At 33.7% G+C, this 51872-nt stretch overlaps 1 protein-coding gene and 1 long non-coding RNA gene across 2 annotated transcripts; one reads left to right on the forward strand and one right to left on the reverse strand.

Annotated features, from left to right (window-relative positions):
• The first annotated feature begins 21235 nt into the window (after positions 1-21235).
• On the forward strand, positions 21236-23109 carry LOC128042911 (uncharacterized). Its single transcript, XR_008198485.1, has 2 exons — positions 21236-21494; positions 22712-23109. It is a non-coding gene; the product is annotated as an uncharacterized LOC128042911 (long non-coding RNA).
• A 290-nt stretch (positions 23110-23399) lies between these two features.
• LOC105791235 (receptor-like protein kinase) lies at positions 23400-27714 on the reverse strand. The gene is made up of 2 exons (XM_012619221.2): positions 24477-27714; positions 23400-24381 (listed from the first exon to the last, which is right to left on the reverse strand). The coding sequence occupies exons 1-2, from the start codon at positions 27553-27555 to the stop codon at positions 24032-24034; spliced, it is 3429 nt and encodes a 1142-aa protein (XP_012474675.1). The 5' UTR covers positions 27556-27714; the 3' UTR covers positions 23400-24031.
• Positions 27715-51872: the final 24158 nt, after the last annotated feature.

The raw sequence follows: 51872 nt of genomic DNA on the forward strand, positions 1-51872 counted from the left end.
GTTATATGCGACCCTAAAGCCTGTAAAGTCCTTGGACAAGCTTTTGAACACCATCTCTATTTGGGAGTTTTGGTCTAGATTGGTCTCATTATACGCAGCCTTAACAAAGTATCCTATAAGAGTAATCATATGATTTTTGACCAAAGTGCCAAGCTTTTGATGGGCATGCATCAAACTAGTTATAGCTGAATGTCGAGCCAAGGCAGCTTAGCCTCTGAATATGTCCTCTAGTTTGTCTAGAATCGGTTTGGCAGTCTTACAACTCTCTAATTCTTATAAAAGGTGTTGGTCATACTTGTCAGCATATAGCAACGAGCTATCTGATTAGATTCTAACTACCGCCAAACGTACAACCGTCTGGACTGGAAATACTTCAGCAAAATAAATAAGAAATAAAAAAATGGTGTCCGCAAGCATGCGGGTCAAATTGTAATATTGAAGAATATTACAACGAAACACTATAGGAAGAATTTCGAGGATCGTACCCAAGGGAGGTTGAATTAAACTTAAATTAATTTTCTACACTAATAGGCCTAAACAGTAATAATCTAAAATGATATTACAAAAAAAAAATTAAAATTGATTAACCATAATAACATTAATGAACTAAAATTAAAACAACCAATTAACAATCGATATTAATTCCAATCAAGCAGATAGAAGATTAACTCACTTCAGTGTTCCTAATTAGTTTCAGAACTCGGGTTTTATTGAGTTAGCTATTAATTAATTAGTTATTACCTATCGACCTCTAACTAATTAACTAATCGACCAATACACGTTTATCCCTCGACCTTACCTTCTTAACCGAGATAAATTATGATATACTCAGTAAACTTATCTCTCAATCTCGTTTATCCTAAATTACTTCCTAGGGTCGCCACTTCCCAGGGTTTAATCGCACAGAATTTAAACCAACTCAGATTTAAACCTTAATTCATCCATTAATTAGTCACACATCCGTTTGTTAATCTCCATAAGGAAATTAGCTACTCATGGATCTAGATGAAATTATCTCCAATTTCATATTTAACATACAAAATAGTAAATTACATAAGAAAATAAATCCGTTTCTATGTCTATTTGCGCACAAAAGTCAGGTTTCCTTTAATAGTTGCGAAGATAACTCTGATTGCAATTGGAAACCGAAAATAAATAAATAAAAACTATTTAATTAAAATATTGTGTCGAGATCGAATCTAAGTTAAACAAGAACAGGAACAAAAACTAAAACTAAAAACCCTAAAACTAACTAAATGGCTCACTTGGCCAAGCTTCTTAAAATGAGGCTAAACACTACTATTTATTTTCTAATCTAATTAGGTTAAATTAACAGTCTAAAATTAATAAATATACATTGTGCAGACCAATTTACCCCTAATTAATTTTTACCCATTCGTCACTCGATGTTGCAACACCACAAGACTGGTGTCGCGACACTGCAGTTCAAGGCTGAATTCTTCGGCTTCAAAGTTTGGTGTCGCAATGCTACCATCGTCCTTCGCATTCTAAGCTTGAAATCAATGTTATGCACACTCAAGTAGCTTGTTAGTTCATTCGTAGGCCTTTATAGGCCCACTAGGTCATCAAATGGCTAGAAATTGCATAAAAATGCTTATTTTGCATGAATTAAACATAAAGTAATAAAAATTGAAAACAATTTTAAGACATATAAAAACACTATAAAACAAGCTTGTTAAGTGCCATAAAGATCCTAGTTTGCCACAACGAATTGTGGCAGATCAAACTCCCACACACTTAAGTCGGTACTTTTCCTCAAGCAATAAACAAAAACGAGAAAAATACGAAAATAAAATTAACTAAATTATGCTTGAGCATGCTAAATACATGAGATTAGTTCGGAACAATATAAACACAACAATGTAGTTAAATTAAACATGTAATTCTAGCGCGATTTATAATCGACTTCTGATTTTCAATATCAAACACATTAGTTCACTAGGTTACAAGGTAAACAAATTCAAGAATGTTAAGCATATTACTCCATCGAAACAAGTACACAAAATTTACATTTATGTTTGAAGAATACAAGTGGTTAGAAATGTTAATACTTTGTTTAATATTCATCCATGAATCATTCATCTAGATCACATAGAACGCTTTAGCTTGTAATGTTCTGCTGTTTAGGTTGGCTTGGAATTGAAGAACTAACTCTACAAAACAGTTTAAACGCGAAAATAGTTTGACACATTATATTGACCCTGATACTACCCCAATTATATCCCTTAGTTTACCACCTTATATCCACTTCTCTCGCCTTCCTTTCTCTCCATTTACTAAGGTACAATATAATATTGGTGAATACAATAATCTTAGCGAGTCTTATGTGCAAAACTGAGTATTTTCCATTCTTTTTCTTTTCTTTATTTTCTTTCCTATTCACTTTGATTTTATACATTCTAGATTTTCTCGCTTCGTTTTGGCTTTTTTAAAGTTTTTTTTACACTTGATTTTCTTTCGTTCACACACAACTTTGCAAGAACCTTGTACTCATTATACTATACTATCCCTTAGTTTTCACTCACAATTATTTTTAAACCTTTGTGATGTATCTACCTAGCCCTCAATATTAATGGCCCAACGTCTAGGTTTGTGTTGGGACCAAAAAGAAAAAGGATCAAGAATTGATGTGTTAGGCTCATGGTTTCATTTGAGGTTTATAAAAAAGTGGAATTAGGCTCACAAATTGGGTGCTAGAGAGTTTACATATAGGGTAGGCTTTTTGGCTCTATTTGTGACCAAACAATGCCTTAGGTCATCCTTAGGTGTCTCAATTAATGGAATCAACTAATTAAATCTTAACAATCTAACAACTTACAATTCAAACAAACATATATGCTTTTCATACACTCATTTTTAATTTTGTACACTTAACATGCTTTTACCTATTTACAGTGTAATAAAGTGAACTAACTAGTCTAATATTAAACAATCTCAAATCGATTACGATCAAACTAAATTTACAATTTAAACAAAAATTCCTATTTACATGCTCCTAACCAATCACTTGTATTCCTACAAGCTTGCGCACAAACAAGCATACAAAAAAATTAACTACTAAAATAAATAAAAAAGACAGAAATTTTAAATTTTTTGAAAAAATTTGACAAATTCTATGTTAACCCCCACACTTTATTTAGCACATTATCCCTAATGTGCAACCCAAAAGATAAGTGAAAGAGACTACCCAAATTAGTGATGAAGTGCCTCTGATGTAGTCGTGTGGCCCTCCTCATACCGGTTTAGCTCCAAATTGTAGTGCCTAATAGTTTGTGGGGTTCTGATCTACTGTAAGTTGATATGAAGAATTAGGCTTCCTCGATACACTTAGAATAGTTAGCCAAAATTTGGCCGAGATAAAGAGAGACCACATTAGAGTAGTTTAGCTTTAGTTTTATCTTAGTTTTTTCTGCACTTTTTCTAGGGTTTCTATTTCCTCTTCTTCTTTCATAGTTCTAGAGTTTATTTTACTGCACTTTCTTCTTGTTCTTAGTGTTCTTGTAGTTAGTTAAGTTAGTTAACACTATAGCTTAGGTTTATCTACACTTTCAGTCCCTGTACCTTGCTTCTAATGACATTTTTAGCTATAGTTTTATGCATTTAAGTTTCTTTTACTTTAAATCTATTAAAGCTTGTCCCTTTTATGTTTCTTTCTTTAGATTTTCATGTTATATGCTTCTCCTTACATTTCTTTTAAGTTTCTTTGCATAAAATCCAAACTTTTATATTTTTCTTGAGTTTTTCTTTAATGGCTTTCATGCTTTTCATTTTCATGTTCCTTAGCCTTATTTTTCACATGGGTAACTAAACTTTAAAAGGGATTGATTAATGGAGATTTGGTGAGCTAATTTTTAGATGAAGGACCAAATTGTAATAAATTGAACTAATTTGAATGAACCTAAAAACTTAGGATTGATGACCCTACGGGAATACCTTTGCAAGTGAGGCTGAGAGGAGATCTTGTTGGGCACCAATTCATTAGTCTTGGGTTAACAGGTGAGATCGAGAGATAATCTAGATTAATTTGTCTAACTTCGTAAAATTAAGACCGAAAGGTAAAATGGAGCCTTTTTAGGAGTTTAAGAAATTTGGATGCCTAATTTGAAGATCGGTAAACCACATCGAAATCAATCAACCATCGTTTGTTAATTTCATAATTTCACACATTTTGCAATTTGGTCCTTGGTAGTTTGTTCATAGATTAGGTTAATTCCTCTTGACTTTATGATTTTCTATAAAATAATTTTCTGCGATTAGTTGGTTAGACTCTTTATTTCGCGCGCTCGTTATTTAGAAATTGTTCAATCTCTGACTCTCTTTGGTTCGATCATTGGAATATTCCAGTGTTCCATTGTAACTTTACAAATATTACAGCTGACCTACCACACTTGGAGTAAATCGTAATATTTGTTTTAGTTCCAACGTTGATTTCTCTCTACCTTGTTCGTGAGGGCGAGGTAGAGGTGGTCAGGTTCTTACACAAAATAAACACAATTTTATTTATTTAATAAAAAACTAAATAAATAAATTAAAAATAAAAACCATCCAAATTCAAACTACACAATCCAGATAAAAATAAACTAAACTAAATAAAAAGTTTAAAAAATAACTTAATCAGAATCAAATGTCGATCAATCCTATGTAATGATCAGGTCCTTTCCATGGTCTGCAACCTCCTCGGTGGCCTGCCTCCCCTTTGTTTGGGTCGGGCTGCTCTGGCTTGGGTTACGAAATTGGATTCCTCTGACGGATGGTTGTTCCAGTAGGAACACATTTTCAAACTCGTAGGCATGGTTCGACTCTTCTCTTTCTTCCTCGATATCATCTTCTTCTTCCTCTTCCTCTTCCCCTTTCTTGTACTCTTGTTGCCCAAAGAATTGCATTGGTGGCAATTTAGGTATGGGCATATCGTACCTCCGGGAATAGTCAATGACCACCGGTTTCATTTCTTGCATCCATCGGATTACCCACTCCATGTCGACATATCACTAGGCCCTTTGCTCGATTGAATTTTCTTCTTGCTTTTCCTCTTCAAAGATTGTAGGACATTCATTTTGTTCTTTCAACATTTGTTCCATTCGGTAATTTTCTCCTGTTGAAGCTCGACGTATTAAGTATAGATGGAATTATCGATTAGGCTCCTTGTTGGCATTACGAACTACTCCGTTGAAGACATTGGACCCTTCACCTTTTTTAGATAAGGCAGTCACTAGGTGTAGGAAAAATATCTCGACCTTTTTGCCACAAATACACATAAGCATGGATTGGTAAATCCATTTGCCTACGCAAACCTGTCATTGTTGCAAAATGTAATGGAGGAGAACAACTTAAAAATTGTTCAAGTTAGAGACATTTAGGGCCGATGATAAGCGAGTAAAAATAAATTGCATCCATATATTCGCTACCGAGAACATAATAGCTCGATTAAACGATAGCGTGATATTTTTGCTCAGTTGGCATTTCCAAAAGCCTCTCCCATCAATAAAGTACTCGGCAATGGAGTCCATATCAATGTCTCTGTAATAATAAATATCTAAATTATAAAGGGCATCCGAGGCATAATACGAAGCATTGTAAAATTTACATACATCACGGGGAGTAACAAGGACCTCTTTTCCTTGAACCGTAACATGTCAATATTTGAAATTTGTGACCTTTTTATTTTCCCTTGCTTTAAGGGATGCATAAAATTCATACACCACAAAGTCAACCGCCGACTCTTTTGGTGTGAGGCAAAAATCGGTCCAATGGTTCACCAGGACCAAATCCCATATATCGTCATTCAAATCAATCAATGGGTTGAACCCGCGTTCTTGAATAAAAGTCTTGCCTTGGAGTTCCAAGAAATTCTTTTCAACTTATTGGCTCTAAAATCAAGTGGAATCGAATTCCCCCACTTCTGTCGATTGCGTTGTGTAACGAAATTTTCGAAGAGCCATTTGCATGGAATATATATATTCAAATAAAATCTAAACAACTAAAACGATGGAATGAAATAAAAAAAATTAAGAACGTTTCACTGAAGTTGTTTGTGGAGAGATGGCTACCAATGGAGGAAAAACCATAATGAGCAGCAATGGTGCGATGAGGGAGAAGAGAATTCACGAAAAATGACAAAAAACGGAAGCAGAGGTGAGTGAGGGAGAGTTGGTTACTGTTAGGAGGGCTTAAGAGGCTGTTTAGGATCTGTTTTAGGTGGGGATTAGGGTTAAAATAGGTTATATTATATATAGGGATCAACTTGGTTACGCAGAAAATAGGTCAGATTATTGTACACCCAACACCAATGTCGCGACACGGGGTATTGGTGTCATGAAAAAGAAATTTGAATACCTCGGATTTTAGGTTCAAAGTTTAGTGTTGTGACACTGAAACATGATATCGTGACACGAATCCAAGTTTTCAAATTATTTTTTGGTTCGAAATGCTACGTCGCAGCACCAAGGTGCAGTGTCGCGAGACAGGTTTGAATTTGAAAGGTTTTAGGTTCGAAGTGTCGTGTCGCGACATTGAGAAGAAGTGTCGCAACACGATTCTAACTTTGGAAATCTTAGAGGTTCAAAGTTTTGTGTCGCAACACTGAGGTTCTGTGTCATGACACGACCCTCATTTTTGAAATTCTTTGTGTTTTTGGGTGTGTCAGTCCCTTCTGTTTACTCCTAATTCAAAATATGTTCCTGTAACCTCCCCAACCCGGCCTAGACGTTATGGTCGAATCGTGAAGGCCACATTGGACACCTTAGTTAGAACATACTCTAACGATAGTTTAAAACCTACAAGTACACTCTTTTGTAAAACCGAGGTTTCTATTGCTAACTTTGGAAAATGTCCATTTTCGTAGTCCAACCATGCTTAGGTCAAATTAGTGAGTTAGGTGAGGTTTTATAAAAACCTTATTGATGGAGTTGCCCAAAATAAAAACATTTTGTTATCTTTATAGTAACGAAAATGTACCATTACTAGTCAAATTATTAATTTAACCATATAACATGCATAGTCCACTTCAACATATATAAAGACCATGTATCTATACCAAATATGAGTGTCATGCATGCATGAAAAGCCCCAAAATCTCAAATAGTTTCAAACCACAGTTTAAAGAAACTTTACAATCCAAAACCGAATAATAATATTAATAAAATGACCTAAAATTATAATTAAATTAAAATAATATGACGAAGTGAACTCCGAAGTCTGCTGTACGTCTGTATGCCAATTCTAATCCTAAGTTCGATCATTACCTAAGAAGTTGAGGTAATGGGGTGATCTTAACAAGCTCAGCGTGAGGCTAAACAAGTAGGTATTAAGAATTCAAACAAGTAATTTCATAGAGGTACCAATGGAACAATCAAACATTCTTAAAAAATAATTTAAAACGCACATGATCATGACAAATGCACATGTGAGATCCTACCCATACCATCCATTACACACTATGTAACACCTCTAACCCATCTCCGTCGTCAGATTAGGGTTACGAAGCATTACCGTATAATTGAAAACATTTAGACTTAATATCATTCAATAATTTAATCATATCATAAACTGTTCATATACATGTATACTGTCCCTAAATCAAGCCCTCGAGGCCCTAAATATAGCTTAGAAGCAATTCGAGACCAATTTGAAATAAATCAGAAAGTTTAGGAAAAAGATGCATAATTTGCAAAACAGGGGTCACACGACCGTGTGACTCACATGGTTGAGACACACGCCCGTGTCCCAGGCCGTGTAATCTTCGAACTAGGGACACGCGACCATGTCCCAACCCGTGTCCTCACCAATGTAACTCTCTGAGTAGGGTTACACGACCATGTTACACGCCCGTGTGTCAGGTCGTGTAACTCGTTGACTTGCTCCCTAAAGAAATCATCAAATGACACACGGCTGGGTCACATGCCTGTGTCTCAGGCCATGTGAACATAAATGTATCTAAAATCAAGCCATTTCCCAGACCATTTCATGCATAACTATATAAACCATTTGTGCACACAATCAAGGGGTTCAAACACCATTCAAACTTGCATAAAAATACAATTTCAAGCATCCTAATTTACCTAACCAATATGTCATTCAAAGGCATCACAAACATACCAAAACATAACATGCCAACATAAGTCAACATTACCTTATTTCAAGCATCATAATCTAGCTTAAATTCCTTACCAAAACATATCTTAATTTATATATTGTCAACCATTACAAGCCTACCAAAAGACCATACCTTTCAATAACTAAAAGTGATTAAGATGACTTTACTTAACAAGCATTACAAGTCCATCAAATAACATAAACTTCAAAGACACAAGCATAATAAAACAACCATTAATACTACCATGAGCCATCAATACAATAGACCTATACATGATAATAGTGCCATTTCCATACATGATAACTTAGCTCATAAATGAACTTAACCATGTCTCAAGTAATATTTTTCAAGTCATTGTCAACATGCCAATATAACCTTAAAAACAAGCACATCAAAGTAACCAATATCACATAACTTGGTAAGGCATCAAAATGTACCAAACCAACCTAGCTTTCCACAACTTATAGATGCTAAAAACACTATTAACACATACACCATAATACCATCATAAAGAACCCTATACGTGCCATTGTAAACCTTAGTCAAATTACTCAAAAACTACCAAATTATCCACTGGATAGTGTGATAGATCTATGACAAACTTCCAATCGATTGAGCTTCCGATAATCTGTAAAGCAAAAGGAAATAACTACGTACGCAATGAATGCTTAGTAAGCTTGTATAAAATTTAAACATATTATACCATTTTAATAATGAACTTTATAAAAGAAATATAAACTTTTATCAATGCCATAAGATTAATAAAGCCTATATAACACCATCAAACTTACAAGTTAGCATACTTGTTCATAATACATATGAAATCAACCACATATATAAACATAACATTTAATTCATCATCTTTACCATATGATCATGTTTCATTCCGTTAGCTTACTTACGGTTTCCAAATGCTTAGTATAAGCCTAAACAACATCATCAAATCACAAGTTAGTGCACTTGTCCATAATATAAATGAGTTCATCCATAACATAAGTAGATTTCCTATATATAAGTACATCATTTAATTCGTCAATCTTTTTATAACATCATGTTACATCTCAATTGTGAACTTACCATTTCATTCCATTTTCTTACCCGTTGAACCATCTAGAATTACATCAGATACTCGAGAAAGCTCACACGAAGTGTGCCTTTACATATAACCGTAACCTTTCCTTTACATCCATGCTCACACGAGCTATGAAATGAGCCTGCTCACACAAGTTGTAGGTCGGAATGTAAACTACATGATGTTTCTCACACATACTGTGGAGAATTCGCATCAAATGCAAGACCTCAACCATCGGTAGGACATTCAAGACCATCACCCGAAATATGAAATCCCTAATGACATGTCATTTGTATCCTACGAATTCCTAAGGTTCAACCGGGACTTAATAGTCGTCAATTCATCATAGTATTGGTACATTTATAAAATAATGCAATTGCATTAAAATGTCATAACAAACATTCAATTTATATAACATTAAAGTGATTACAGTTCATATGAACTTACCTGATTAAATTGCAGCAATAACTAAGTTCAAAGGCTATTTGGTAATTTTCTCTTCTTGATTTTCCACTCGTTCTTGATCTAAAATGTAAAATTGCTAAATTATTAGCTTACATTTCACATTCCAATTTACTTTACATTTTATACCCTTTTATTTTTTGAATTTACACAATTGCCCCCAACTTTCACAACTTTTTCAATTTAGTCCCTTTACCCGAAAATCATCAAATTGACTATTTTCCTCAAGATCAAATTATAACTAAATATTCTAGGCCCTAATACAGCCCCTATTAAACATTAAATTCTCCATGAAACGTTGAAAATTTGACATTTTAACAATTTAATCCTTAAATCAAAATCTAACAAAACTCACTTCACAAAACAACCAAATACCACAATCAAAGCTTCAAACACATGTTTATCATAAAAAATTCAAGATTCATCAATGGCAACTTCTAAAATTTTTAACAAATTCAAAAACGAAGGTACGAGCTAGTTGGACCTAGTTGCAATGATCTCAAAAACATAAAAATTACAAGAAACGAGTACCAAAACTTACCCATGCAAAGCTTCAAATCAACCGAATGTTAGGTTTCTCCCTTCAGGTATATTCGACCAACATGAAACAAAATGAAGAAGAAGATGATATCTTTTTCTAATTATTTTGTTTTAATTTTCATGTTACTTACCATAATTGCCATTAAAATATGTTTTATTTTACTACTTTTATTCCTTTTACCTTTCAATTTATTTGCCACATAAGTCCTCCCTCTTATGATACTTAAGCTATTAAATCACCTAAATGTGTTAATTAACAAGTTTTGCATCTTTTATAATTTAGTCCTTTTCTTTAATTAGCTATCCAAATAATAAAATTTCTTAACAAAAATTAATAAAACCTTAATAACATTATATAAATATTTTATTAAAATTTACGGTTCAATTTATAGAAACAAGATCCCGATACCTTATGTTTTAAAACCACTTGACTTTAGGGTCATACCACTTAAACCTAATTATTCATTCAAATAACATAAATTGCCAATTCAAAATTTATTTTAATACCATATTTGACTCGTAAATATTAAATAATAACATTTACGAACTTACTTGTCGGATTTGTGGCCTCAAAACCACAGTTTCCAACACCACTAAAAAACGGGCTATTAAACATCACGAGTTCCCTAGAACCCGTCTGCCAAACTCCAATGTATATGAGCAAAGCTCGATGTGGTAAAACCACCAATAATTAATAATGCAATCGAATTGTTAAATAACAAATAATGCAGTGCACTGACTACGAATATATGCAAACTTAATATGCCACCAGTACTCCACGGAACTCCTCCGTCAACCATAAAATCCAATCCAATGCATATGAAATATGTCACACAATCTCATACATAATCATATTTGCTATGATATTGAATTGTCGTTTGTTTTTCCATCCAACTCATTATAGAAATGTTGCAATTGTACTGCAAAGTTAATGCCCCCAATATCATCCAAATAATTAATTTAAATATCTCCCATGCCTAACCTAATATTTCAGTAGCACCTTGCTTGAATTCAAATAACTCTTCGTATGTGATAATTACTTTAGTCATTGGTACAACTCAATGTAGTAATAATTGTATGAATTCATTCTAGATGGTGATAGTGTCTGGAGGTAGCACATCTAACCATGTTTTTGCTTGTCCTTCTAGAGCGAATGGAATAAGTAACAATTTGATAACTTCTGCTGAGACATCTGCATAGACAACTGTGCTACATAATTGCTCAAAATGTTGGAGGAATACTATGGGACCCCCGTCTGTATAACTATTAAACCTAAGATTTGAAGAGATCCATGTTAGTAATGTAAGATTTAGTTCAAAATGGGGATTCTTAATAATAGGTCAAGCAATGTAGTTCATGTCAAAGGGAACTTCCCCTAACACTTGTGTAACACCCCTAACCCGTATCTGTCGCCAGAATAGGCCTGCAAAGCATTACCGTACAAATGCAATTCAAATCATTCATTTCCAATATTTCATAAACATTGCAAAATCCAATCAAATACATGTATAACATCCCTTTTTCGAGCCATCGAAGCCTTAGAAACACTTTAGAAATGATTCGGGACTAAATAAAAAACATTTAGAATTTCAAGGCAAAAGATAGAAAAATTCATACTATAGGGGTCACACAGCCGTGCAACTCTCGAAATACAACCTTTAAAACCTACAGGGGACACATGACCGTGTGACTCACACGGCTAAGGCGCACACTCATGTCTCAAGCCGTGTGGACAAGAAATAAGCCATTTTCAAGTGATTTCTCTCACCCAAGACATGTTCATACATACAAGCCATTTGCACCTATTTTAAACATTCAAAAATGTACCTAAAACATGTATAATGAAACTAGATCAATATGACATTTTTGCATACAACCAATATACCAAAAGGCACCTCAAACATAAATCTTAAAATCAACCTAAACACATACATGTTTTGGCATAAGTCAATATACACAACCACAAATCATCATGCCAAGACATAGCACAAGTGACCATATGTCAAACCTCAACAAAATATACCAAATTGATCATTAAAAACATACAGCTACTTGACCATTTCAACATTAACCATTTAAGCACCAAAATGTCAAAATGTCGTCACTCATAAAACTACATATATATACATGCCAACACCTACCACTTTGGCCATAAAATCATGGATCAATTTGATCATATTATCCACAACCAACAAGACATCGTTAGTAACTTAAGTAACTCAAATCCAAGGCAACATTTCATGCCATAAGCATCAACCAAAATGACATATACATGTCAAACTCATCAATTAAACATTAGACATAGTCCACCTATACATGCCATTATAACCATGAGTAAAACCTCAAAATCTATAGATAAATTTGATGGATAGTTTGATGGATCTCTGACTAGCTCCTAACCCGATCGAGCTTCCGATAATCTGTAAAGTAAAGGAAAATAACCACGTAAGCAATGTATGCTTAGTAAGTTCGTATAAACTTTAAGCATAATACTCCATTTTAATAATAAACTTTATATAATAAACATAAATCTATGCCAATACCATAAGATTCATAAATTGATATGATCAACAACTCACAAATGAGTAAGTTCATTAATGTCACATATATTTATCATTCATAACGTGATAGTATTTTATGGGCTTTAATAGATAATCAACAACCTTTTATAAGATTATACACTTTTAATCTACTCTCTTTTCATTCTGTTCCCAAAGCTTATCATAAGCCTAAACAACATTATCAATTCTCGACTTAGTGTATTTATTCATGATATAGTTATATTCATCCATAGCATATGTAAATTTCTCACATATAGTACATCATTCAAACTCATTACTCCTTTTTCATCAAATTTCATTTCAACTATGAATTCACCATTTCATTACCTTTCCTCACCCATTTCATATGCATAGCACACAAGTTATAAGCATAACATCAACAATGACAACAAGCTAGTGCATTTAAACATATCTCTTTTGAAATCAACTACATAATCAACCATTGCATAAGAAATTACATACTTTGATTTATTCCACCTTTTCATGGACATAAGCACGTTAGAGCACTTACCGTTTCAATGTATTTCATTAAGATTAAACATGATATAATTTAGTCATAAACTTGACACAAGCCTAAGCACCAACAACAATACATGTTAGCATAATTTAATATAATTCATGTAAACTTGACATAGATAACCATTATACTTGAGCATGATCCAATTGGATTTATCATCCTTCATAACATATCATGTTTTCCATGTATCACCATTTCAATAAGTTTCATACATACATGTCTTGGTTCATATTGAACACTTACCATTTCATTTGCATAACACAAAAGACATAAACATAACATTTACCATAGTCAAAAGCTAGTGATTAAACACGTAACTTAGCAATATCATCACATGGTAAGATATGGTACATAAACATAACATCACTTAAATCATACCTTTCATAATCATGAATATTCATAATTTGATCATTGGTGCATCATACATTTCCCTATTTATCGTAGTGAAGTCAATCGGAACCCTTATCGGAGCTCACACAAGTATGCTAAACGATGGTCGAAACCATCCATTTTCTTTAACCGATGGTTAAAACCATCTTTTTTTTTAATCGATAGTCGAAACCATCCCTTTTCAAATTTGATAAATACTGTAAAGACGATTAAAACCCCGATACATGTTTCATATTGTGCCATAGTTCAACTATGGTCTTACATGTGTATTACCCCGACCTTGCCATGGTCTTACGCTCATAGTGCCATAACCCAGTTATGGTCTTATCATTAGAATGCCATAACCCAGCTATGGTCTTACATATATATATATATACACTACCATGGTCCAACCATGGTCTTATGTCTGAAAAACTACCATAGCCTCATTATGGTCTTACGTAAACATTGCCATGGTTCAACCATGGTCTTGTACATTTTTATGTTGTGTTGCTATAGTGTCTTTCAACCCTGATTTTATTTGTTTCCTTCAAGCTAACAAATTTGATTCACATATATACACAAATAGATAATAATTTATTGAAACAGTAATTAATTTTACTAATCAAGTTACGAACTTACCTGCTTAAATTGCAGAAATGACAAAGTTCAAGGGCATTTTGGTAATTTTCTATTCTCCACGACTTTCTACTCGATCTTGATCTAAATTAATAATTTTATTCAATCTATTAATTTAGACAGTAAAACAATGTACTTTATGCAATTTAATCATTTTGACATTTTTACAAAATTACCCCTAAACTTTACTTTTATTCAATTTAGTCCTTGAGCCTAAAACATGCAAATTAACCTTTTTATTGAAATTTTACACTAGCTGAATATTCATAGCCTCCTTTTCAACCCATTTTTACAACAATTTCACATCAAATCCTTGTACTTTTGTTATTTTTGTAATTTAGTCCCTAATTAATAAATTCATCAAAATCACTTAACGAAATACTTTTAAATAACAAATAATATTTCAAATTCATCATTTAACATTAAAAATCACTAGATTCATCAATGGAAACATTCAAAATCTTTAACAGTTTCAAAATTGAAGGTACAGGCTAGCTGGACCTAGTTGCAATGAAATCAAAAACATCAAAATTACTAAAAATAGGGTAAGAATCACTTACCATGCAAGAGAAAATTTCCATGGCCGAAAGCTTCATTTTTAACTCCATGGTATTCAATTCCAAAATAGAAGAAAGATATGAATATTCACTTATGTTTTATTTTTATTATGTTTTCATTATTATATTAACCTTTTATTTTATTTTATTAATAAAATAACATATAAAACATTAAAATTAAAAGAAATTAAAGCATCCAACTGTCCCACTATCTTTAGGATGGCTAATTTACTCAATAAGGCCATCCAATTATAATTCTTTAATCAATTAACATCTTTAAACTAATAGCGAATCCTTTTTTAGCTTTTACGATTTAGTCCCTTTTGCTTAATTAACTATCGAAACATTAAAATTTTTCAACGAAACTTTAATACCACCTTAATGACATTTCGTGAATATTTATAAAAATATTTACTACTCGGTTTATAGAAACGAGGTCCCGATACCTCATTTTCTAAAACCACTTAACCTTAGGGTCTTACCACTTGAACTTAATTAATCGCTTAAATAACATAAATTATCAAATCAAAAACCTTTTTAAAATCACATTGACTCATAAATATTAATTAATAATATTTAAAACTTACTTATCAGATTTGGTTGCCCCAAAACCACTATTTTCGACACCACTATTTTCGACACCACTGAAAAATGGGCTATTACAACTTGCACCATCTTACCAAATTCAGATAACAACAACTTAATCAGAAAGGTAAAAAGGGGGATTCCTCACTAAGTTCTATAGAAATTACCCTTGTGTGTTTTATGTTTCAGGAATGAATGATGCCTTGAGGGATGACGTCAAGGCTGCATCGAAGAAAGGGTGAAGTGGGGCACTTATGCATACAGAGCGGAATTATGCAAGCATGATTTGAGCTTTAAGATTCATGCAACTAAATAAAGGAAACTATTGTGTGAACCCTCGTTGTACGTATAGAATGGGTTAACCACGTAATAGTAGTTAATGTCATAGCCTTAAACAATTTGAAAAGATTTATGTCAAATAGTTATATATATACACACGTATGTATTCCTTTTGTAAGACTCTTTCAATTGTAAGGGCGTGAGTCTGAAATAGAATATTAACACTTGAGAGTCAGACTTGGTCAATTAGGTCGGGTCAGGGCGTTACAAGTGGTATCTTTTAGTCTAGGATAAGAGCGAGAGAAGATTCCTAACTAAGAGTGGCAACCAATATAATCAATGTAGGTTTATTAGTTTAATTAGAACTCAACTAATCAATCGACCATCATTTAATCATTTACATTATTTAAAACATTAGGAAGAAATTTTAGCTTAGTTAGTTTAATTTTAGTTTATAAACAATTTTATATGGACTTGCACTAATAATTTCTAACTCGATTACATTATTAATTGCTTAACTTGTAATTAACTTGATAAACACATTTACCCACTTGGCAATCCTTTGGGCTAGACCCCTTGGAATACTTCTTGTTCCACCAGAACTATAAATATTACAGCTAACACTGTCCACTTGCTTTAAATTTGCTTTATGAAATTATTTGTTTTTCTTCACACAAGTGCATGCAGGTCATTTACCAAAAGTAGAAATGGTCTAGGATGTCTGAGTAGAAAGTGGTACTTTATGGCACGAAAGTAAGAAAATAAGTATTATGAAGTTACATCTTGGGCACTAGTCCACTGAGTAAAAGAAGATATTAGGAAGAGTTCCTATGCAGGTAAGGATTTGAAATTATGGTAAATACTTGTGAATCACCATTTATTATGAAAATCGAAGGTAGTGAATACGAGTATGCAGGATGTGGAACACCATGAAAAGAGTGTAATGAAGGTATAGAGTAAAAATAGACGAGGGTGAAACCCTAATGAGAATATACTGAGATAAAATATGGTTATGACCAGACCAAGATCTACCTCACCGATATTCAGCTCAGAGGAATGGAAACATTGGCTACGCCAATAAAGTTTGCAAATTCCCCCCTGAAATCCAATGAGTATAACTCTGTGCACAACACCTCTTTTTTCTTAGAGCTTAAATAACTTTTAATAATTGTGTGTGAGCAAACCTCACTAAGTTCTGTCGGACTTATAAAAATTTACTGCTTGAATGCAGGTTAGATAAGGACATGGAAATTAAGAGGGACCAAGCCAGACTCCACTAGAGTTCAGTGGTGTGCGGTAGTTGTACATGTATATAGAGGGGTACCCACAGAGGCCACGCCTCAAGGTTGAAGTTAATCGAACCTATATGAAGTCGAATTGTAAATTGTAAATAATTGTTAGATCTTTAAAAGTGTTAGGTTGTAAGCAAGTAGAGCTAATATTATGTGTGTATAAATCTCAGAGAGTAAATTGAAGGCTTAAGTTTTCTAAGTATTTAATCAAATTAGAATAGAAACGTACTAAGTTAATCGGATCGTTGTGACATCCAATACCTGGACTTGGCAATTGGGTCGGGTAAAGGGTATTACAAATTGCATGAATTACTATCCTAGTAAATGTATTTTCTCGAAGCAACAAGAGATGGCCTAGAAATTAATTTAATTCCTTTAGATTATTATTTAATTAGATGGAATTCAATAATTGAGTCCAAAATGAAAATGAAATTAATTAGTAATCAATTTTTTTACTAAATAAGATAATTAGATTTATTTATTTATTGATTCTAATACAGTAAAGTCATAATGATTTTGATAGAATTAGAATTGGGTTGGGAAAATAATTTAATTGAATTAATTAATTTAAAAATAATTAAATAATATTTTGGGAATAGAAATCTAATTATTGGGAATGATAATTATATAAGTTTGTTTTAATTTAAAATTTAAAGATGGACTATACTTATAATTGTACCAATACATGAAAGGCCCAGAGAGCCCATTTACAGGGCAATTGGGCAGCACATATAGGGAGGGTTTCCTTGTGCTTACCACCAACTCGATTATAGTTCTAATAGAACTCCAATTTTTTATTAAAATATTATTTTTTTCCTCTTCTTATTCTAGTAGAATTCTTGTGATTTTTTCCTATATAAAGGGATTAGGGGCTGTTGAAAATCATAAGGAAAATATATGAGGATACTCTGCAAAATTTTAGTGAAAATTTTATTTTGGTTATGTTTTTAAACTCAAATAAATTCCATTTTTTTGTGAGTACTTGTAATTTTGTGATATTATAATTGCCTACTCCTTGGCAATTATTATTCAAATTTGTGATATTAAATTTTTTTGTTTTGGATTTCTTAAAGAAAGTTGATTTTCCCTGCTAGAAAGTTTTAGCATTCATCTTGTGTTCGGTTCTTGAATAGAGCCTACTCTCTAAGCATCCGAGGGTTTGAGATAATGGAGAAGATCATTCGGTTGAAAGCAAAAAGGATTTAGACGCTAGCTTTAGGATTTGAAAAATCTCTCTAGCTTGGAAACACAAATACTAAATTTGGTGAAATTTATTACTATAGATATCACAATCAATGTGAAGTTTTATGAAAAATTTTAAATTTTCATTGTATAACTAAAATTGTTTTTCATAACCTATTTTTCTAAATTTTTCTCAATCTATCAAAAACACCATTAAAGCTACCCTTTCTTTAGTTGCTAAAGAGGGTGTGGATAGAACTGGATCAAACCTCTCCAAGGATAGAAATTTCTCTTTGAGCTCTACCTAATGCCGTATTAAAGGGCTTATCACAATTAAAGAAGTTCAAGACTCTTAATGGAATTGGATCTAGTAACTAAACCTCATCCCCAAACTATCTTTTTTCTTAAAGGAACTCTACCATCATATTAACTCTACCAAGTTTTTTTTAGACAAAGAAGAATGAATGTAACACTCTCATTTTTGGATGTTCAATTTTGAGCCAGATTTTTTAAATAGAGCCACACAGAAAAGTTAAACCGAAAGGTTTCGAGGAATGGGCACAATAGTGAATTAGTGGTTCATTAGAAGGTTAATATTCATTAACTAGATGTGTTTATTAGCTGGAATTTAGAATTTAGAATTTAAGATTTATAGACTAGATTGTAAGAATAGCAAAATTGCTAGAGGTAAATGTGAGAAAACAAGAAAATAGGATTGTGGTTGAGATGGGTCCTAATTGAGTGATTTCCCCAAGGTCATGTAAGCAATTTTCCTTTTTTGAAATGATGGTTGGAGGGAACGATTAATTTGTTCACCATTGGCACATTTCATTTTTTAAAAAACACAACACTCTCAAATACTTTTGCAATTTTTTTCACCAAAAGTTGATTTTAATCCATTCATTTCATATTTGTAAGCTTGATTTCACTAAAATCTTCCATCAAACAAGATTTTATAAACAATATTCTCAACATTATGAATGTGACATTATGAACGTTAGAGGTGAATAAATTTATAAATAAATTCAAAATCTATTTTGCTTGGGTCTAGTCCGATGTACTATCAATCTAGTCGGTCACATCTATGTCTCTATTTTCTGGGAGTCATCTACTCTAATGCCCAAGACAAAACATCTCCCTAATTGGACTTGATAGACGATATATTAATCTTTCAATCGGTTTGATAATTTCCGATTAGACTAAGGACATGTTTACGTTCATCTATTAATATAAATGATCTTTTCGTACTACAATCCGACTACGTAATATCGCTTAATATTAGTTAAATATTTGACAACTAGTAAACTAATATTTGTTTCTATTTTGCTTTAAATGCAAAAATCACATAAGGACATTATACAAATGATATTAATGTAATTCATGAATAATCTTATTAACCAATCTGTTTAAAAAAAAATATAAATGTACAAACGAATATATTATACTTAAGGTACCGCATCCAACAAGAAAAGTATTGTGCTTGATGCTTTAATTAAGTATTGTAGGATTATTTTGAACATTTCGGTATAACCAATTGCAGCATGTGTTCCGCGAGGGAAATAAGTGTCTTAATGTACTTGCTAGGAAAGCAAGTACTTTTAATACTAGTAGGACTATAGAATTGTCAAACTCAAATGACTATATTCTTTATTTTGATATCCCAAACCTTATGTTGTATCTTGCCCATTAATATTAATTAAGTAATGTAATGTACCCAAAAAAAAAATCGTAATTATAAAATAATACTCATAATTCACATGTACAAAGCAGTAATAAAACCGCAAAGAATGCAATCTATACTACTGTATAATGTCCTAACGGGTTCTTTACATGACTGTATCAACTCCTCTGTTTCTGTTCATTATTAATAATGGTACATATCTACTATGCTCATATTTAACATAATTTGGTGGTGTTAGTTAATATCTTTAATTGCTTCAGATAAAATGTTGAGATAAATTTTTCTTAAAACTTCTTTTAACATAAAAAAATTCAATGTGATAAGCTAAAATGGAATTTTTAACCTCAATATTTTAACTGAAATCGTTGAGTGTGTCAACTACTTGGTTTAGTTGTTGATGTTATAAAAGTAAAGTGACCACATTATGTCAAATTAAAGTATAAATATTAAATCCTAAAATTAAACATAGTAGAGCCATCATACTTATAATTTGACCTAAAACAATATATACTTAACACATTCATATTTATAATATATATATTTTAAAATTAATAAATTTTAATATTTTCAAGAATCTTGTACGAAATATTTTATTTTTAACTATAATTGTAGAACAATAAAAATACCTCTTCTTTCTCAAGTATTTTTATAGTTATTTTTGTTATATTTTACATTCTTTTTATCTTTTAAGTGAAATCTTGTTATTGAAGAACTCGACTTAAGTTTCAATTTTATGGATTTATTATTTCATTTAATAAAAAATCATCTTTAAAAATTAATTTTAATTAATAAAGAAATAATTTTAGATCTTATAATTATTTTAATAAATATATTAAAATTTTAATAAAATCTAATAAATAATTAAAATTGTGTATAAAATTGAAGGCTGCAAATTTGCAAGCAAACATAGTGTTAAAAAAGTTAAATTTTGATATTAGCTCTTATATTATGCGTGAGTTACGTATTTAGATTTTATATTTTAATTTGGTCATTTTATTTTTTACTTTTCAAAATTTAAGATTTTAGTTATGATCCAAGTGATAATTGTTAAATTTTTCTATTGCCAAAATTTTATACAACAATCATATTATTATATGTGTAATGTTGTATTAGTTTATAATTAATTTTTAAAAAATTGCATTATTTTAGTTGATGAATTTGATGGCTACTGTTTAATCAAAATTAAAATTTCAAATTTAAAAGCATAGGGATTAAAAATGATCAAATTAGAGAATAAAGATTAATTTCATAATTTACTATTAACAGTAAAATTTAACTTACCAATTTTAATTATTAGCATTTAATTAGGAATAAAATTTACTGAGTAACAACAACCTACACATAGACATAGTACAGGGAGTTGTCGAAACGACAGCGTTACGTCATTAGAGGCGATGTCGTTTTTGCGTGAGGTCGATTCCCGTTTTGTTGCTTTCCTGAAATTAGTTTCTACTTTGTAAGCAGAAAAAAAGCGTAAAAAAGGAGGAACAAAGAGGGGAGCAGAAAGATCGACGAGACAACGATGGGGTATGTATTGAGGGTGAGATTGGCTTCATTCTTCACGGGGGCAGCAACAGCGTCCTTTCTGGGTCTCTACATCTTGTACAAGGATTACAAGGTCGCCCATGAATCCATTGCCCAACGGGTACTCCCCTATTCCTTTTTCGCATTGTTTTGTTTCGTAGCTCATAGGGCAGCTTTCAATTTCTTTATGAAATTTTTGGATTATTCTGGGTTTTATATTTTTTGCTCATTTGCGAGTTTGTATAGTGAAATCCATGAGTAGAGGAATGGTTGGAAACTGATTTTAGATATTTTATTTTACTTTTTTTACTCTATGCGATCAGTGCTGCTGCTGATTAATGTTTGCTTACTATGCATTTCAAATATGGATTAGGCATTGCAATGCATATGTAGCTGCTTGGATGATTGATAATTATATAGATTGTCGATGGTTATTATGGAAATGAAAGAATATGGTGAATTTTCCTTTGTTCTGGTAGCACGGGATAGGGTACAAGATATCTCTCAAGGTTGTCTTTTGCGGTCTGAATTTGCCCAATTGTAGCCGGCTTGGGTTAAGAACTTAATATAAGAGTCGTTGTTATTTGGTAAGGGCCAAGGGGAGAGAAGTATGCTATCTTGGATGAGAAAGGCTCAATTTTGATGCTTTGAGGGTTTTGACAAGGCAGATGCAAAACCTAGTAAAAACTGTACTGCATACATAGTTAACATTGCAAGTCTCAAATGTTACCTTGAAAACCTTTTAGAGTAAACAGGATTTGTTTTACTTCTAATATTTCTATTAGTTTTTGACATTATCACAGTCCTATTTTTTGGGTTGGATTTTCCTGTTGATTCCTATTTATATACTTTCAGCACATTTTTTGTTTTCTTCTGGGTGCATTTGTGTTGTCCCTGCTTTTTGTTGGACATTTTTCATCTATGGTTGATCTTTGTTGTGCCTTACAAAAGTACTAGTATACCAACTATAGGTGTAATTTATTCGGTAGTGAAGGCATATAAGATAAATATTGCGAAGGAATAGGATGGTACAGAGAAGGGATAATAGAATCTGATGCATGTTTATACCAAAAGATTGTAATGCTTGAGACTCCCAATTATATCTATTCCAATGAGTTGCTATTTCTTCTTGTGAAAATGATGAACCACCAAAAGAAAAGTTGTAGAATGGGCAGTTACCTATGTTCCACTGAACAGAATAATTACAAAATGAGTATTTATTATTGTTGTTTTTATTTTTCCCCCAGAGGCGCATGTCTTTATGGATTCTAACCTGCAGTAGCCATTTCAAGGGTTTAGTTGTGTGCTTATGTTTTTCATTTTTCCCTTTGTTTCAAGGTGAAAAGGCTTCATGAGCCCCTAGATAGGCGAATCTCTGCTCTGGAGAGTTTGAAACAAGGTGAAACTTCACAACATGTGGAAGCAACAGAATAGGTCCTTCGTGACAAAAAAAAAAAAAAAAAAAGATTTTTCCTAAATATGCAATTGGTTCCTCGGTAATGTTTTTTTGTTTCTGCCCTCGTTATAAAAGAGTAATGGTGGTTGAACTATTATGTACTTTTGTATGGAATGATGGTACACTCAGCCGGTTGACATGATTTACATCAGTTAATCTGTTTCTCAATAATGTATGAAACGGTGATTGCATTTGAAATTTAAGTCTAGGTGGATTCAGAGACTCATTGTAGTTCACTTTTCAGTCTTTGGTGAATTGCTGCTTCATATCTTGCCGATTATTTACTTGTTGACTCCATCAGCTTTATCATGATTACAAAACCTTACCATACCCTAGCAAACAAATGCTTCATTGTGAACAGTACAAATAATAAAAAAGCCGGAATTGATGAAATCATAACATTCAGCCTGAATGCTTGCAATCCTCCCCTGTAGGCTTGCAAGTAATTGCAGCAAATGCCCTGGTTTTTACTTCAACTTCCTATTTTATTTTTTTTTGGGGGGGGGGGGTGAAACACTAGGGATGTGTTGTTTGATATGATTTGAAATGTCAGTCTGCTGGGGGCAATGATTTTATAACTGGAATGTCTACCTTCTAAACTCTAACCTACACTGACAAACTTGACTAAAACCAAACACCTCCGAGGCTGAGATGTAGGGAGGGATTATAGTTGTAATTGCTCTTGAAGCTATAAAATTTCTGGAAACAAATTTTGTCTAGGAAAATGTGCATGTTTAGGCTAGTATTTGTTTGTTTGCTTGGCAGCAGATGGCTGAACATTTCGTGGTTGAAGATCAACCAAAAAAAGCTTCTTGAGAATAGTTCCTTCGTGGTAAGGTGCTTGATAAGTAAGGTTTATAGGAAAAACTTAATGCTCGAAGACCAATAAGTCTCACGAAGTATAGCTACAGTTGGTCATTACTGTGGTAACTACTTGATTAATTCGATCAATGATAATTTTTTGTTATTAATTGAACCGATCAATTGTACAACTTTACTCAGTCAGCGCAATCAATTTAATTTTTGGGTTTGGGACTTTGGATTGGTCTGGTTCTGATTGATAACAGCTTCTCGATTACAGCCAGAGTTACCAGCTACAGTCTGCTCATACCACCACACTGTTTTGTGTGCTTTGATTTCTCAAATGGTAATATGAAGGGGAAAGAAGTATATAATTTGCAAAAAAAGCTAAATCCCTTCGTTTATGTGTTGTTTATAGATTTCTCATGCTTATGATTTAACCTAATTAGAGATGCCACTACATCCCGCATGGAGGGTCTTGTATCAGCCATAGATTGAGTGCATTGAAGTGCCAGTTCCAGCAATGCAAGGGCCCTTTGTTGTTCATCATCGGTCCAGAGGTTGATCTCCTCATCAAGGAAGCAGATGTATTCTTCATTTTCCTCTAGGTTTCTTCTAGTCCACGAGACAATATCTAGGCCATCCTCAAAGCTAGGGTCTACAGGCAATTTTCGGCAGAGCATCTCTAGCAGAACTACACCATAGCTATAGACATCACATTTTTCTGTCAACCGCGTGGAGTATGCATTCTCTGACATAAACAAGTCATACATGATATTGGTTTTTGTAGGAAGTGTATGCAGCAGTCTCCTGGTTAAATTAAATGGGAAAAACGATGGATCAAACCTGGTGCTATATAGCCCAATGTTCCAACAATTGCAGACCTTGTGGAGCTTGAATCCTCATCGCCGACCAACTTTGCCATTCCAAAGTCTCCAATCCTTGGTTCGAATTCAGAATCCAATAGTATGTTATCTGATTTGATGTCTCTATGGATAATCTGAGGCACGCAATCATGGTGAAGGTAGGAAAGACCATGAGCTATACCAAATGCAATACGATATCGTGTATCCCAGTTTAAAACCAGGCGGGGTTGGCTCTGGTGAAGCTCATCAAAAAGTGTTCCACCAGGCATATACTCCGTGACAATGAATCCATATCCGTCTCTAATGCAATAACCTGCCATTCTCAGTATATTACGATGCCTAATTAAGCCAAGAGTTCTCATCTCAAGTTTGAAGTTTGTGCTGGACAAATTCACTTTCTTGACAGCCCAATGGTTTCTAGAGTTGGAAGTTTCTGTTCTGTAAACTGTTCCATGTTTGCCTCTCCCGATGATATACTTTTCGCTCCATCCTTCTGTAGCACGAATAATATCTTCGATTTTTAAGTTCTCAGGTAGGTCTTCAGTTCTAGATTGTCGTTTGTAGAGAACAGTTTGGTCAATGGAATGTTTCTTCTGTAGGCGTCTAACCACCAATGTGTAGATCATCGCACAGAGCAATGCCACAGAGACCACCACAGCAATAACGATCCCAGCAAGCACCCTTCCCCTGCTGTTGCCTTTTTCAGTTTCCCGACAATTACCAGTTTCATCACCCAGCAGGCAAAGTTCTGGATTTCCAACGAAAGATCCAGGATATGAAGCGACAATCCTCATCCAAACGGATGGTAATTTTCCTCTTAGGTGATTGAATGATATGTTCACAAAGTAGAGGGAGATCATGTTGTTCACATCTGCTGGTATCTCACCAGAGAAACTGTTGCTCGAGAGATCAAGAATCTGTAGCTTGTCTAGTTTGCCAAGGCATGCAGGGATTTCACCAGAGTACCTGTTGTTGCTTAAATTGAGAACTGAACTGAAATGGTGAAGGTTACTCAAACTGCATGGAATGGGATCTTCAAGCATGTTAGCTCCAAGCTGCAATTCTATTAGACTTTGGAGGGATGAAAAAGAATCAGGAATATGTCCATTGAGTTTGTTTTCTTGGAGCAGAAGGTTTTGCAGGTTGGGCAATGATATTATTTCTGGTGGAATATTTCCTGACAGATAATTGGATTTCAAATCCAGTTTGATCATCTTTTCACAATGACCCAACTCTGAGGGAATGCTTCCTGTAAGTCTATTAGAAGAAAGCCTTAAAATTTGCAGATTCCCAAGCTTCCCAAGCTCTGGAGGTATAGAGCCAGAGAGCCTATTGCTTGAGAAATCCAGCATTGAAAGATTGGTCCAGTGACCAAACACTGGGGGAATCTTTCCTTCAAGCAAGTTTCCTTGGACTTCCAGGAAAAAAATTCCAGGGTTCTCTTCCAAATATGCTGGTATATGCCCTTGGAGATTATTGTTACTAAGAACCACCCTTCTGAGAGATGAGCATTTCCCAATATCAGAAGGAAAGCTCCCACTGAAACGATTGTTCGCGAGGGCCAAAACTGAAAAATTATAGCCAGCACATATTCCGGAAGGAATCGATCCATTAAGTCGGTTCCCTGATAAATCCAATCTAACCAAAGCAGGGAAATTTTTGCTGAGCTCAAATTGAACCTCCCCAACTAGATCGTTCTGAGCCAAGGACAGGAATCTCAATTTCTTCAAGTGAACAATTTCAGATGGGATTCTACCAGTTAAACTGTTGTTATACAAAGCCAACTGCACCAGGTTTCTTATCCTGCCAATTTCTTGTGGAATGTGGCCTTCAATATGATTGTTGAATAGAAAAAGAACCTCAAGATTCTTGAGATTGCAAATTTCTGGAGGGATACTTCCTCCAATGAAGTTATGCTGAAGCCTGAGTTCAACAAGTGAAGTGCAGTTTCCAAGCTCAGGAGGTAATGAGCCATTAAGTTTGTTGCTATAAATAAATAAATTAGCTAAACCTGTAAGATTTCCTATTGACCGAGGAATGGGACCAACCAGATTATTTCCTGAAAGTGCAATTGCCACAAGCTGATTGCATTGAGCAATCCTCTCAGAAATAGTTCCATTAAGCTTGTTCCCTGACAGAATAAGCTCTTGCAAGTTCTGCAAACTCCACAAAGTGTTTGGAATTTCGCCCTCCACATTGTTTTCACCAAGATAGAGAACTTCAAGTTGCAAAAGCCCCTCAAAAGTCTCTGGTGGAATGACCCCTTGGAATTTGTTGTAGGATGCTATAAATGTTGTAAGGTTATAGCAGTTTCCGAGGGTACGAGGCAAAGAACCTGAAAATCCATTCTCGTGAATCCAGAAATCAAGAATTGTACATGAAGGTGGGAAATCAGGTACTGAACCAGAGAGGTTATTTGTGTTTAAATAGAGGAACTTCAAATTTGGTAGAGAAAACATTTCATCTGGAACCACACCACTTAGAAAGTTGTTGTAGAGTCCAATATATTCCAGATTGGTGCAAAGACTTACCTCAGGGGGGATTCCACCAGAGAGTGAGTTATAACCCAAGTCAATCTTTCTAAGCCACTTTGACATGAAAATTTGGTGAGGGATTGATCCTTCAAAGCCATTATCATTGAGAAGAATGGTATTTAGTTGGCTGCAGTTCCCCAGAATTTGAGGTATATTACCACTGAAACTGTTGCCACTGAGGTCAAGGGAGAGCATACGCTGGTGGAGGCAAAGATAAGGGACAGAGTTGTTCAATACACCAGACAGCCCGAAGCCTGATAGATTCAAGGCTCTGACCTGAAAGCTCTTTTTGGAGTAGCAAGACACTCCAGCCCATTGGCAATGAGAGTTTGGAGATGGAGAATCGGATTGATTCCATGGTAACAGAAGTTGAGTGTGTTTTGGGAGGCTGTTAAAGAACTGTAGAAGGAAAATTGCAGGCGGAGATAATGAGGCCGATGAAAGAATGAATGAGCAGATAACATGATACTGGAATAACAACACCGTGTTCTTATTTAACTTCCATGGAACTTCTCTTGGTGACATCGATTTCACTGTCTTAAATGCTATTTTTATTTCATGTTATGTTTGGAACCAACAGATATTGCTGATTTTTTGTTTCCTTTCGGTGCTTGAAGTGGTGCACATGTGTGTTGAAACAAGTTCCGATATCTAGTCGTTTCCTGTTGGATTCATTACAGTGAGTAAAAGTTACAACCTTTGCACTCAAAAGGGAAGCTCCTAGAAGGGCTATTTTGATAAAAAGTAAAAAAATGCTGTTGTATAAAGTATTGAGGGGGGTCCCATAATGACCATTAAAAATATGATGCTGTTCTTTGGAAAGTCGAAAAACTGGAGGCCAGCCATGCTCTCTCTCAGACAATGCAATAATATTATCCAAGACATGTTTGTTTTTGCACATTCTCTCCTATAATATCATTTAGTCTTAAAATATAAAACTAATCCCCAATGTCTTGGAGAACAATTTAAGTTAGCTTCTGTGGCAATGTTAATGATATACCACTTGGTTGTTAATCAAGCAACATAAAACCCCATCATTACTCTCCAAACCTCTCAACTCACTACTATATGATTTATGAATGACTCATGGGCACATTTCTATATGTAATTCTATATATTTACCAAAAATATGGAGAGCAGTGAGATGGAAAATGGGCATAAAAGTCTGTCACTGTTTTATCAGGCCTTATCAGCAAAGGCAGACTCATTAAAATACTACCACTTTCGGATCTTATATGATGCTGGTATAATATGGCCTAAAGTTGATCCAAATATGTTAACTATATGTCCTTTCTTCTGTTCCAGAAAGAGGAAAGGCAATAAATAAATGCTTAAGTTTGCTACTTTATGAGAGGCTCATGGGGCCTATAGCCTTCACCCAATAGTGTATGGCTTCCACTTTTGGAAACACAAATATTTTTGTAAGCGGGAACCATATTACCAAAGTTGGGCTTGAAATAGGTCAAAAACCTTTTGGCATTTAAAAAAAAATGCTACAAGTTTGTGAAAGATTTTTTCATAATCTTCCATTTATATTTACTTTCTTTCTTTAAGATTTAGCTTAATTCACATTATTACTAGTGCAACAATTGAGAGAATGTAAGTTTGAATGTGCCTAAGCACTGTAACACCTTATATCTGACCCAGTTGTCGAGTTCGAGTAAAAGGACGCTACACTACCATCACAGCATCACATATTACACAACGTCTCATTGGCATGCGAACATCATCAAATTTGAACATTTATAGAGATTCTAAGTCATAAATACCCTAGGCGACATTAAATCATGCTGGACATATATCAAACGAGCTTATAACAAAATAGAAACATGCTTTAAGACCACTTAACAAAAATTCAAAATAAATCGTGTAAGTATCGATACTCATTCAATGGTATCGATAATTCTCATAGATGGTATCAATACTGCTTAGAAAATTGGTACCAAATCAACATTTTGTTTTTCTGCAAAAATTCAAACCAACAAATTATCAATACCCCATCAAAAAGTATTAGTAATTCTACCCCGAGTATCGATACTCGAGACATGGTATCGATACCAAATTGAGTTACTAACTTCCTGCACAATCGTAATATCATGGAGGTATCGATACCAAATTAAGTTACTAACTTCCTACACAATCGTGATATCATGGAGGTATCGATACTAATGCCCGATTATCAATACATTTGCATCATATAGCAAAAGTAACATCGAAACAAGGCATTCAACTCAACCATACACTTACTAAGTCATCACACACTTATAATCTCATAATCCAATCATTAAAAATATCAGAAATGGCAGTTCAAAAAGTCATCATTAGTTTAAGCTAAGCAAATCAAAGTACTAGTTTCAAACATCCATAATTTCTACGAGTAATAAAACTAAGCAATCATCTAAGACATCACGGGAACAAATCTACCACATTGCCTTATTCCCACAATTAACAATAATAGTTATAAATCACCTATTCAAATGTTATTAAACTTGGATCACTCCCTTAGAAACTTTTTGCACTGCTCATACCGCAACGCTAACAGTTTGCAAAGGTTTTAAAAGGAGTGGGTGAGCTTAAACAAGCTCAGTGAATGATTAGAATATCCACCAAATAGACATGTATTCATACATTAACTGAAACCGATCAAAGCTCAACTACATACGCACTATATTAAGAGAACATATTAACATATTCAATTATTACTGATCATTACATTTAACTCATTTTTCAACATGTTCATGCATACATCACATATCATAATATCACATTTTATGAAATCATATTTAACGATAGTTTGGCACTTGAGGCTATGAAACATAATAGTGAGCTCTATTACCACACAACAGATACATGAATCTCCAACACACCAAATGACTTGTAGAGTCGAACATATCCCAAAAGCGTAACACATAGCTAACACTCTCCAATACACCAATATATCTCGGTGAATCAATTCGAGCTCACATTACCTTATCTCTCAAAATCTATCCTGGGCCTTAATACCCCCAAAACACAACATATAGGTGAGTACTCACAATCCTATGACATGTCAACTATATCCAATGATCTTAAAGATTACAATGCCAAAATATCCACAATTAAATCACATATTTTCTCACCGATTTTCTGCATACATTCACTGCACTGTTTGCATTATTAGCACATCATAATCACTGTCATTTGGCATGTAAATCATGCCCACAATTAACATATTACACAAATACTATCTCTAGCATGTGTCACATATCATATTTCACAATCCAAATCACATATCGCATGTCACACAAAATAAACAAGAGGTATAATAAAACTTACACTCTGAACTTAGAGTAGGGATTTAGGCTACTACTAAGCTCCCAATTAACACTATAAATCGTGTCTAGAAGCAGCGATTCCAAACACTCACCGTTCGTGCTTTCACCTTGTTGTCGAAAGCTTAAACTAGTTTTTTCCTTGCCTTTTGTGTAACACCTATATCCCGTTTTTATCGTTAAAATAGGGTTACAGAGAGTTATCGTACATATCAAAATGTTCACATAATATAGATCATTCATTCATCAATTAAATTCCCTACTAATAAATATGACACATTTTAGGATTAAAACATACTAGAACGAGCTTTAAATCAGGCCTTCGATGTCCTAAAATAGGCTTACAAACAAACAATCGAGAAAAAAGAATATTAAGGACAAAATTATAAATTTTTATCTATAGGGGTCTCACGACCGTGTGGCCATTCTGGACGCCCACGTATCTAATCGTGTGCCAGACTTTGTAACTCACCGACTTGGGCCACATGCCCGTGTCTCAACCCGTGTGTACCCTGCACCTAACACGCTCATGTGGTCTGCCCGTATGAGTCACACGACTGTGTGATAGCTCGTGCCCAAGTCGTGTGCAACCTTAATTGACCTAAAATTTTACCCTTTTTCATACCTAAATATTTATATACCTAGACCTATCAAAGCACATGCATAGAAACCTTCAAATGCAATCAAATATGCTCAAAACATGCCAAAGCAAATAGCCTATGTGTCAAACCAATGTGCTATCAATGACACCACAAATCAAACACATAAACAATTCATTTCTTAATTTGAACATATAAGCCACAAAGCACATTCATAATCTTGTTTTCCCAACCAAAGTACCTACTCATTCATGAACAAACCATACTAATTTTCATACTCATTCACACTCTTACATATGCCACAACCCAATACAACTCATGCTACTCAAAATGTACTTAACTTAAATCTATGGCAATCAAGACACACAATCATTACACATATACAATCACAAATATACTCACTAGCCCTATTATATGACATATAACCAAGTTATCCAAAATCAACCAAAAGAGTCCCTGATATAGTGTGTTTCTTTGAGCACGATCTGATCTCCCAACCGCAAAATGAAATCTACAAAACAAAGGACAAATAAAGGTAAGCTTACTTGAAGCTTAGTAAGTTCGTAAAAATAACGATAGAGCTTACCACAATTTAACTGAACAACACAAATGAATAACAAATAAGGTAATTCCTTGTCGTTCACAATCCACAACAGGTAAAAGCTACACGTTTCATTAAATCAACTTTCTCAGATGTCATTAGCTCATCATTTTAGAAATGCAGAGTATCACTCGTTCGAGCTAGTTTCGAGAACACTAACCATTTCGCAATGCTGCTCACACAAGCTGACGAGGGTCTGCAACGTATGTAGGACCTCAACCATCACTATGGTTCATTCATTAGAACAGAGCATTATGCCGTTTCACTAGTTCTCGATGTTGCTCACACAAGCTGTCGAAAATCCGTAACTTATGCAAGATTCTCAGCCACCAGAACGGTCTATATCATTAGAACATAATATTTAATCATTTAATTATTTTACGTCCCAGCCAAGGGCTGAATCACTTTAATCGTTCGTATCACCAACTCTTAATTGATTAAGTATGCTTAGAAATTTCATATCTCAAATATAGAGAATGTATGAAAAGAAACACTAATTATAAAAATTAGAAATACAAACTTACCGAGCTAATTTGTAGTAATAGCCAAAGTACAGGAACTACTCCGCTACCTTGTCTTTTCCTCGGTTATCAACACGTTCGTGATCTAAAACAATAATTTCATTAAATTAACTGAATCAACATAAATTTTAAGTCATTTATGCAATTAATTCTCTTTTGACATTTTACAAAATTACCCTAACCTTTCTATTTTTTTAATTCAATTTAGTCCTCAAGCCCTAATCATGCAATTAACCCAATTTTCTTAGAAACCCAATATAGTCAGTTGATAACCATCACTGCATCAGCCTTTACTTGTGATTATTTCACTTTGAATCCTTGAAATTTTAACACTTTAACAATTTAAAAACCTTAAAATCATCAAAAAAACACTTTACAATATAGTCATATCTAGCAACTAAAATTAATAATCTATCACAAAATTTCAAGAATAGCTAAATCTCAACAATGGCATAATTTAAAACATTTAACAGTTTTGCAAATTAATCATTGGGCTAGCTAAATTAAGCTAATACGAGCTCAAAAACATAAAAATGACTAAAAACTAGCACCAAAACACTTACCAATTGAAGCTTTAAAATAAAAGCATGAAACCTTAAATTTTTTTCTCTTCTTATGTCGTGGAGAAGATGAAGAAATAAGCTAAATTATTCTTTTTCTTTTCTTTTCTTTAATATATATACTTAGGTTATTTTGTAAATATTTTAAAGTTATTAATTAATCACAATTAACTTTAATTTAAACTTATCCATTTAAATAAATAACCATGTTGATCCAACCATTAAATATTTATTGCCTAATTTATTCATTTAGCCCTCTTAAATTAGTAAACTCTACTTTTATAGCTTTTACGATTCAATCCTTTTTTACTTAATTAACTATTTAAACGATAAAATTTCTTAACCAGAATTTAATACGATACTAGTGACCTCATAAATTTTTAAACTAATAAATATTTACAAACCGGCACGTCGATTTGTGGTCCCGAAACTATTGTTTCTGACACCAATGAAAAATGGGCTGTTACAACTCTCCCCCTTTAGGAAATTTCGTCCCAAAATTTCCTACCAGCGAACAGATTTAGATATTTTGATCTCATCGAGTCTTCAGTCTTCCAAGTAGCCTCTTCCATCCCGTGACGATTCCATAAGATTTTTACTAGCAGTTCTATTTTATTTCGAAGTTCTTTTACTTCATGTGCCAGAACCCTTATCGGTTCTTCCAAATATGATAAATCTGGTTGTATCTCAACCTCACAGGGAGTAATTACATGTGAATGATCTGACCTGTACCGTCTCAGTATCAAAACATAGAAAACATTGTGAATATTTTCAAGTTCTGGGGGTACAACCAACCTGTAAGCGATAGGGTCAATCCTCTCTGTAACCTCATATGACCCAATAAATCTTGGACTCAATTTTCCCTTTCAGCCAAATCGAAGTACCTTCTTCCATGGTGAAACTTTCAAAAACACTCGATCACCAATAGCAAACTCTATATCCTTTCTTTTCAGATCAATATATGATTTATGACGATCAGACGCTGCTTTCAAACAGTCTCAAATTATTCAAACTTTATCTTTTGTCTCTCGTATCAAATCAATACCTACCAACTTGGGTTCACTCAATTTAGACCAATAGAGTGGCATTATACATTTCCTTCCGTACAGAGCCTCGAACGGTGCAATTTTAATGCTAGATTAATAGTTGTTATTGTTAGAGTATGCCCAAAGATCAATCATGAGATGGTTGTAATAACATATTTGATTTATCATGTTTATTAATATAAGGCATTACCATTATTATTTCAGTTTCTTTTTTGTGTGTATAAATAAACTATTTTATAATAAAATCCTGAGAATAATATGATTATTCTTAAAAGATCCTTAGTCAAGTATTATTGTTGGCTAGGACAACAATAATGCATTAAGACTAACATGTAGTTGATTGATGATAAAGAGCTGTTATTGATATGGAATGTCAAAATCGATGCATGAATATGTGTGTTAGAGAACAACAAATTGGACTGACCCGTTATGAGTATGTTTCTTGGATTATTATGTAATTGTCACAACATTACTCATAGTGATTAATATGTATATGATCCTCAGATTTGAGATCATCATAATCCTAACATCATGAGTTGTATATTTTGATACAGTTAAACATACACCGTAACTGGTTGTTCTATAAAAGCTGATGTTAGATATACCACGATCTGTGTAGAGGGATATGGTTGATCGATATAGGATAAGTCCCTCTTACATAATGGGAGTAATATCTTAGGCCACTTTATTGAGTGAGGCTAGAAATGCATGGCCATGCTCAAATAAGCTGATATGAGATGTCATACTTATTTGTATATCATAGTCTACTTAAGATATCAAGGAACATGGAATGGACTATGCAAGTGTGACTATTTCATGACTTGTGTCCAATCCAGAGATAAAGGACTTAAGGATTATTGCATGAAAGGTTAATCATAAAAAAGTTATGTCGAATCATGATTTCTTGTGACTTAGGTAGCAATGATGTATTGCTAGGTACCACTCATTGTTTGTAACATTGGAATCGTTCTAGTATTATTGCTAACGTTACAAGAACCTACAAGGTCGCACCCTATAGTTGAAATGAACGGAATAAAACATAGTTGGTATTGTGTTTGGTTGTCACTTGAATTAAATTAATTATAGAATTAATTTAATTGGGTAATCAAATATCGAATACATGATATGTACAAGGTTGTTGTACGCATAATGAGAACATGAATTTGGTTCAGTATATAAATTCAAATAAATATATAGTTTACAAAATCATTATTATAATTAATGTAATTATAATTTTCGGTTTAAAAATATTGTTATATTTATTTAATTTCTAGAAACCCTAAAAATAGATATAAAATCCCATTTTTTCTTTGCTTGGTGGGTCTAGCAACCGTCAAAGCAAAGTCTTTTCCAAAATAGTTTTGAGGATTCCTTCCATTCATTGTCAACTGGGTGGATTACGCAGAGCCCAGAGTCACGATAGATTGCGGATTGGTTCGATAGTAGATCATATTACTCGTTGCCGAGGCGTCGCTGTCTACTCAGAATAAAGATTTGGTAATTTTGAAACCTTTATTTCACCCCGATTCGTTCCTCACACATGGATCCATGGTTAGGACCGCCTCAGACAGCATCTTCTTAAACTATGGTTTTTAATAAATTAAACTTGGTGGCCATAAAATTTGAAAGGATATGTTATAATTCACCTTAACAAAATGTTGAATTATGTATGCTATTTTTGACATGCGCGGTGTTTGAGTTGCATAGTTATAGCCCGATGACCCATTTGATAAAATGTTTTAATTTTATAAATACGGCCTACGTGTCGTGCCTACTATTATTTTCTTGTATTTCTCTTCTCATCTTACTCATTCGTATGTAAAACGAGTTTCTGCATATTGTAATTTGCAAGAGTTGCTGTGGGCTAAGACGAGAAGGAAGATGGGCCAACTACTGTGGACCGATAGCTTGTGAAATGGCTTACACCTCTAGGTTTCCTTCTGGTTCTCCCATTGGCTTGGGTTGCACCACCTTAGTTTATGGGCTATAACTATTGCATTTATTTATTGCTTTATTTATTCATGTTTGAGATGCTATGGATGTCTAAAGCATGCCAAATTTTAAATATGTTAAAATTTGATAATAATGAACCACATTAATTGATGAGATCAATTAACTAGCTAAATGGACTAAAGTAAACCATAATTGGTGAGATGGAACAACCTTAACGAAATCCCTCTATTAAAATATTAAGTCAATATAGCTTTCCAATTTTCCCCTCATTAAGGCCTCGATCAATACTGTGTAGGTTCTGCTAAAGCGAAGTACTAGTATTTATCTTGGTTAAACGCGAAGAGTAAACAAATGATATTCGCTAGTTAAAATTGGTTAATGACTTAACTAGGTTATTCTAATAGGATTAAAAACCTAGAGGTAAGTAATTTGGATAAATCATAAGATGATTAGAACAAGAGCTGTTTACCAAACTTTAGGAGTTACATATGATGTAATTAGCAAGTGTTGCTTACTTAGATAACCATAATCTTGAGAGTAAAGCCAAAGCTGACTTAAGAGGAGGTGAAATATGGATCCTTAACCCACTTGAAATACTTTTGGAGAAAGTCTTTCCGAAACTAATATATGAGGGTTATTAATTTGTTAATAAAATAGTGGGAACATCATTTAATAAAGTCCTTTTAATGATTGATATAAACTTGGTAAATTTACACACACATATTTTATTGTTGTAGATATATTATGGCTATAAACACTAATACACTCTCATTACGATCGATCCTTGAGAAGGAAAAATTGAATGGTTTGAATCTTCTTGACTGGTTCCGTAACTTAAGGATTGTCCTTAAACAAGAACGGAAATTATATGTCATTGAACAACCGCTTCCTAATGAACCACCCGCTAATGCCTCGAGGGCTGATAGAGATGCTTACAAGAAGCATCTCGATGACATGGTAGACGTTGTATGTCTTATGCTTGCCACTATGAATCCTGAGCTTCAGAAGTAACATGAGGACATGGTTGCTTATGAAATGATTGAGCACCTGAAAGAACTTTATTAGGGGCAAGCACGACAAGAGAGCTTCGATATCTCTAAAGCCCTATTCCAGTGTAAGCTGGCTGAAGGAAGCCCAGTAGGACCTCATGTCGTTAAGATGATTGACTATATTGAAAGCCTGTCTAAGCTTGGGTTTCTATTGAGCCAATAGTTGGCCACTGATGTTATTCTGCAATCATTGTCGGATAGCTACAACCAGTTTGTCATCAATTTCAATATGAATGAAATTGACAAAACTCTGCCACAGTTGCTCAGTATGTTACGAACTGCTGAAGGCAACATGAAAAAGGTTGGACCTAATCCCATACTGATGGTCCGTAATAACAGGGGCAAGGGAAATGCCAAAGTTCAGACAAAGCCCAAGGGCAAAGGTAGGCCCAAGCCTGGAAAAGTAAAGGCTACATTGAAACCTAAAGGTGGGGTGGCTAAGGAAGGAAACTACTTTCATTGTGGTGTGACTGGACATTGGAAGCGCAACTGCCCTATCTATCTTGAGGAAGTCAAGAAGGCCAAAATAAGTGGAACGTCTACTTCATGTATTTATGTTATTGATATTAATTTATCAACTACTACTTCATAGGTATTAGATACTGGTTGTGGTTCTCACATTTGTACTTCTGTACAGGGACTACAAAGGAGTAGGACTTTGGCTAGAGGAGATGTGGACCAGCGAGTTGGAAATAGAGCAAAAGTTGCTGCATTAGCTGTGGGAACATATAATTTATCTTTGCCTAGTAGACTTGGTTTATGTTTAGAGGATTGTTATTATGTGCCCAGTTTGACTAAAAAATTATTTCAATTTCTTGTTTAGACAAAATTGGTTTTGAGATAATTATTAAGAATAATTGTTGTTTCTTTTATCTCAATAATGTTTTCTATGGTTCGGCACAATTGATTAATGGCCTCTATATTTTAGATCAAATGAATCCCATTTACAACATAAATACTAAAAGATCGAAAATAAATTACTCAAATCAAACTTATCTATGGCATTGTCATTTGGGCCACATAAATGAGGAACGCATATCCAAGCTCCATAAAGATGGTCTCTTGGATTCATTTGTTTTTGAACAATTTGAAGTATGTGAATCTTGCTTATTGGGAAAAATGACTAAATCTCCTTTTACTGGTAAAAGTGAACGAGCTAGTGATTTATTAGGCCTAATATATTTTGATGTATGTGGGCCAATAAATACACAAGCTAGAAGTGTATTTCACTACTTCATTACTTTCACTGATGATTTCAGTAAATATGGGTATGTCTATCTTTTGCGCCATAAGTCTGAGTCCCTTGAAAAGTTCAAGGAATTCAAAAATGAAGTACAAAATCAACTAGGAAAAAGTATCAAGACACTTCGATCTGGTCGAGGTGGAGAGTATTTGAGCTTAGAGTTTGTGATCTTTTGGAGGAATGTGGGATTGTCTCACAACTTACTCCTCCTAATACTCCTCAATGGAATGGAGTTTCTGAGAGAATAAATCAAACTTTGTTAGACATGTTTCGATCCATGATGAGTCATACTGATCTGCCGACTTCCTTTTGGGGACATGCACTTGAGACAGTTACTTTCACACTAAATCGTGTTCCATCTAAATCAGTTTAAAAGATGCCATATGAGATGTGGACTGAGAAACATCTCAGTATGTCTTTTATGAAAATTTGGGGTTGCGAAGCTTATGTTAAACGTCAGACGTCTACTAAGCCTGAACCCAAATTTGAAAAGTGTGTTTTTGTGGGGTATCCGAAAGACACCAAATGATATTATTTCTTTAATCCCACTGAGAACAAAATACATGTTGCTCGGACTGGTGTCTTCCTAGAGAGAAAATTTGTTTCTAGAAAAGGAAGTGGGAAAAAGATTGAACTTGAAGAAATTCGAGAATCACAAAATACCACTGAACCAGAGATAGAACAACCGCAAATTCCATAAGAAATTGAGGAGCAAGTAACTGCTGTAGAAACACAACCACCGCGTAGATCTTTAAGAGAACGCCAAGCACCTGAGAGATATGGATTTCTCATTACAACGCATGGCGACGTTCTTATTATAGATCAAGATGAGCCTAGGACTTATCAAGAAGCGGTGACGAGCCTAGACTCTGAGAAATGGCTTAAATCCATGAGATCTGAGATGGATTCCATGTATGAAAACCAAGTATGGACTTTGGTTAACCCACCCGAAGGGGTTAAACCCATAGGGTGCAACTGGGTTTTCAAAAAGAAAACCGAAAATGATGGGAATGTACAAACATACAAGGGGCGATTAGTTGCCAAAGGTTTTCGCCAAGTTTATGGTGTTGACTATGATGAAACCTTTTCTCCTGTAGCTATGTTTAAATCCATCAGGATCTTGCTTGCTATAGTTGCACTTCATGACTATGAAATCTGGCAGATGGACGTCAAAACAGATTTTCTTAACGGGAAACTTGAAGAGGATGTGTACATGACACAACCTGAAGGTTTTGTCAATCTAAAGGATGCTAGAAAGATATGTAGGCTACAAAGACCCATTTATGGATTAAAACAAGTTCTCGAAGTTAGAATATTTGTTTTAACGATGCAATCAAAGAGTTTGGTTTTATCAAAAATGAAGATGAGCCATGTGTTTACAAGAAAGTTAGTGGGAGCACTATAACATTCTTGGTACTGTATGTGGATGACATACTTATCATAGGAAATGACATACCTACCTTGCAGTCTATTAAGACTTGGTTAGGAAGTTTTTCTATGAAGGACTTGGACGAAGCCATTTACATATTAGGAGTGAAGATCTATAGAGATAGATCAAGACGACTACTAGGTCTAAGCCAAAGTACATACATAGATAAAGTACTGAAAAGGTTCAGTATGGAAGAATCTAAGAGAGGATTCCTACCTATAAGGCATGGTATTTCACTCTCGAAGGAAATGTGTCCTTCAACTCTACAAAAGAGAGAACGCATGAGTAAAATTCCATATGCTTCCGCTATTGGATCTATCATGTATGCCATGTTATGTACCCATCCAAATGTCTCAATGCCTTAAGTATGACAAGCAGGGACCAAGTAGATCCCGGTGAAGGTCATTGGACCATAGTCAAGAATATCTTTAAGTACTTAAGAAGAACTAAGGATACGTTCCTAATATATGGAGGTGAGGAAGAGTTAAGTGTAAAAGGTTACATTGATGCCAGCTTCCAAACTGACAATGACGATTCTCGATCATAATCAGGTTTTGTGTTTTGCCTTAATGGTGGTGCTATGAGCTGGAAAAGTTCAAAGCAAAGGACAGTAGCCGATTCTACAACAGAGGCCGAGTATATTGCAGCCAGTGAGGCAACAAAGGAAGCGGTTTGGATCAAGAAGTTCATTACTGAACTAGGGGTTGTGCCTAGCATATCAGATGCTATAGAACTTCGATGTGATAAAAATGGAGCCATTGCACAAGCTAAAGAACCTAGATCTCACCAGCGATCCAAACATATACTTAGGCGCTACCATCTTATTCGAGAGATTATCGATCAAGGGGATGTAGAGATATGCAGAGTACCTACAGATGATAACATTGCTGATCCCCTGACCAAGCCTCTGACACAGCAGAAGCATGATCGTCACACTAAGTCGCTTGACATTAGATATATAAGTGATTGGTCTTAGTGCTAGTGGGAGATTGTTAGAGTATGCCCAAAGATCAATCATGAAATGGTTGTAATAACATACTTGATTTATCACGTTTATTAATATAAGGTGTTACCATTATTATTTCAGTTTCTTTTCTGTGTGTATAAATAAACTATTTTATGATAATGTCCTGAGAATAATATGATTATTCTTAAAAGGTCCTTAGTCTAGTATTATTGTTGGCTAGGACAACAATAATGCATTAAGACTAACATGTAGTTGATTGATGATAAAGAGTTGTCATTGATATGGAATGTCAAAATTGATGCATGAATATGTGTGTTAGAGAACAACATATTGGACTGACCCATTATGAGATGTTTCTTGGATTATTATGTAATTGTCACAACATTACTCATAGTGATTAATATGTATATGATCCTCAGACTTGAGATCATCATAATCCCAACATCGTGAGCTGTATATTTTATACAGTCAAATGTACACCGTAACTGGTTGTTCTATAAAGGCTGATGTTAGATATACCACGATCTGTGTAAAGGGATATGGTTGATCGATATAGGATAATATTTTAGGCCACTTTATTGAGTGAGGCTAGAAATGTATGGCCATGCTCAAATAAGCTGATATGAGATGTCATACTTATTTGTATATCATAGTCTACTTAAGATATCAAGGAACATGGAATGGACTATGCAAGTGTGACTATTTCATGACTTGTGTCCAATCCAGAGATAAAGGACTTAAGGATTATTGCATGAAAGGTTAATCATAAAAAATTTATGTCGAATCATGATTTCTTGTGACTTAGGTAGCAATGATGTATTGCTAGGTACCACTCATTGTTTGTAACATTGGAATCGTTCTAGTATTATTGCTAACGTTACAAGAACCTACAAGGTCGCACCCTATAGTTGAAATGAATGGAATAAAACATAGTTGGTATTGTGTTTGGTTGTCACTTGAATTAAATTAATTATAGAATTAATTTAATTGGGTAATCAAATATCGAATACATGATATGTACAAGGTTGTTGTACGCATAATGAGAACATGAATTTGGTTCGTATATAAATTCAAATAAATATATAGTTTACCGAAATCATTATTATAATTAATGTAATTATAATTTTCGGTTTAAAAATATTGTTATATTTATTTAATTTCTAGAAACCCTAAAAATAGATATAAAATCCCATTTTTTCTTTGCTTGGTGGGTCTAGCAACCGTCAAAGCAAAGTCTTTTCCAAAATAGTTTTGAGGATTCCTTCCATTCATTGTCAACTGGGTGGATTACGCAGAGCCTAGAGTCACGATAGATTGCGGATTGGTTCGATAGTAGATCATATTACTCGTTGCCGAGGCGTCGCTGTCTACTCAGAATAAAGATTTGGTAATTTTGAAACCTTTATTTCACCCCGATTCGTTCCTCACACATGGATCCATGGTTAGGACCGCTGAATGTTTTATTTTTCCACTGTGCCGTAGGGGTGCCAGCGTTCCAACAGTTATTGTATGCAAATTTTACCAACAGTAAATATCTTTCCTAACTACCCTCAAATTCAAGTATACAACATGGTAACCTATTTTCCAAAATTTATATCACTCGTTCAGAATGCCCATCTATCTGCGGATGATATGCAGTGCTGAAATTAAGTTCAGTACCTAGAGCTTCGTGAAGATTGCCCTAAATCTCGAGGTGAGTCTTGGATATCTGTCGGAAATAATATATAATGACACTCCATATTGTCTGGCAATCTCAGATACATACAACTCTGCTAACTTCTCAACTGAAAAATCAGTACGTACCAGAATGAAAGTGGTTGATTTCGTTAGTTTGTCAACTATAACCTAGATTGAGCCCTTTTTCCTCGGTGTTACCGGAAACCTTGATACAAAATCTATCGTAACTCGCTCCCATTTCCATTCAAGAATAGTGACAGGCTGTAATAATCTTGATGGTACTTGATGTTTGGCTTTTACATGCTGGTAAACCAGTCATTTAGTCACAAATTTAGAAATCTCACGTTTCATACCTGACCACCAATACATTTTCTTCAAGTCATTAAACATCTTCGTGCTACTCGAATGAATGAAGTATGTGTTGCTATGGGTTTTGGATAAAATATCCCACTTTAACCTGAGATAATCTGGAACGCACAGCCGGTTACAAAAATATATCATACCATTTTCACTTACAATAAATCCTGTAGTCGAATCACTCTAGATTAGCTCTCATTTGACCAATAACTTTGGGTCATCCTTTTGCAACTCCCGAATTTGCTGAAGAAATAATGGCCTAGCTTTGAGCTCGACTATAATAGAACCATCGCCTCCCAGAGATAAAACGTGTATTCATTGCCCTTAGAGCAAATAATGATTTCAGACTCAAAACATCCGTAACCACATTAGCCTTTCCAGGATGGTAATCAATCACAAGGCCATAATCTTTCAATAGCTCTAATCACTGTCGCTATCTCATATTCAGTTCTTTCTGCATCATTAAGTACTTCAGACTTTTATGATTGGTGAATATATGACACTTTTCACTGTAGAGATAGTGGCGCCAAATCTTCAAAAAAAACAATGGCGCCCAACACTAAATCATGCGTTGGCTAACTCCTCTCACGAGGTTTTAACTGATGAGAAGCATAAGCTATTCCTTTCCGGCTTGCATCAGTACACATCCCAATCCACTCGGCGAAGCATCACTGTAAACAACAAATTCTTTTCCAAACTCAGGCTGTGTCAAAACTGGGGTTTCCATCAACATTCTTTTTAACTGATCAAAACTCTGTTGGCACTCGTCTGACCAAACAAACTGAACATTCTTTTGTAGTAATTTGGTCATCGACGAAGCTATTATAGAAAAGTTCTTAACAAAACGTCGATAATAACCTACCAGTCCCAGAAAACTACTCACCTCAAAAATATTTTTCGGAGCTTTTCAATTAATTATGGTAAAGATCTTACTCAGATCAACAAGTATACCTTTCGCGGAAACCACATGTCCAAGGAATCCAATTTTTTGCAACCAGAACTCACATTTACTAAATTTTGCATACAACTGCTTCTCACACAAAATCTGTAATACTATTCTCAGATGTTGAGCATGTTCTATCTCTGTTTTGGAGTAGATCAGTATATCATCAATAAACACAACCATAAATCTATCCAACTAAAGCTGAAAAACCATGTTCATCAGATTCATAAAAGCTACTAGGGTGTTAGTCAACCCAAAAGGCATTACCAATAATTCATAGTGTCTATATTGAGTTTGGAAGGCAGTCTTTGGCACATCACAATCCTTTACCCGCATATAATAATATCCAGATCTGAGATCTATCTTTGAAAATGTAGTTGCATCTTTCAACTGATCAAATAGTTCATCAATACGAGGCAATAGATATTTATTCTTTATTATTACATTGTTTAGCTGTCTGTAGTCTATACACAATCTCAACGAACCTTCCTTCTTTTTCACAAATACTACTGGTGCACCCCAAGGAGATACACTCGGTCGGATGAAACCTCTATCTAGTAATTCTTGTAACTGTGCTTTAAGTTCTTTCAGCTCAGTCGGAGCTATTCTATATGGTGGAATCGATATTGGTACAGTCCTGACTATCAGATCAATGGAAAATTCCACTTCCCTTTTTGGTGGCAAACACGATAATTTTCAGGAAACAGATCTTTGAATTTATTAACAACAGGCACCTGTTCCAACCTCGATTTGGAATCTCAATTATTCAGTATGTAAGCCAAAAACGCCTTGCAGCCTTACGAATCATCTTCTGTGCAGACATGGCTAAAACAACTCTAGTAGCACTACTCAATCTGCCAGACACAATTGTAATCATTTTACCTGATGAGCATCTTAATCAATCTATTTCTGTCTACAGTTAACCACCGCATCATGTAGTGATAACCAGTCCATGCCTAGTATTACATCAAACTCACAGAAAGGTAACATCAGGTTGGCGAAAAAATCACAGTCCTATACTTTCAGTGAACACTTACAACATACTAGATTACTATCACACTATGACCCAGTGGGTTAGTAACTTGAATATCAAACTCAGTTAACTCAATAGGTAAATTTTCATCAGTTGTCAATGTAGTACGAATGTAGGAATAAGTCAAACCAAGATCAAGTAAAGCATATACAATAACATCAAAAAGAAAAAATATATACCAATAACAACATTAGGGGCGATAACCTCTTCTTTGGCTCGGATAGCATATGCCCATGCAAGTGCTCGAACTTCAGATCTAGCAGTCCCATCCCTAGTGTCACTTCTATTTCTTCCTGTGTTACTACTTTGGCTAGGGCATCTACCTTTTTGCGGCGTGGTCATGGCATTTACACTTCGGTCACCTTTTTCTTCTGGTGCTTTCGGACAGTTTTGCACAAAATGATCAGTTGCCCCGCATTTGAAACATGTGCCCGCCTTAAGTCTACACTAACCTGGATGAAATCTGCCACAGTGTTCACATATCTATTTTGGAGCATTTCGGACACTATTTACACTATTAGTAGGCCGATTTTGAAATTTTGACTTAGGCTGTCATGATATGCTTTTATTCAGATACCCAGATGAAGTAGTAACACGATTATCTTCTTATTTCATTTTCTTCGATGGAGGTACAGAAAATATTCTGAAAGGATTTCTTTTGCTAAGTTCCCGAGCTCTCTTTTCTCTCTGTCTCTTGTGGTTGTAAATTTCTTCCATTTTCTATGTTTGAGTAGTCAGAACTACGAACTGTCATATCTCTATGCCACCAATCATCATTTTAATCTCATCATTCAACCTATCTTCAAAATGGATGCACATCACATCCTCTATTGGTACAATTTCCTGAGCATACTTGTTGAGATATACAAACTGTCTTTCATACTCAGCCATTAACTTGTTTCCTCGTCTCAGTTCCAAAAATTCTTTCCTTTTACGGTCCGGATACTTATTACTGACGTACTTCTTTCTAAAATCTGTTTGGAAAAATTCCCAATTAATGTTGTCTCTAGGTACAACTGCTATCAACGTAAACCACTAACTATAAGCCTCATCTTTCAACAATGATATCACACATATCAGATAATCTTTCGGTGGACAAGCCATTTCATCAAAAACTCTTTGAGCGTTTTCTAGCCAGTATTTAGATCTAGACGAATCGTCTTCTATTCTGCCTCTAAACTCTTCAGCTACATACTTTCTTACTTTATCCATAGGAATACGCCAACTCAGTTTAGCTGTCGGAGGAGGTAGAGGTACAGCAGGATGTGTTACCGAAGGTGGAGGTGCTGCTGGAGGTACATCAGGATGTGGAACGGGGGGTAAAAATTGCTGAACCATCGGATTATTTCTCATGAATTCAAAAAACCACTGTCAAATTAAGCCAAAGAACATATTTTTACATCATTTTTAGCCATCTATTAAATTGATATACTCTGACTCGCACCCAAATTAGTAGTCGGGATGTTACTATTCTCTTTATTAGTCTCACCTCGTTCGGTATCAGACATCATTAATAATCTAAAAAAACAAGGTTTAGATCGGATTAGTCGAATTTTACACTATCATAGGTTTATATGGCATGTAATTTCTAAGCTTTAACATAGTACGTTCAGTCTGAGAGCTGACTAAACTATAGCTCTGATACAATTAAATGTAACACCCATATCCCGTTTTTGTTGCTATAATGGGGTTACGGAGAGTTACCATACATATCGGAATGTTCACATAACATAGATCATTCGTTCATCAATAAATAGTTTTGTAAATTATTTATTGGGCTAGCTAAATTAAGTTAATACGAGCTCAAAAACATAAAAATTACTAAAAACGAGCATCAAAACACTTACCAATTGAAGCTGTAAAATAAAAGCATGAAACCCTAAATTTTTTATCTCCTTGTGCTGTGGAGAAGATGAAGAAATAAGCTAAATTATTGGTTTTCTTTTCTTTCAGTTAATATATATACCTAGGTTATTTTGTAAATATTTCAAAGTTCTCAATTAAACATTAATTAATCACAATTAACTTTAATTAAACTTATTCATTTAAATAAATAACCATGTTGATCCAGCCATTAAATATTTATTGGCTAATTTATTCATTTAGCCCTCTTAAATTAGTAAACTCTACTTTTATGGCTTTTACGATTCAGTCCTTTTTACTTAATTAACTATCTAAACGATAAAATTTCTTAACCAGAATTTAATATGATACTAATGACCTCATAAAATTTTAAACTAATAAATATTTATGAATTGACACGTCGATTTGTGGTCCCGAAACAACTATTTTCGACACCACTGAAAAATGGGCAATTACATTTTTCTTTACTCATAGAATGTCCTAATGATTCTGAAGCTTCACCACAATAATTCACACAATAAACACAATTATCATTCAATCAAGGACTCACCAAAATCAACTAAAAACACAAGCCTAAGTTAAATTCTCATGAAGCTGAAGTTTCGACAAGCTTAGTCGAAACACAAAAATCTTAATACATACTCGTTTCTATCGCATGAAACTGATTCCAATAGACCTATTATATATCTAAGAACAATTCCCAACCTTCAAACTACTCATAGATTCATGGTTTCAAAATTTCGACATATTATGACAATTTTCCACGAAAATTATAAAACATTGGAATTCTTTAACGAAACTTTAAGGAATGTTTAGAAACTTCTAATCACATCAAAACTAATTGAAAAACACTTTGAAACCTCGTTTTTGTTCAAAACCCCAAAATCCACCATTAACGATCCAATTTTCGACATTTATTTAAAACATTCGATTCAATAGGTAAAAACTCTATTTAAAAGACTAGATAACATCAAAAACTAATAGGAAAAGCAAATCGTTACCTTCGATGGGAGAAAAGCCAACGTTTGGTTAAAAATCCGAAAAACCCACTAGTTGGATGACAAGGGAATTTAATGGTGTTCTTGGTGTCTTTCTTTGAGTTCAAAAGGGTTCTTATGTTTGAACGATAATAGAAAGAAAGAGATTGGAGTAATAAATACCAAAAATTGAAGGATGAAATAATGGGGTTTTCTTCTCTAATAGACAACACAAACAAAAGGGATGAAAGGGTTTTTTTCTCTTTTTTTTTCATTCACGTCAAAAGTAAGTTTAAAAGGGGGAAAATGAGCTGATTTTAAAACTTGGTTCATTTGCTTTAAAACTATTCTTAGTTAAACTCATTTTACAAAACAGTCATCTATTCAAAATTAAAGGCCTTTGGTACATCAGTTTCAAAATTTGATTTAATTTCCAAAAACCATAGTCAAATACAATTTTGAGTTACCACAATTCAAAATTTCTGAACCCACTTCGAGCCAAAATTCCTAATTTATCCCCGAAACTTCTAGGCCTAATTTTAGGGTGTGACAAGCACAAGGTTTTTTTTTCAATTTAAAAATGAAAAGAAATTATGGGTAAAAAAGACTTTGCATAAAAATCATTAAAAAACAACTTAAAAAGAAAAAAATTGTATATATAATAAGACTTGAACTTAAAATAACAAATTTTCTAAAATATTAATTTGACCATTTTAACCAAAATCTCATTAATGTTTCTATAAGTATAGAATTTTCATTATTTTTTAGCCATATTATTTGTTTGCATAATATAAGAGTAGTTTAAGCAAGTAGAATTTGTTTGAATTAGAAGAAAAAAACCTTTATTTTAAGCTAGGCCAATCAACAGAGGCTTCGGCATGTCTAATCACTTAAAATTTTAAATTTGATAAATGAAATTAATAACACAACATTCTTAAATATATTTAAAAGGATAAAAATAATTTAAAAATATGATATATTAATTTTTTTAAGTTTGTGTTTGGGATTATGATAAAATTGATTGATTGATTCATTGTTTATTTATTAATCAATATAAATTTGGTATAATTATTTGTGAATTTAAATTTCATATTGTTATATTTTATAACATAATCAAATGAAATCTCAACAAAATTCATGTTGAAAGAAAAACATCAATAAAATCGGTTTCGATAAAATTCATTGTACCAAAAATACCGTACGTGCTCACTACAATTACACCAATCAATCAATTAGATCTATATATTTCATTGAATTAAAAAAAGAATAAAGTTTATTTTTGTCATATTAGAGAAAAATCTCATATATAGTAGGCTTTATCTGTATTTGGATTTAACATTTTCTTAGTATCTAAGTTTTTTTTGTCTAATTTGATTTTAAAATTTGACAATTTTTTCTTAATTTGATACTTACGTTTTTTTATTCAATTTGATAATTGAATTTGACATTTTTTTCCCTAATTTGATATTTAAACTTTGTTTGTCCAATCTGGTGCCTAAATCTATCAAATACTATACAAATTACACAAACACTAACGATGTTAGTTTTTATAATGGGACAAAAATAGCTAATGTATGACTTGCATGTGGTAGATTATAACACTTTCACCTACTCTGACTATCAATGCAAACACATCACATTGACAAAACGCTCGCACTCACAAAACTTCTATTGACAAAAAAATCATTACAAAACAAATTTAAGGATTCCATACATTCATGTTTCCACATTTCTAAAACCTTGTGATGTACTTCGCCTTTAATTAAATCGATTTTCAAATTTTAGGAAGAGGTAAAAGCATAAAACAAATTTTTGATTACTTAGTCAACTTAGAAAACACAATTTTGGGATTAAAACAATAAAACACTCTCTTATAAATAAAGCCACTTCCCACTTTAGTTTATTAAAACATTATTATCAAGGTCTTAAAACACTTTTCGAATCATTTCTAAGGTTTCGTTATAAAACTATATCGTTTCGACCTTGTTCAGGGTCATCTATGGCTTGAAATTAAACACAAGTTTTGGCATATAGGCAGAGGTATCAACACCTCTCCTTAAAGTATCAGTACTATAACACCCCTTACCCGGTCCGATTGCTAAACCTGAGCTATAGGAGGTTACCACACAAAACTCACATAACATTAACATGCTTTAAACATGCATGGCAGACCATGCCGTGAACTAATAGATGGCGAATCACTCCAATGGATCATTCAGCTATGCTTAGTATTTCAGATAGCTAAACTATGGATTATTCTGCGAACACAACTTTCACAAAAAGTATGGCAGATTGTTCCGCGGATACCCCACACTACGGAAGATCCTGCAGAACTTAAAATGCCGAATATAACTGAATTAAACTTCATATTTATTATCATACTTCACAAAAACTCAAAACAATCACCTTCAAAGTTTAACAAGTTTGTTTACAAATAACCAAGCGACTATATAAATGCCACTTAGAGCAACCCAACTAAATTAAGAGTCTATTACAATTTCTGGCAGATAGTGTAAACTTCTTGTTGATCTCAAAGCGTTCTATACGCTCAAAATCTATTAGGAAAAAATAATCTAGATGTAAGTATTTAGAATACTTAGGCTCCGTCTGTTTCGATGTAAAATCTTTTATGGAAAATATTTTCAGCTTTTTCTGATGTTTGTTTCATGTAAAATAGGATGATCAATGTAAAATTACCCCCTTATTCCCATCAAATGTCTTATCAATTTTTTTTTCCGTAAGATATTTTTCAAACTGATAAGGTTCTATTCAGTATAACACCCCCATACCCGGCCAGAACATCCGGTCAAAACATCGAGATGTTACATTCTCTACTACATTCTCCATTTATCAAATATTTTCTTATAAACTTTTTGTCATAAAAGTTCAATATTTACTAATTAATCATATTAAATCAATTTTCTTTCTTGTTACACTTTGATCACATAATTTATCTCAATATCTTGTTTCACATATCAAATTTCTATGTATTTCACTTCTATTATTTGATCCACATATTTTCTCAAGTTTAACAATTTAGTCCTTGTTATCATAAAAATTTCATATTTCACTTTTACAATACTTTATGCATATTTGATCATCTCATAACACATTCATTAAACTTTTATCGTAATTTTCTTATTCACATATTAAATTGTTTCACACTTAAACTTTTGTACAATATTCAATTTAGTCTTTATTTCCATGTAATTTATTTTTCATCATGTAAGCACTTTAATCAAATAATTCATTATAATATCTTATTTCACATAACAAATTTTCATGCATATAATTTCTCTTGTTTCAATTATAAATTTCACAAAGTTTACAATTTAATCCTTAACATCATGAAGATTCATTATTTACTATAATTTCACCTTAACATCACTTTGTAATCAATTCACTACATTTAAACTCTTTATCATAAACCTCAAATGTATGTTTGTTTCATTGAAAATAACTTTTATGAAATATTTTCGGAAATTTGCCAAACAATAGAAAATATCCAAACACCAGAAAATATTAGTTTTTCCAAAAAAGTAATCATTTTCTAGAAATCATTTTTCGAAAGCCATTTTCAATGTAACGAACGGAGCCTTAGTAAGTTCATACAAGTTCAAAAGTTTATTTACCTCACATAATAATTATACGATAATTTAATACACAACACAAATTTTCCTATTAGCCAACACAATTTGCCAAGGTAAGTGCATATACTTCATCACATACAGCATATCGAGTTTACAGTATGATACAATAACACTTTTCATATACAATTCGTTCTCATAAATTTCCCATTCTCCTCGTTTTCTTACTTACCAATTTCAGATTTCACATGTTTTGTATTACCCAATGAACAATGTAAAAGAACTCAGAACATAGGCACGTTTCACATCAGAGGCTCATTCGAGCAAAACACATATAGGGGTGTCAGGTTACCTGTCTAGGCTAAACCTTTATCGACATAATGAATGTAATACATAGTTTTGGGCGGCTTCTGAATTTTACGAGTAAACCGAAAGTAACTTGATAGTATAGTGCTATCTGCCCAATTGTTGTTCTGGCGTATAGATCAGATGCATAATAGGTATCAGATTGTTCTCAAAATGTATTAAGTTATAAAGAAGTAGAGATTTGACAAGGATGTTGAGGATTACTGCTAAAGGTATTGTACGTCTAATTTATTGAGTTGTTGCGCTAGTTACGTTCTAACGAGGTAGTTAGAAGGATCAAAGGGATAAACTAGGAATATAAAAAATTTTGTTATAAGAATGATTATAAAGAAACTTTGTTAAGTTTGATGTTTCTCATATTTTGTGCGCACATTAATTTGATTATTTCGAGAAATGTCACTAAAATTTGGGCTAAAGTATTGAGACATAATATATTGTGATACAAGGAAGATACTACTCAAATTCTAAGAGAAAATATCGCTATGATTCGTGCATTATGTTTTAACTTTAAGTATTCATGGGCAATACGAACCAAGTGGGAGAATGTTGGAACTGGTTACTGTTTTGGTTTGTAGGGTCATTCCCACGTTTTCGTTGCGCTCCACTTTCACATTGCATAGTGGTTTGTGGGAACTTCCTTTGTATGCATGATAGTGGGACGTGTAATTGGTGTTTTTTTGTGGGGAACCACCACTATGAATACCAACAAGCATAAGGTCCCTAAGCATCGAAAAAAAACACAATTCCATCTTAAGGATAA

This window comes from Gossypium raimondii, chromosome 8 (assembly GCF_025698545.1).
Source record: "Gossypium raimondii isolate GPD5lz chromosome 8, ASM2569854v1, whole genome shotgun sequence".
NCBI lineage: Eukaryota > Viridiplantae > Streptophyta > Magnoliopsida > Malvales > Malvaceae > Gossypium > Gossypium raimondii.

Bases quoted from the DNA above. Each gene is read 5' to 3' on its own strand.
- LOC105791235 (XM_012619221.2), bottom strand. From the start codon at position 27,555: ATGTCACCAAGAGAAGTTCCATGGAAGTTAAATAAGAACACGGTGTTG. The intron at 24,382-24,476 runs GTTTGATCCATC...TGTTTATGTCAG, and splicing joins ATTGGGCTATATAGCACCAG to AGAATGCATACTCCACGCGG.